General features: G+C 46.1%; 1 protein-coding gene, 1 long non-coding RNA gene and 1 pseudogene across 3 annotated transcripts; 1 reads left to right on the top strand and 2 right to left on the bottom strand.

The window, feature by feature from the left end:
• Nucleotides 1-8,638: 8,638 nt before the first annotated feature.
• On the bottom strand, nt 8,639-8,804 carry LOC123063786 (uncharacterized; annotated as a pseudogene).
• A 1,491-nt stretch (nt 8,805-10,295) lies between these two features.
• On the top strand, nt 10,296-16,236 carry LOC543161 (transcription factor GAMYB). Of its 2 annotated transcripts, none has more exons than XM_044485860.1 (4): nt 10,296-10,454; nt 13,271-13,656; nt 14,482-15,490; nt 15,575-16,236. In XM_044485860.1, the coding sequence occupies exons 1-4, from the start codon at nt 10,367-10,369 to the stop codon at nt 15,850-15,852; spliced, it is 1,761 nt and encodes a 586-aa protein (XP_044341795.1). In that variant the 5' UTR covers nt 10,296-10,366; the 3' UTR covers nt 15,853-16,236. The 2 variants fall into 2 exon arrangements, with proteins under 2 accessions (XP_044341795.1, XP_044341796.1); XM_044485861.1 differs by lacking the exon at nt 10,296-10,454 and adding an exon at nt 11,483-12,640.
• Nucleotides 11,189-13,428, bottom strand: LOC123062379 (uncharacterized). The gene is made up of 2 exons (XR_006429645.1): nt 13,291-13,428; nt 11,189-11,339 (listed from the first exon to the last, which is right to left on the bottom strand). It is a non-coding gene; the product is annotated as an uncharacterized lncRNA (long non-coding RNA).
• Nucleotides 16,237-72,089: the final 55,853 nt, after the last annotated feature.

Raw genomic sequence — 72,089 nt, forward strand, 5'->3', positions numbered from 1 at the left:
GACAACGCACCCACGTACGCACTTCACAGTTCACACGCAGGCGATCGAGCAAGGTGGTAGTACCTCTTCCTCCTCAAGGTCGATCTATGCGCGCATACGAGTTGTACGCTGCGAGTTGAACAGGATCTGGGTCGTGTGGCTGCAACGCGCGCAGTGTTCCCGGGCGAGCTTTGAATTGATCCGTGACTGACTCAGGCTGCCGTCCGGTACATGCCGGGCGTGCTGCAAGATCGCGTCTATGTTCCTGGTCATGAGTCATGGGTCAACAACTGCGTCGGACTCACGAGCGCGCAGCGTGCTGCAGCGACGCATGCCAGCGGTCGCTAGACACGCATGACTCCCGATCAAAGGCTGCGAGTATTGATTTTCCTTTTCGTTTACTTTCCTGCATGCATATCCAGCTTAATTCACTGTCTGATTGATCAATGCAAAATGCAAGACGTATACCGCTGCCTGCCTCGAACTCCGACCGACGTATTGCAGTCCCCCTGGATGAATTCCTAGCTACATGCCTAAGCTAGCTCAATTCATCGTCCGACTGATCAATGCAAAATGCAAGCCGGATACCCCGAACTCTGACCGACCTGCCTTCCCTTCTACAGCAAGCTACCTGTATGAGAAACTGAGCAGCAGTTCTGCACATTGAATTTGACCACGACCAAGCTCGCACTTAGCACGTCGGAATTCTAAACATGTACGCAAGATGTAGTCCAACTGTTGAAGAATCACCGGAGGCGGAGAGAATCTGCAGGTACGTAACGTGGTCATGCTCATGCATCGATCGACCGGGGGTCAGCAGATTAACTACCGCCCCGGCCGGCGACGCGTGAAACTGGTCCCGGGCGGAGGAGCGGTGCATGTCTTTCTCTTTCACACACAGTAGTACTAGTAGCTACCTAGCCCAGCGTGCGTAGGTCCGACTCCGGCGTGCACACACACGAATCCTTGACCAGCATCGCATCGGTCGATCAGGCAGGCCGCCACATGGAAGGTCGGGTAAAGGGCAGGCCGCCACCCATGTCACGGCGTACCACAGCCCAACAACTCTCGCCGGCGTAAGAACATCCATCCTCCTGCATGCATGCGCTCAAACGGCTGCGGGAGCAAGAGCTCCCATCCCTCCAAGCGATGCACATAATCCCACCCGCTAATCAGCCCACCCAATATTATTCGGACCGAAGCAGCGAAGGTTGTGCACACTACTCCCTCCGTTCCAAATTACTCGTCGTGATTTTAGTTACTCCCTCCGTTCAGAAATACTTGTCTTAGAGATGGTTGTATCTTCCCCTATTTACTAATAAAGCAAATAGTGCTTCTGGTCATACGTCATTAGAATTATCCCTGAAGTTGATACAAATTACCCACCATGCCACCCGTAAGTATTTCTCAAAGTCGCGCTGGATTGATATCCTCATGTAACCATATCGAAGGTGTAGTGCGGTGGCTAATGCTTTAATCCTCCAGGTAAGAGACCTGTGTTCGATCCAAGGCTCCACCACATTTTCTTTTCGTTTCTCATTTCTGTTTTGTGATTTTCCTTCTATACATTAATTATTAGGGATTTTCAAAAATTCAAAAGGTTGCGAATTTTGTTAAGAAATAAAACATTGGTGAATTCAAAAATGTTCTCGAAAGCATAAAATGTTCTTGATTTAAAAAACTCCTATTTTTTTATTTCTTTTTTGCCTTTTTTTTCTCATATCCGTTTTTTTCTCGTCTTTAAATTAATTCGGGATTTCAAAAATTTAAAAGATTGTGAGTTTTGCTTTTTTTTTTGAGAAATCATAAAATTTCTGTGAATTCAGAAAATGGTCGGGAAATCAAAATGTTCGCAATTTTTAGAAAATTGTTTGCATGTCATAAAGAAATTCTCGATTTATAAAAATATGTTCATGAAATAAAATAATGTTCATGATTCTTAGAAAATGCTTGTGTATTCAACACGCTTTTGGGAATTGGAAAAAATGACCATGAAATTTTAGAAAAGGATCAAAAAAAATCAAACAGATCCATTGAAACAGATATGTAAATAACGAACAAAACAAACCATAGATCCGGAGAAGTTATTTTATTATTTTATTTAGTTCATCGCACATGGGGTAAAAAAAGAATTTATGTGTTCTTTACAACGTTGATCCCCAAAAAAATGACACATTTTTCAATGGGTTAGTTTTTGTAAGCTATATGAAATGACTAAATGTTTAATTTACTTCCATACATATCTATGTTTATTGTGGTATTATAGTTTTACAGGTCATGAAAAACACCACGACGCTAGCTAAAGTCGAGACACATGATTCATCATTCTACCTTAGGCAGGATCTATCAATACAGTTTGCTCAGGCAAAAAACATTTTGTTGTGACGCCTTAAGAAATAAAGTCGTCATGAGACCATCACATTTTCAGTTTTTGAAATGACTTTTTAAAAGTCTCTTATCTCATTATGACATGATTTTGATGTACTTTATGAAGTGATATTTTAAAAGGTTGTATCTCATCCTTGCATAATTTGCATAAACTGATTTATTTTTCTCCCGTGGCAATGCACAGGCCTATTTGCTATCTAGAACTAAAACAAGCCTAGATACAATCATTTTTAGGACAAGTATTTCTGAACGGAGGGAGTAGAAGATAAGGGCGAGCAACATCACCTGCCAAACTATTTGTACTAGAAATGACACGGTACACACGAGAGCCGAGTCTCGCCGGGCGCGCTGCAGAGCTTAGCTTAGGGCATCTCCAGCCGCACCCCCAGGAAGGCCTCCCCAGGCGTTTTTTTTGCGCCGGCGCCGAAAAAACGGCCCAGTCGCGCCCCCAGGAGCCCGGTTTTCGCTGGCCTAGGCCGAAAACAGCGCCGGCGGACCCAGGCCGAACCCGGCGCGCTGGGGGGCGCCCGGGGGCGCCGGGGCGAACTGTTTTGGCACGAAAAACCCGCGGGTCAGCCGCGTCAGGGACACGGCGGCTCGTCTTCCCCCCAACTGCCTTGGTTCCCGCGAGGAATTAATGGCAAGGCTGCCGCCGGTCAGCCTTGCCATTGATTCCTCACGGGCGGCGCGTCTCGGGACGGTGCGCCGACGCCTCCCCTCCCTCGCACGCGTACACACGGCGCGGAGCGGCTATAAAAGCCGGCGGTTCTCGCCGGTGCCCACACCATTCGCCCCTCGCCGCCGCCTAGCCCCCTCTCTCCGTCTCCGTCTTCCTCTCCCGAGCGCCACCGGCAGCCCCTCTCTCTCCCTCTCTACCACCGCCGGGCCCGTCGCCATGGCAGAGCGCTTTCCCGGAGACGAGGCGGCGGCGAACGGCTTCGGCCGGCGTTCGCTCCGCGAACAGGAGTCCTGGCTCCTGTTCCAGGCGAACATCTCGGCGCCGCCGGACATGCGCGCCGGGCCGACGGGGTGGCGGCTCGGCGACGGGGGAGTGCCCGTTCCCCTGTTACCCGACGCCGCGGCGAAGCCCACGTACTTCGCCGAGGAGGTCGAGGTCGCGCGCGCCTCCCTGACCGACGAAGAGCGCTCCCTCCCCCAGTACGCCGTCGGCAATCACGCGGCTTGGGCGGCGTACTTCCAGCGCCGCCAGCAGCAGCGCCTGGCCTCCACAACGACGCGCCGGTGGTCGGCGGCGTGAAGAACATCGTGGGGCGCCACCTGTGGTGGGGCGTCCCGGGCCGCACGCTGGAGGGTGTGCTGACGCACCTCGACGGCGGCAACAACCCGCCGTTGACCTATCCTGCGACGGGGGCCGCCCCGTCGCAACACCGACGCGCATGGGTGCCAAGGAGGTTCGCCTCCTCCTCGTCTTCCTCCTCTCACTCATCTTCCCACTCCTCCGGTTCTCCGGCGCTTTTTGGCGTCAAGGCCGAACCCGCGGCGGAGACGCCAATCAGTCGGCGCACTCGCAGCGTCGGCATCGTCATCAACGAGGGCGGCCGGCGCGCCCCCTCCTCGTCGGCTCCTCCGCGCTTCGTCAAGCTGAAGATGGAGCCGGGGCTGGCGCCGGTGGAGGCGGAGTTCGACGACGACGACGCGACCCTAGAATGGGCGCGCGAGGACTCCATTGCAATGGAGAAGGCGCGCCGGGAGAAGGAGAAGGAGCGCCAGCGCGCCGCCCTGCGCCGCTTCGAGGAGCGCTGACGCGGCCGCGTTGAAGACGGGGTCGTCGTCTTATGCGACAGCGACGACGACGACGACGCGCCGCCGCCAGTCCGCCATGATGACGCCGGGCAGTGGTCCAGCAGGGGCGCCCGCGTGAAGGAGGAGAAGGCCGACGACGACGATGGCGGTGACAGCGGCGACGACTTCAGCCCTTTTTTTTAGATTGGGTTAATATAATAAAAATGCACGAATTTCACCGAAATTTGTCATGTTTGATCGAAATTTAACTAATTTTTATTATAACTTCGCCGAATAGTGCTTCTTTTTAATACGCGCCTGAGAACGGTCCTGTGGACCGATGGCTGGGAACCGACTCATCCTCAGGCGGCGCTTTTAGACGCCCTTGGAGGGAGCGTTCCCCGTGGCGACCGGGGCATTTAGGAGCGCCGCGAAAGGCAGGGGCGCCGTTTGCCAAATCGAACGAGGCCAGCCAAGGGCGCACGGAAATTATCGTTTCTTGGCGAGGATGATGGTACTATGGCCTAAAAAAATGAAAAAAGAATCGAGGCCCTCCTCGGTCGTCGCTCGTCGCGTCGAGGCGCAGGGTGGGAGGGAGGGAGGGACCACCGTGTGCGGGAGGGGGGCGGTGGGGCCGGGCGCACCACCCACGGGGGTTGCATGCTCGCTCGATTGCTTGCTCCGCTTGCGTTGCATGGCCCCACGGCGTGGGCCCGGGTTTCGTGGTAGGCGCCACACATGCAGCAGCAGCGGGATCGCCTCGCCTCGCCGGGGAAGGGAAGGGATCGGCATCGTCGCGCCTAGCTAGCTAGCCCCGGCGCCCGCGTGGGCCCGCCCCCTCTCCCGTGGGCACGCATCGCTCTCCCCCTCCTGCCGGGTGCTGGCTAGGTCAAATTTCCCCGAGTTTTGCCCACCTCCATCGGTCGACACATGCCCCTGCTCCTGAGTCGGATGCTCCTCTTTTTTTTCTCCAGAAAACAAAAAAGGAAGGAGTATGGTGCTCCTTTGATTGGCCCAAACATCTATCCATCCCCGGCCTCGAGTTCTGGACGATGGTGAAGACCCTGGCAAAAGTTGACCCTGCTGAACAAACTTTTCTTTTCGCGAAAAAGAGGATTGCCCCCGGCCGACCCTGCTGAGCACGACCAGATCACCAAGGTACAGAGGCAGGGCTGCTCGATCCATGTACATTAGGACAACTCCACCTCGCGATTCTATCCTATCCGGTCCTGTCTGTTTAAGGTAAAACGAATAAAAGACACGGTCCAGCGCGCGACGGCCCAGAACCATCTTGTCCGTTTTATGTCTGGACCGATTCATTTTGAGCGCAAACTTGCGCCGGGTTTGATTCGTGACGGACACCAAACGGACGCGCGCCTCGTCCGCATCGGGGCCGCGTGGCAGGCGGCCACCTACCTCCCACCCGTCCACATCAATGCACACGAGCGGGTGGCCCCACCAGTCATCCGCACGTCGAACGGTCGCCGTCCTTCTTTAAGTGGGAAGCGTGGACGAGTCGTCGTCCACACTACCCCACGCCATCCCGCGGCCTCCTCGAAACCCAACAACCCCAGTCCCAAACCTTATCCAACACCTCGCCGGACGGCCGCCCGCAGCCATGGGCCGCAAAGGCAAGCACGACCGCGAGGCTGGTTCCTCGTCGGGACGCCGCCGCGAGCCCGCGTCGCCATCGCCACCATGTTGGGCCCCGCGCCGCCCGCCTTCTCCATCGCACCCACGTCCGCCGGCGAGCGCGACCGGCATTATATCCGCGCGTCGGTGTGCCACCGTTATTGGGAGACGAGGACGCCACTCCCCTGGAGCGACGTCCATCTCCCCAATAACTGGCATCTCTCCGCCGATCGGGTCCCGATCCCGACGAGCGGCCGTGCGCGCCACACGGAGATCGAGCGCCGCCGCCGCCTCCTTCCCGACGACCTCTTCTACGACCCCAGGTACGCCCCCGACTCCGGGCTCTGGGACACCTAGTTTCGTCACGAGCACGACACCAGGCGCGCGTCGTTCTTCGCCGGCACCTCGACGGGGCCGCGGCGGCCACGACAAGAGCGCGCAGCGCCTGCTTCCCAGGAGCGCGGGCGTAGGCGGGTGCGCGGCGTCACGCCCACGCCGTCGCCTTCCCCGTCTCCATCGCCACCTCCCCTCCTCGCATGACAGCGGAGGAGGAGGCCCGTCTCCTGCAGCGTGCCATGGACGACTCCATGAACACGCACGATGAGCACCAGTGGGACGGCCTGGAGGAGACCATGGCCCTCTCTGCCGCCGGGGACGTCGCCTTCCCGGAGCTGCAGATGGCGGCCGTCACGGAGGAGGCGATGGAGAAGGACCCGCCGGCCGCATTCCAGCAGCTGCTGGGCCAGGGGTGGGGCTGGTCCTGCACTACTCCGGAGATGGTCGCCGGCATGGGCGTGAACTGGTGCCCCACTCCGCCGCGGTCACCGGAGCAGGAGGCATCGCCACGGGAGGAGGTGGTGCAGGCACCTCCGGCCGTCCAGCCCGCCCCCGTCTACCACGCACCGCCGGCCCACCTGTGGACGCCGCCGGCCTACGTTGACCTCGTCAGCGACGACGACGACACCGGCGGTCAGTGAAGACGGCGACGGCGACGGTACCGACGGGCGCGGCACGAGCGCGCGGGAGGCATTTTTTTATTTTGTTTTTATGTGTTAATTATGAAAGTGGGCCTTTTAAGTGGCCGTGGAAACTGGGCCGTTTTGTGGCCGACTCTATATATGTTTTATATTTTTTTAAATGCGTTTATTTACTTTTTTAGTTATTTCATTCTAGTTTTTATATTTTTTATTCACGTGCATCTCGGACACGATTTCGGATGCGGCCGCATAATGGACGTACGTACAACCTATCTGACAAAGCCGGACACGGACGAACCCATCGGCACCAAAAAAACAAAATCCGGCCAATCCAAATATCCGTTTGGGGTCGCGCGCCTCCCTCGTCCCGAGTGAGTCATCGATGCTGGCTCGTTGCTGGTCGCCGTTCGTCGAGTTAGGCCGGCCATGGTGATCTGTGGCCAAAGAAGACGCTGGGTTTGACAGGCTATGACAGACGACGATAGGGAGCGGTTTGTGGAACACAAGGAGATGACAAGATTGAAGAAAGCCTATCCCGAACATGTACTGCGACGTATGCCTCGGCGCTTAATTACCTCCAGAGCAAGCACAGTGGATGCATGTGTGCACGGTTCGAGGCCGCACCAGCGTGCTTTTTCCGCGTGCCAAGTAGAGTACTCCCTCCGGTCCTTTTTACTCTGCATATTAGGTTTGACCGAAGTCAATCTTATTCAACTTTAGCCAAGTTTATACAAAAAATTATAGACATTCATATAACAACACCAATATTATTAGATTTATCTTGGAATATATTTTTATATTATATTTATTACATATTATAGATGCTAATAATTTTTAATATAAATTTGGTCAAACTTAGCAAAGTTTGACTTTCGGCAAATTCAATGTGCAGAGTAAAAAGGACCGGATGGAGTACGTACTACAGGACGGTAGGAGTAATTCTGCTGGCTGCTGCACACACCACGTACAGGCACAGCGTGTTGATTCGTTTTTACGTACTACCCTTGAGTGCATGCACTATACCACAGCGGCACGTACGTACTACAGTGGAGCAGATTGCACGTACGAGATAAAGCAGCCGGCAGCGATGGCAGTGGCCACGCTCTAGGCTGAAGCCGCGGCATGCGCAGCCCGAGCCGAACCGATGGCAAGCAAAGCCGCCGGAAGGCCCGGAACCACAAACGCTGTCCTGTGCTCTCCTCACCGCCGCAGAGGCGCACACCAATCTGCAGCAGCCATCTACGGGCGGCAGGAAGCAGGCAGCGCCATTAATGCCGTCCCTCGAAGTGAGCACAGGGCCGAGCAGTGTCCATCTACGTCGCCGTCCTCCCTTGCCCTTTCCGAGAGCTGCCCAAGTTACCGTTCGGTACAAAGATGACAATACAGCCACCGTTTTGCCACGAATTTCTACCGAACGGCCGCCGGCCGTAGGGTATTCGCGCGCTAGCCCAATTAGCCGTTCCATGATCTCCCGTGCTACGGGTTGAGCACGCACTATCACCGTCGCTAGAAGGGTTGGACGCACTTTGTCGCGCCGTTGACTTTTGTCAAGCCTTTTAAGTTTAATCAAATTTACAGAGCAATGTATCAAAATCCAAATTCTCAAATCCACATGATTAGATCATCATAAAATGAATTTTCATATTTTTTTCTAATATTCTGGATGCCGATATTTTATGCTCTAAACTTGTTCAAGGCTAAAGAAATTCGACTTAAAAAAACTAATATCCCTTATATTTTGACACTAATGGGATATTTAATTTCGCTGGTGGAGGAGATAATAGAGTGTGTTTACTTTTATTTATATTTTATGGTGATTTGATGGGTCTTTCTTAGTGTGGTTCTGTGTTATCCACCAATCAATATATATTTATATGGAAAGAGATTTGTGTTCGTGGCTGCATGTGTTATCATTTTTTTGAGGGTGTGCCAGCCTAGGCGATAGTGCAACGCCTAGTCGACACGCGAGAGGCCCAATAGCAAGCTACTGTGATGGCCTCTTCCGCATAAAAAATAAATTTAATATTATTGTGGGCATGTAGCCCACATATATCCATTTGTTTTTTCTAGGTGATGAAAGGGTGCACGGGATTGATATATATTTTATGGGCCGGTTGTCGCTGATTGATTAAAAAATCAGTTACCTGGTCAAAATCGTAAACCAAATTCAAAATTGAATACCTCAACTGAACGAAATAGCTTCAACATTAGGAGGCATAGGGAATTAAAAGAATTGAACAAGAGAGCTCCTTGAGAAGTTCTTGACCCTGTCAAAATCAGATAACCTAATTCTAAATTAAAGACCTCAATTAATTAATTAATTAATTAATTATAATAAAAAAGTCTCCAATTAATTATGAAGCCTTAAAAATAGAAGCACAATATACGGTATAAAAGAATGGGTCTGTTTAGGACTCATCTAGATGTGACATAGTTGATTTTCACTCTGTTTGTGATCTATTTTTTTTGTCCTAGTTTTTTGTTTCTTGTTGCTGCATTATATATTTGTGGAAGGTTAGATGTGACATCCTTAAAAAACATCTAGATGTGAATTAGGCAAACTGTAAAAGAATTAAATGAGAGAATTTTAAAAAAATTATTAACCCAATAAATTTTGGGTGACCTAATTTTAGTTTTGAAGATCTCAATTGAACGTGGACTCTTATTCTAGGCTTCCGGTGGGAAGGGAGGATACGGCAATCGCCAGGCAGCTATACGTGCGATCGACGGTGACGGTCTGCTTAGACAGACCCAATTCGTCCTCGCCATTTTCCAGGTCACGGTCAAGTTGTCAACGTTATCCCCCTCGTACGTTCGTTCAAATGCATATACGTCCGTCTCCTCAGTGCGTATTCGAAGGAAGGGCCGCGGAAACATCCGGTGTCCTTCCTACACACATTAAGCCAGGGGCACGTACCGACGACCCATGCGACCTTATCAGGCACGCCCGCCCATGTCCGCTTCTTCTGCAGGAGATGAAGATGAATACGCACACAGTTTGCCTTTCAAGATATATACCTTATCCGTCACGTAATATAAGAGCGTTTTCGACACTCCACCGGATGTTTCCGTGTGCGGCGTAGGGACACGCATGAACTTGCACGATCCATACGGCTTTAGCGTGTACCATCAGTACATGCAAAATTGTCAGATAAACTAAGCATGGGGTGCGTCCGTGCGTGCAGTGACACGCACGCATGAACTTTCACGATCCATACGGCTTTAACGTGTACCACCAGTACATGTAATTTGTCATAAGGTTAAGCCGATCCACCGGGCGCTCCGCATGCATGTGGTATTTCCCGTCCGAGCACCTGACCGGCCCGATCGACCGCCACGCGTACTAGCAGGTACGCATGCGTGCGCGGGCCGTCTGAATTAGCAAACCCCACCAAACGCATCGCCGCGTGTTAGACGACCCACGGGACGGAACCGGGGGCACGCACGGTGTGTTCGTTCCTCCGATCGAGAAGCAACTCGAAAGCAGATGGATGCATGCAAGTCCACGTGGCCTAAACTTTTTTTCTTTGTACACAATACATACGCAAGCACTATATATACGCGCATAGACCGTCCCCTATGAACGCACAACGCATACACATCCTATCGCTGTGAGCACATCCGAGAGACAAAACCAGCATACCATCATGAGCTTTTACAAAGACATCGTAGGCGCCTCGTATTCGACGGGAACATCTCATCCCACTCAACGCGCAAACCCTGCAATCAATCCAGGTTAAATGCCCATTCGATCAGCTCCTCTTTTTCCCCTAGGGTAAAAGAGTTTTATTCCATATGAATGAATAGGGTTACACTCATATCGATCAGCTCCACCCCCTTTTCTTCAAGTAAAAGAGTTTTATTTCATATGAATAGAATTGCAGCCCTATTGATCAGCTCCTCTCCTAGTGTCGTGCCCGAAATTATGCCTAGCTAGCTGGTGGGCAAATATACGGTGGGCGCCAGTGTCGTCTTCTCCCTTTTTTTTATTAAGCTTTTCTATACAGAACCGAGGGGGGGAGACGAGGCAGTGGTGACCGAGTCGGAGCTGGGTGAAAGATTAGCTAGTTAATTGCACCGCATGCATGCACAGCTTGATTCTTGACTTGTCGTCCACTGAGAACTGCATATTCTTGTTCACAAAGCATACTAGTTAATCAATCATACTCGGATCACGGCAGTACGCTGGTTTAATAATTAACAATAAATCCGCGATGGCGACTTGTCCACTTTAAATATTTCCTGCGCTCTGTACCATGATCGCGCGGGAGAATAGGGACAAGCTGCCGGAATATACCTAGAGGTTTAGAGAGGGAGGGAGAGGGAAGGTGGAGGATTAGATTACTGATGAGAGGAAGAGAGATGGAAGGGGGGAGGGTGAAGAACTAAAGATGGCAAATAAGACGAAAGCGGTGGCGGAATCGGATCCGAGACAGAAACAGTAAGCGAGAGATGCACGGAGATGCCCAAGATGGAAATGCATCTTTAGCTTTTATAAGTTTTAACCCAAGTTGGGCGTAGTTTTTGTGTCTGGTTACATCATGTACCTAGTCTTTTAACACCGGCCGCGTCTCTTAGAGTAGTAACTCTTTTATCCAAGCGGACGAACCGCATAGCACCCTGTAACAAATGGTCTTGTTATCGTAGAATAGAAAACAAAGACTGCGTAGGTAAGGCAACTACTGACATCGCGTGCAAGTGGTAGTCGTCTCCTCCTGGATAATAATTTGACTAAGAAACATATTTTTCGCAAAAAAAGGACTAAGAGACATGTGTGTTAGTGCATGATGATTGTTTGAAAAGTCTTTTTTTGACAGATTACACTAGGAATTTTGTGAGCGGATATTCAAAACGCCCACCAGGAGCACATGATCCTGAATAATTTTGCTAATGTTCACGAGGAAAATCAACATGCATTTGTTCGCGTCCTTTTGGATGTATGTAATTTTCATGGAGAAAACATGCGACATGTGCTAAAAACAAACTTATCACTTGAAAATTTGCTTTTTGGAGCACCAAATTTTGTTTTGTTTCTCACATCACAACATAAGTCATTTATTCATCTAACTTTACATGTAAAAAAGGACGCACAAATTAAGATTTTTAAGATATTTTTCTACTGTTTTACTGTTTATCCGGGAGCCAAAACTTTGTCCCTCTTTTGTGAGATATATTCGCTATGCTTGAGTATGCTAATTCCAAAAATTATGCTATGTATGAGTCACCACTTTTTTTATCACAATTTCCACCTTTTATGCTCTATGCACAACTAAGTCTTGTAGAAGAATTACAATAAATAAATTATACTACTCCGTCTGACCCATATTAATTATGCGGCAATTAATATGGATCCGAGGGAGAAGAATAGTATATTTGTGTACTATTTGTGCCCAACATTTTTCTACTACTTCATTCAATGGTTTATCTCACCTGGTTTTTAGATACTCAGTATTAATATCAGATATACTTCCTTACATAATAAATGAAGGTGAAGAGATAAAAGATTACAGTGATGCAATTGAAGCGAAAAGAGCCGAAAATATAGGGGGCTCCCTCTAGCTCTAGAGAGAGAAAATAGGCGCCCATGCGGGCGTGCCCAATAGCGTTGCTCCCTGTACCTTTCAGCTTTATAATCCCCCCACAAATCTCTCCCCACTCCCTCGCCCTCCCCTCTCTCTCCTCCCTCAAAACTCTCCCTCCCTCCCTGAAAATTCTCCGCATACTGGGTGCCCAAGTGGTGCCGGCATCTCGCTGAGGCGCGCGCGAGAGAGGGACAGAGAGAGATTCTCCCCTGTCTCCACTCCCCCGCCGCTCCACCGAGACCCGCCGCCGAGCCGGGAGGAGGAGCTGCAGCTCAGCTCCGTCGCTGTTCAGCCCCCGGCCCCGAGCTGATCGACCCGCCGGCGGCGAGATTCGGCCAGGTAGCTCCTCTTCCTGCAGAATTCCGGGTCCTTTTGGGCGCGGGGACGGTGATCCGGGGCGCTCCAGTGGTGGAATTGTGTGTTTTGCCTTTTTCTTTCTTCGGCCGGGTTCGGCCCCGTGGGAATTTTCCATTCTGGGGGCACGAGGAGTGGTGTTTACGCCTTTTTGTCTGCTTGTCTAGTGGTTTGATCTGTCAATTGCGAGGACAAGCCCGGCCCTTTCCTCTTTTTCACCTAAATCCTTGGCTAAAACTGCCGTGCTACCGCTGCCTGCCCCGAGTTCTTGAGCTCAAACATGTTACTACTACTTGTTCAATTTAATTCTTAACTAAGCAGTATTGAATGCCTCTGCTCTGCTGAATTTGGGAAGGAAGTGATTCCAATCTGGTGGTGTCTCCAGGTTTTTCAGTTGCGGCACAATAAATACATGCTTGCTTTCATGATTCTCTAAAAATGTTTGCTCTCTTGATCGGCTTCTCGTGTTGTCTGATTGCATAATTCGAACAGTCCCGTGTGATTCAAGCAGTAGAACTCGATAAATTTTCTCAAAAAAAGTACTGTGCTAGCAGTAGTGCTCAATTCGTAATCTAACAATTTTCTTTCTTTTTGTTTGTTCTTGGCGTAATTCAGGGCACGACGGAGAGATGTACCGGGTGAAGAGCGAGAGCGACTGCGAGATGATGCATCAGGAGGACCAGATGGACTCGCCGGTGGGCGACGACGGCAGCAGCGGAGGGTCGCCCCACAGGGGCGGCGGGCCGCCTCTGAAGAAGGGCCCCTGGACGTCGGCGGAGGACGCCATCCTGGTGGACTACGTGAAGAAGCACGGCGAGGGGAACTGGAACGCGGTGCAGAAGAACACCGGGTTGTTCCGGTGCGGCAAGAGCTGCCGCCTCCGGTGGGCGAACCACCTCAGGCCCAACCTCAAGAAGGGGGCCTTCACCCCCGAGGAGGAGAGGCTCATCATCCAGCTCCACTCCAAGATGGGCAACAAGTGGGCTCGGATGGCCGCTCATGTAAGTGCGATGCCACGCTGATTCACTGCTTTACTTCATGTACTACTAGTAGTAGATGTCTACCAGTAGCAAGTCATGCTCTTTGTGTGCTGTTCTTGAGCCTTGCATGATTTCTTCTTACGTCATGGTCACATGGGGTTGAAAGCTACCGATTTTTATCGATTGATGATTGTTCTGAATACCCTATAGTTTTTATGTAGTGAATTGTTCTGTTTAATTTATGTATTGGAACTGTGTTAATATTTGTGGCCTTTCCTGTTACTTACTGTTGTTGCTCTCGATGAAAGACTAACTTAAATGATTATCTAGTGCAATTTAGGAAGTAATCAAACTTGGGCTTTAAGTTGGTACATACTGTGTTCAGCTCTACTATTGTTGTTACTGAAAGCAAATTGGCCTAACACATAAAAAGGTTGGAAATTGACGGCTGCATATGTAGCCTTAAATAGGTAGTCCATTTTGGACCTTGACTGCGTTCAAGGGGCTTGCCTGCTAGTCTGGCATCTATGTTGACAAATTGACTATTATTAGTTAGGGGCTCTTTCAGTGTGACCAAGTAGTGTTGTTTTTGTTGACAATCTAGAGCTACTAATCTTGTATGGAATATTATGACTCGCAGTATTCAGTCAGTTTTTCTATCTTTTAGCATGTACTTGCTACAATTTGGACATAAGCCCTACAATTGATCCATGTTTTTCACACCGACCCCATTGAAAAATAGGTTATCATGTACAGTATATTACTTTATCCTGTGTACATGATTCTTGTATTTTTTCCCCACTTGTTAACTTGTTATTATTACTGACTTTGAGTACCTCTTCTCAGTTGCCAGGGCGTACTGACAATGAAATAAAGAATTACTGGAACACTCGAATAAAGAGATGTCAGCGAGCTGGCTTGCCAATATATCCTGCTAGCGTATGCAACCAATCTTCAAATGAAGATCAGCAGGGCTCCAGCGATTTCAACTGCGGCGAGAATCTTTCCAGTGACCTTCTGAATGGAAATGGTCTTTATCTGCCAGATTTTACCTGTGACAATTTCATTGCTAATTCAGAGGCTTTATCTTATGCACCACAGCTTTCAGCTGTTTCAATAAGCAGTTTGCTTGGTCAGAGCTTTGCATCCAAAAACTGCGGCTTCATGGATCAAGTAAACCAAGCAGGGATGCTAAAACAGTCTGACCCTTTACTCCCTGGATTGAGCGACACCATCAATGGCGCGCTCTCCTCGGTCGATCAGTTCTCAAATGACTCTGAGAATCTCAAGAAGGCTCTGGGTTTTGACTATCTCCATGAAGCCAACTCTAGCAGCAAGATGATTGCACCATTTGGGGGTACACTTACTGGCAGCCATGCCTTTTTAAATGGCACCTTCTCTACTTCTAGGACCATCAATGGTCCTTTGAAGATGGAGCTCCCTTCACTCCAAGATACCGAATCTGATCCGAATAGCTGGCTCAAGTATACCGTGGCTCCTGCGATGCAGCCTACGGAGTTGGTTGATCCCTACCTTCAGTCTCCGACAGCAACTCCGTCAGTGAAGTCGGAGTGTGTGTCGCCAAGGAACAGCGGTCTCTTGGAAGAGCTGCTTCATGAAGCTCAGGGACTAAAATCTGGGAAGAATCAGCAGCTTTCCGTGAGAAGTTCAAGTTCCTCTGTCAGTACGCCGTGTGATACTACGGTGGTTAGCCCAGAGTTTGATATCTGTCAGGACTATTGGGAAGAACCTCTGAATGAATATGCTCCTTTCAGTGGCAATTCACTCACTGGATCCACGGCTCCTGTTAGCGCTGCGCCGCCTGATGTTTTTCAGCTCTCCAAAATTTCTCCTGGTGGGTATATTTTTAAATTCCTCATCCTTTGTTAAGAGTGAAAATTGCTCGAGTTACTTATATGAATATATCCTGTATTTGCAGCACAAAGCCCTTCGCTGGGATCTGGTGAGCAGGCAATGGAGCCTGCATATGAGCCTGGGGCTGGGGACACTTCGTCTCATCCTGAAAACTTCAGGCCAGACGCACTCTTCTCCGGGAACACAACTGACTCGTCCGTCTTCAACAACGCCATAGCCATGCTCCTGGGCAACGACATGAACACGGACTGCAAGCCTGTTTTCGGCGACGGTATCGTGTTTGATACTTCCCCGTGGAGCAACATGCCACATGCTTGCCAAATGTCGGAGGAATTCAAATGAATTCCTTGCCGAACCTTGAGCGGTATCGATGGAGATTCTTGGTATCCCTCACCCTGATTGTTTTGAGGAAGAATTCAGAGAAAGCCTCATCGATTGTATACCTGCGTGCTCGCCGTCGACAGGTCCTTGATGGCATATGCGGCTGCTACCAGATGTGCTCTCCATGCAACTAAGCCCCCTTTTCCCCAATAAAGTTGGTGGAGATAAGCCGGTTATCTATTTTTTGTTTGTTTGTTTCGAACTAGAGAACCCTTTTTTTTGTCATCTCCGTGGCATTTATTTGAACAATGTAAGATCAGTTACTGCTTTTCTTCTGGCGTACTCTCTCTTGCTGAACATTTCCCCTCAAATTGTCAATCGATAGCAGCATCTTTTTTTCTCGCAGCAGCATTTTGTTTGTGTGCTGGGTTCGTACTTCTTCTTCTTCTTTTCAGCTTGCTCTGTAAACTTGACTTATACTCTCCATCAAGCTGTTGTTTAGTACTTCCTCTGTTCCATAATGTAAGATGTTTTTTGACACTACACTAGTGACAAAAAACGTCTTACATTATGGGACAGAGGAAGTAATATATTACCTTCGTCCGGAATATGTTTTACATCTGTATCTAAAAAATCTAAGTCAACTAATTTAGGAAGGAGGGAGGAGTATTATTCAGTAGCTTGCTCTATGAAATTGTCTACTCATGGCTGCCGATTCAACTCCCGACTGGCCTACAAAACAGCGTCTGAAACATGCGCTGTCGTGTTTGCCAGCTGCTAGAGCATGGTAGCTAAAACTTGGTGGTGTTCTTTGTTGAGCCATTTGCCGCAGAAACAGAGGGAGCGGGGGAGGGCGCACACTATTTATGTGCCGGCGACGTGCCGTGGATGCGCCGGCCTTCATCGAACGGAGACGCCGCGCAGCACGCGCGCGATGTGCACGGCATAACTCGCGTGTGGCTCTCTCTGCCCGTGTCCGCGACGCACGGTTCGGGGGTCTCCCCTCGCAGCGCATACGGTGCCACGATTAATCAACGCACGCATGTGCGGATGTGCCTGGATTGTCACCAACAGGGATAAAGTCTTCCCTGAAAAATATAGTCGTACTACCATGCAACTGATTTCTTCCAGGCCGTTCAAAAAAAGAAAAACGATTTCTTCAAGGCCGATGCTACGTGTCGGACACCGGTGCCAGATTCGGCCGGTCGCACCACAGCCACACGATTCAGTGCATAACGTCCATTGGATCAATGGTCCCCGCAACAACAAAAAGTCAACACAAGCAGCACCGGCACTGCCGTTCCGCTGGCAAATGGCCGCCCACCATGCTCACGGCCGGCGACACCCACCTCGTCAAACTGCCAACAGTTGCACCACTGATCACCGCCCATCGATCCTCTACGCCCCATCACGGTTGCTTGTCCTGCTACGTTGGTTGCAGCATCGGGCGTGCTAAGTTCCAGCGGTATGACTATTGTAATATCGGGTGCCTCTAGTTGCAGCTCGCCGCCGCCGTACTGGTTCCATCTTGTTGTCGTGCCGGCAGCAGTATCGGGCGCTCCTCCAGTTGCAACTCGTCGCCGTCCTCATAGCATCCTCGGTGGCCGGTTCCAACTCCTTGTGATACCCTTCGTAGCACGCTTCGCCCTCGTACCAACTCCTCCTCAGCACCCCTTAGTGGTGAAAGGATCGAGATGGATCTAGGGAGGGGGGGTTGAATAGGTACAATTACAAATTTTAATTGTTACTTAGCAATTTTAGGCAATAATGCGGAATATGAAGTTTAGCCTAACAATTGCAAGTATGATGCTAAGTGCTAAGCAAGGAAAACAAGTAACGCAAGTAAGTGACCGGATAAGCACAATATGATATAAGTAAAGACTAAGAGACAAGTAAGCACAAGTAGAGAGTTAGGGTTAGGAATAACCGCAACTCCGAGAGACGAGGATGTATGCCGATGTTCACTTCTTTGGAGGGAAGCTATGTCACCATTAGAGAGGTGGATGTTACCACGAAGGCACACCAACGCCACGAAGGCTCACCCTATTCTCCCTTTGAGACAACACCACGAAGGCGTTTCTCAACCACTAGTGGTAGACCTTGGGGTGGTCTCCAAACCCTCACAAACTTTTCAGGGTAATCACAATGGTCGATTCCTCTCCAAAAGACTCCTACCGCCTAGGAGTCTCCAACCTCCAAAAGTAACAAGAACGATGGGGAAAAGCTCAAGACTTGCTCAAATCACGAATTCATTTGGTGCAAGGAAGGGGAGGAGTGGATCTATCACTTGGGTGGACAACTTCTCTCAAATGCTCTCAAATCCCTTAGGGATCTAAGATTTGGTGTGGAGAGTGAGTGAGTGAGAGAGAGTGAAATGTGTTATTGAGGATGTTTGAAGTGAATGGTCAACACTCACATGGGATAGGAGAGAGATATTTATAGTATGCCTCAATAAGTGGCCGTTGGAACCCAAAACAACACTGCAGCGTCAGACGTCCGATGCACAACGGATGACCGAGGGCTCGGAAGACACCGGACGTCCGATGTTTTGGCATAGTATAGAAGGTACCAGAGGATCCCGGACGTCCGATGTTTAGGCTCGATGGAGAAAGTACCGGACGACCGAAGAATATCGGACAACCGAGGGCTCGGCAGACACCGGATGTCCGACAGGGACCGGACGTCCGATGTTTCGCCACTGTATAGAATGTACCGGATGACCGGAGGGTCCTGGACATCCGATGTTTTGGCTCTGATGAAAGATTGCCGGACGTCCGGTGAATACCGGCCGTCTGATGTTTTGGCTCTGTATAGGAGGAGCCGGGCATCCGGTGAGTACCGGTCGTCTGACAGAGATGAAGATCAGATAATGAGTTTGAAGAAGATTTCGAGCAAGACTCTCACAAGACCCCATGCTCCCCTCTTAATAGTGCGGGATCCCTATACTCAAGAATAATCATAAATATAGTCTTGTTTCTTCGTTCTTGATGAAGTTAAATATTTCTAAAATCATAATCCACACACACAATTGATTCCGAGGGGACTAAAACCTGAGATATACTTGACAAACTTTGTTAGTCCCCTATGAGTATATTGTCATCAACATCAAAATAATATTAAGGGCATGACAATATACACATAGTACAAAAGAAATAAGGTTGTTCTATGCTTTAAGACAAACTTATTTAAGAGCTCCCCCTCTCAAACATAACTATTGCAAACATTATATGGAGAGCTCCCCCTCACAGAGACAACCATTAAGAATATATGAGCAAAATATCACGAAAACTCAATTAAAACCATCATCATATAAGCACAACACCATAATATCATAATATCTCATCATTCTTAGGACATAGTGGTTCAACATTACAACATAAGACATAGATATAAAGTCATATACCCACTTAAAGCATAATGGTTCAACATAAGAACATAGATAGCTAGTACTAGTTCTCCCCCTTGGCAACAACTACCCAAAAGGGACAGAGAGAACCCACAGACAGTCACATGTCATCATCATCATTAGGAGCTCCACTACCACCAGCATTGTCGAGGAAATCATCCCACTCAGGCCCCGAAGGAAAACCAAAGTCAGAAGGAGGAGCCACCGGAAGACGCTCATCGTCACCCACATCAATAGCCCGAGAGTCACGGAGACGAGACTTCAAGGCATTCTTGGAAGTGATCAAGCGAGTGACAACATCATGGTTGTGTGTGTAGTTGAAGGAGAACGCCTTCATCATGGCAGAGTGATCCTTGCCGATAAAACCAGCAAAAGCCCAAAGGACGCCGAGCCGGCAGTAGTAGCATGAGACCTAACAGTAGACCTGCGAGCAGGAGCAGACTTGGAGGTACCCTTTGGAGCAAAATAGTTGGCCATGTGAGGAAGAATAATCCACTTCTCATGCACATGGGTGCGGACAAGAGATAAGGGAGCCACACTCTCAATAAGAGCCTGAATGAAAGGACCACGAGAAAGGCACGCTTATACTGAAAGCTAGCAAGACGGATTTCATGCCATAGGAAATGAGGAACGTTGATCTTGCCTTTGGGAGAGTCATGGAGGCGAGACATAAGATCGATGCAATAACTATTGCAAGATCGCTTGTCACCCATGTTGGGATAGATGGTACAGATGATAAATTGGTAGATGATGTAGTAAGGAGATCTCCAAGTAGAAACTTGATTCAGATCCTTCATCTTTTCTTCCTCAGTAAGTTCATCAAGCTCCTTAAGAAGATAACCACAAGCCTCAACTGCTTTGGGTTTGTGATTTGGGTCATCTTTATGTATCTTTGAATCCACTGTACGGAAACCCAAGAGCAGCGACAAATTGAGCATAAGTGGCGGTGAGCTCAGTGTCAGATGTCAACCAAGTGACGGTCTTGTTAGGAGCAAAGAAGCAAGTGGCATAAAACTGATGGATAGAAGCCTGGTTAGAATCATGCTGAAATGCAAATAGAGCAGCAAGACCGGATGACTCAATGAGCTCAATGGCACCTGAGTACTTCACATGATGTTTCCGAATATGTGCCAAGTCAATGAAGTGGTGCAGAGAGAGACCCTTTGGGAGGACAACGAAGATGTAGATATCTTCCTGAACATTTGTGCGAAAACGTTGATCCAGAGAGTCTTGAACCACCTCGAATTAATCAACATCACGCTGGAACTTAAGATATGCAGGCATGGGCACTTTGGTGAAATCCTTGAGGATATGCCCATGAAGTTGAGGCGCCTCAAGGGGTATGTGACGACCATCGGCATGCGGCTGATCGGGAGGAGGAGGCATGTGAGTGGCCCTTCGAGAACCGCGGGGCGGGATGAAAACGTCACTTGCACACCACGCTCCTCTTCTTCCATCTCTTCTTCATAGTCAAAGCCCTCGGCAAAGGATGACTCCTCGATCACAGGACGTTTCCCAACACGCTTGCATGGACGCAACTCCTCCTAAGAGTCATCAGAACCACCACGACGAGAGGCTGAAACCAAGGGGAGAGGAACATGGACCAATCATAGTGAGCCCTTGGCACGAACGGAGATGGAGATGATGAAAATTGAAACCAAAAGGACGTAAATTACCGTGGGCAGAGGTACCCCCGACATCCTTGCGAGCGGTGTGCTTGAATTTCACCATCATGGGACAAAACTCACCTGAGAGATTATCCAAGAGAGAAAAGGGATCACTACCGTGTGCACGAACGAGTGACGGAGATGAGAGAGAGAGAGAGAGAGCCGAGGAAACAGGTAGGAGGAGGTACCCGATCAGGACGAGGCAAGGAAGAGGAGGTTGGGGGCGCGGCGAAGCGGCTCCCTCGGCGACGGTGAGGGAGAAATCGCCCTCCTGGCAGCGCGGCGGCGGACTCAGTCGAGGAGAGGGGAGAAACAGGATGGGCAACCGCTCAGCCCGACCCCGAAGTATTTATGTGAGCCGCAAACTACGTCGGACGACCGACCAAGGTCGTACGTCCGGGCACTGGTGGACGTGCCAGGTGACGGACGATCGAAGAACCTCGGACGTCCGAGACCTAGGGAGTGATGTGGGTTGTGCATGATTTCTACACAGCAACCGGACGGCCGAAAGATGTGAGCCATCGGACGTCCGAGAACCGCCGGACGACCGGTGGCAAAAGTTTTGGCAGACAACACAAGAAAAATCTAGATGAACCAAAATACAAGAATGGGTACATGCGAAAATACTATGGGCAATCAGACATGTAAGATACCACATGGTGAGCAACTGAACACACATGTTAAGAACCCCAAACATGATTGGACATCCTCTCTTTTGAGGAGAGTCGGTGGCCAATAGGCCACCATGTGTGAGTATAAGTGTTGTGATGCCACGAAGATAGTGTCCTTGGGCTCAATAACACCACTCCATCATTTAAAGTACCATAGTTTGAAGAACATGGTAACTTTGAGAGTATTTGTTCTATTTATGCATTATATAGGGTGAGAGTACTCATGAGTTGAGTGTCTCCCCCTAAACATATGCCTACATCTAAACAAGACATGAAGTGAATGCATGGATGGGTACTAGATTTCACATAATGTTTTCAAGCTCCAAGATACCAAGTTCACGCCTAAGTTGACAAAACCTTGCTTCATCCAATGGCTTGGTGAAAATGTGCAAGTTGCATATCTGTACCAACATGAGCAATATCAATGTCACCCTTTTCCACATGATCTCTCAATAAATGATACCTAATATCAATGGGCTTGGTGCGGGTATGATCTATGGGATTCTCAGCAATATTGATTGCACTTTCATTATCACATGGAAGAGGCACATGTCTATAGGCGATATCGTAATCCTTCAAAGTTTGCATCAGCCATAGTAATTGAGTTGCACAACTGGCGGTTGCAATGTATTTGACTTCGGCAGTGGAGAGGGCAACACAATTTTGTTTCTTCGAGGACCAACTTACCAAGGAGCGTCCAAGAAATTAACATGCACCGGAGGTGGACTTATGATCCACTTTGTCTCCAGCCGAATCCGCATCCGTGTACCCAATGAGATCAAACTTAGCATCCTTGGGGTACCATAGACCCAACTTTGGGGTGCGAATAAGGTATCTCAGAATATGCTTAACCACCTTATGATGACTCTCCCTAGCGGAATCTTGAAATATAGCACACATGCATACACTGAACATGATGTCTGGTCTAGATGCATAAAGATAAAGCAATGAACCAATCATAGAGCAGTAAGTAGATGGGTCGAAAGGGATACCGTTTGTGTCTTCAGTGAGTACATTTTTTGATGGCATTGGTATCTTACATGGACTAGCATCAGACATGCCAAACTTCTCTAGAATATCCTTGAGATACTTGGCTTGAGACAAGAAAATTCCTTCTTGAAATTGTTGAATTTGGAATCCGATAAAGAACTTCAAATCCACATTAAGTGACATCTCAAAGTTCTTGGTCATGGAAGCCGCAAACTTCTTGCACAAATGAATGTTAGGAGAACCAAAAATGATATCATCTACATAGATTTGGCATAAGATCAAATCACCCTTGTCCCTCTTAGTAAAAAGAGTGAGATCGATCACCCCTCTCACAAAACCATCATCGAGTAAAAACTTCTTAAGATGATCATACCAAGCACGAGGTGCTTGTTTGAGGCCATACAAAGCCTTATGAAGTTTATACACATAGTATTTGTGATTGGGATCAACGAACCTAGGTGGTTGTGATACATATACTTCTTCTTGCAGAGGACCGTTAAGGAAAGCACTCTTCACATCCATTTGATGTAATGTAAAACCATTGAAAGCAGCATAAGCAAGTAAGATGCGAATAGATTCAAGACGGGCAACGGGGCCAAAGGTCTCACTAAAGTCCAAACCTTCAAATTGTGAGTACCCTTGTGCCACTAACCTTGCCTTGTTGTGGGTGATTACACCATTCTCATCTTTCTTGTTCTTGAAAATCCATTTTGTTCCAATGACATTGTGTTCCGTAGTTGGCCTCTTGACTAATGACCACACTTGGTTGTGTTCAAAGCTGTTCAACTCTTCTTGCATAGCAATGAGCCAATCGTTGTGCATAAATGCATCTTGTACCTTGAGAGGCTCAACACTAAACACAAACGAGAAGTGAGCACAAAAGTTTGTCAATTTTTTATGAGTGACTCTACCTTCCGATATGCCGGTGAGAATTTTATCAACATGAACACGACCGACCACACGAGGCATGATGGTGGTTAGGGTTTCACGAGGTTCAACTTTATGTCCATCATCCATATCCTCAACATATGGATCATTAATGTGTGGTGGACGATCTTCTTCTTCATATTGCATTTGTTGAGGTTCATCATCAGTGATTGAACTTTCTTGTTCTTGCTCTTGATGACGATCTTGTTCTTGAAAATTATCATGAAGAGGAACTTGATCATCTTCTTGCATTTGAACTAAGGGCATCAGTTGAGCAATAGGAGCTTGTGGAGGTATGGGTGTTGAAGTAGTTTGATGATGTATGAAGCTTCACTACAAAAAAATTCACTTCCGTGATGATACGTGTTTGTCACAGTAGGTCACGTTTTTTGTCATGCATGTACATCCATGACAAATTTATGACAGAATCAAGATAGTCATACCTGTGCTGTCGTAGAAGTGTTCCATGACATTACCAAAATTATCATCACGGAAATGTCCACTTCCATGACGATAAATCGCGCGTCACAGAAGTGCTTTCGTCAAGGGTGACCGACACGTGGCATCCACCGTAAAAGAACGCCGTTAAGCTATCAGGTCGGGTTTTGGATCTGATAACCCGTTAACAGCCCCGACCAATGGGGATTTCCACGTGTAAAATCATCATTGGCTAGAGGAAACACGTGTCGGCTCATCGTTGGGACAGATGTCATCCACTCACCGGACAGAAGGCGCCTATGATACGTCGACACGTGTCACGAACCAACAGTGGCCCATTCCTATGAAAAGGCCGGGCCATTTGACTTGGTCAAAAGCTGGCGGGCCGGTCCATGGAAAGCCTGTTAACGGCATGTTTGCATATAGCCCATTTACAGCCCGCTAACCCAAGGCCCGTTACGCCCTATCCGAATTAGGCCCAGTAGCGTCATCTGGGCCATCCAATATGATTCCAGCCCATTTTCACTTCTGGCCCATGTATAGCCCATGACGTCTTTCGGCCCATATGAGGCCCTTTGTAACTCTTGGCCCATTAGCGGCCCGTGCTGAAACTGGCCCGTAATGAACAGTGTATTACTTTACACCCATTAACGACCCGTGGTGAAACTGGCCCATAATGAACAATGTATCACTTTATACCCATTAACGGCCCGTTATTCCGTTGGGCCGTTTCCAGTCCAAGTTAACTTTCGTCCTTCTGAGGGCCCATTTATTCTTGGGCTCATTTGCAGCATTCGGTTACTTACGACCCGTTACTGTCATTTTCTGCTTGTGGGCCAAATTCAGCCCATCACTACAGTCGGCCTGTTTGTGGACCGTTAGTCTGTTGGGCCATTTTCATAGCATCACCAAATACGGCCTATTAACGGCCCGTTATGGTCAGCCCATAAAACGTACGATTTCCATTAAAGGCCCGTCTACGGCCTATTAAAGGCCCGTACAAGACCCATAAATGAGTTGGCGGCCCATGGACCCTACGAGACGTAGAAGGCCCATGGATCCTACGAGACATAGAAGGCCCATGGATCCTACGAGACGTAGAAGGCCCATGGATCCGATGAGACGTAGAAGGCCCATGGTCGGGTGAGTTGGCCCCCGTTTGAACGATATAGCATATTCAAAGAATTATCCTACTCAATACTATCACCTCTAAAAAGCATACACTATACAACAAAGAGATCAAGGCATAGAAAGGTAGAATAATCCTACACTATACAATAAAGAAATTATAGCCGATTATACCCACTGGGCATTATGGTTTGGCACAGGTGATAATAAAGCATACACAAACAGCAAATTACATACACTGGGCAAATACAGCTCATACATCATGGACGTGCGTCAACTTAACTCCATTTGAACTATAATCTCTTCAGAAAATAGGATTGGACGGATTCAGATAGCACAAATTTCAGTCTGCAAAATCTCCAATTCCTTCATGGTTACCTCAGTGTCTTGTTTCATTTTTTGACTCCTGCATCTAATACCTGCATGTCCATTCTCAACTTGTTGGTTATACGTTGACAATCATGTACACGTTGTCTTGCCACCTCCAGTTGATGCTCGAGAACATCAGCACATTCCAATTCCAATCCATAATCATTCGGTAACGGCCATGCCACACTGCTCGCAGATCTTTGTGTTGATGTCACCTCATCCTGAAATGTTTCTGTAAGTACACATGACTAGGGCAAAAATATAGTTACAACAGTGAAGCGAACAAGACACTATTTTGTACTACATGGCAAAACATGACTAACAATAATGTTACACGTCACTTTAAAAAAATGTTACACGTCATGAAGCATAAGCAGGTGATATTTTAAAAATTATAAAAAAGATAGTCTGTGCAGCCTGCATACAGAAATCTCTCTTAGCTCACTAGAGGAGCATGATGTTGGGGCCCAATCGAAAACACAGACAAGTTACAAATTTAGACATCATGTTGCGTATAAGTAAGCAAGCAGTTGGCCATTCTATGCCTCAATTAAAGTCTTAGGGAGCATAATGAATAGAAGACGGTTTCATACAAACATACTACAACAGGCAAAACTATGCAATCATTAGCGTAGTATACACTAGATTGTGAGCCTCATGCAATAATAGTTGGTTAATAGACTTCAAAGCTTCAGGCACACTTTGGCAGAGTAATTAAATGGTAAGGCCTTTAATTATGTCAACTAATAGTGATACAAGTACCGAACATCAGGCATGATTATTTGGGCATCTCATTAACTGAGGACAAATAAAGCAATTGAAAAGAGAAAAATTAACTATGCCTGAAACAAACAAGGAATTGAACTGTTGAGTTGCATACAGTGGCTTACCTTAGCAGGTTGAAGAGGCTCAGCGCAGCTCCTACTTCTCTTGCAAGGCTCTTTCCTAACATCTTGTACTTGGAAATCCTCAATCTTATCTTCATTGCACCCCCTCTACAAGGTGACACAAACTAGTTACTCGTCTCCTTGGAAGATAAATATGCATACTTTCCAGTCTGTGAACACAAAAGAATGAGATTATAACAAAACAACACCACATAATGAAACATGCCGCATCTCTTGCACTTGCACACAATGAAATGAGCATTTACTATGTCTGCACTATGTAAAAACTAGGCATACCTTCGAACTAAATCTCCAGGTACTCTTGGAGAGCCTACTGTAGTGTACAGCCAAACCTTTATGTCACCTATGAGTTAGACAAGGCCCCACTACAGCAGCCCTTAGTGTTTAAATCGTTGACAAGCTCTGTTAGAGTGTTAGGTCAACAACATCAAGTAATCAAAGCAAACAGTCCTAGTATGGCTGGCTGATGCAAACAAGCAATTGAACAGATGTGTGAGCAAATCTTACATATCAAGAAAAGAACCAAAGAAGGAGGCTTAAAGACCATCACTTGAGTGACCAGATTTAAGGGGCATTTAAACATCATGTGCAACGTATGAACTAACATAAACATTGCATATTGCAGATTCTACAATGGGATGCACATGTATTAGGTTATGCCATGTATGATGATGCCTAAATGTACAGATAGCAGGCATGAGTGATTCATCATTGCTCGCACAATTGAATTGCAGGTTAAGGGCTAGTTCGATTCCGCCTTTTCAGGGCATATTGTCAAAATAAGCCATAAAAGATGTAAAGAAGTCATTTTTGAGTTATGGGCTTGGGCTTAACTAATTTCGCTCTGGAGGGGGGTGTTTTGGGTAGAACCGCACTAAAAATTGAAGGGAAGGGAAATAGTGAAATGACTCTGTTGTCTGCCTATATTACACTCAAAATGCAACTGCTGACGCCCGTGTCACACCTGACCCTCAAGTAAAAACAAACATGCAAGCATTCATTGCCTTGCCCGCTTGCATCTCCTCTCACCTTTCCCTCTACCTCGATCCCCTGCCTGCAGCACTAGGGTTCCTCCAGCGAGCCGACGCCACTGGTCCCATCTGGCCTGGTCCTCGACGATGCTATGTCCAGCTAGGCTACATGGCCGGCAGGTAGGGGCAAATCTCCCCGGTTACTCCTCCCTCTAGCGCCGCCCCTCATTATCATGGTCTCCAGCATCTGCTCCACTGTGGTTCGTCCAACGCACTACTCCGACGGACGCTGCACAACTACGGCTGATGCCACACTGCGGCAGAAGGCACCTTATTCCCCCTCCCCTCCTCCCAGGCCATGGCCTTGAGGTGCTGTTGAAGGATAAGCTCATCCAACAAGGTGAGGATCTCCTCTGATTTTTTGCCAAATTTTCATTTTGATCCACTATACGATGAATTGCTATGAGCTGCTTCTGCTGCTGCTATATGATGCATTGCTATGAGCTGCTCCTGCTGCTGCTATATGATGAATTGCTATGAGCTGCTGTTGCTGTTGCTGTATGATGAGTTGCTATGAGCTGCTGCTGCTGCTATATATGATGAATTGCTATGAGCTGCTGCTGCTATATGATGAGTTGCTACAAACTGCTCCTGCTGCTGCTATATGATGAATTGCTATGAGCTGCTCCTGCTGCTGCTATATGATGAATTGCTATGAGCTTCTCCTGCTGCTGCTATATGATGAATTGCTATGAGCTGCTGTTGGTATATGATGAATTGCAGACTTCTGCTGCTGTATGATGAGTTGCTATGAGCTGCTGCTGCTATATGATGCTTTCAGGTGGTGCTGCTATATGATAATAACCAGCCACTTGGACCATCGAATTTCAATAAATAATTGTTCTTCATTTAAATGTGGGTCATGCATTCTTCGTTTAAATTAGGCAATGGGATCTCTATGGAAAACATTGACCAAAGTAGATTGTGCCAAGTAGATGGTATCTTTGTATTTGCATTTTGAGCAAATAGTGATGGTCTGTTTTCCTATCATATTAATTACTGCACTGGGTTTAATTTGTGATGTTTGCAAGTCAAATTAATTTCCATATGGGCAACAAAATGAAAAAAATATAATGCAATCTAGACTTTCCATTGATCATACCAAAGATAAGCTGAAAACGCAATGAAAAGAACTGGTTGGCTTATTACATGGAGCTTATATTCACAGGTGCTTATTTTCTTAGGATAACTCATAATAACTGTCCCTAAGAAACCTGGCTAATAGAACTGGCATACAAATAACATGTCACGATGATTGCAATGGAGGAGTGACGTACCATAGCACACTGTGTAGGCTCACCGCTGCCTGTCCTTTTTTTGCGATGTTCCATGAAATTGCCACATACATCTTGTACTTTTTCATTGTGTAACCCTATCTACAAGTTGACACGGCTAATTTCAGACATCTCTACATGATACTAAATTGCATATCCCTTGCGCATATTTAAACCACCAATTAACGATTGTGTGCGTACCATAAACTAGCCATGACTCTGTATGTTGGACTAGCAGGCACTCTAAGGGAGCCTAATGTAGTGCACTGGAATTCCTACATGCCACCTACGATTTTGTGTAATGTACTGCCCCTGTTCTAAATATATGTCTTTGTAGAGATTCCAGTATGGACCACATACAGATGTATATAGATGCATTTTCGAGTGTAGATTCACTCATTTTGCTCCGTATGTAGCCTATAGTGGAATCTCTAGAAAGACTTGTATTTAGGAACGGAGGTACAAGGTAGTATCATGTATGACATCTACATATCTAATTTAGCAGCCAGTAGTAGAAATCATTGTCTGCACATAGGGATTACTGGTCAAAAATCCTAGCAAAGCACGCTGGCAGGCACAAAACAATACAAGAGAGAGAGACGCACTTACATGATCATAGCAATGCCTCAGTCCAGGATCTTGGTTGGCCAAGCTATTAGATCCAGAAGAAACATCGTCCTTGTAGTTTTTGCCAGCTGCATAACAGGTAACAGTGACCGGTTAGTATATTTGGAGTACATTGGGCAGGTGATGCTGGACGGGTTTAAAGGTGACAAGTACCTAGGGCGTGGCGGTTGCTTGGCATCTCTCCAGACGGTGGGAATCAGGTTAGAAACGTCGAGGGTGATGATGCTGCACTGGCTGTCAGGGTCCGGCAAGGAGATCTAGAACCGTCGAGTAGGGTGTTTGTGGAGCGACTCCGGTAGGGTGGACTACGGTGTGGGCGAAGCGGATCTGTGGCCGTGGACGAGGGCGTAGGTGAAGCTGCTCCGATGGTTGGGTTAAGGATGGTGTCGACGACGCGGATCTGCGGCCGTGGATGGGGCATGAGAAGCTGCTCCGGTGGTTGGGTTAAGGGTGGTGTCGATGATGCGGATCTGCGGCCGTGGATGGGGCGTCAGAAGCTGCTCCGGTAGGTTGGATGAGGGTGCGAGGAAGCGGATCTGAGGCTGTGGACTTGTGAGTTGGCAAAGCGGCCCCGATAGGGTTGAGAATGGTATAGGCGAAGCTACTCCGGTAGGGTTGACGATGGTGTCGGCGAAGTGGCTCCGGTAGGGTTGAGGAAGGTGTCGGCAAAGCGGCTCCGGTAGGGTTGAGGAAGTTGTCGGCAAAGAGGATCAAAGGCCGTCGACGGGGGCGTCGGTGGGGAGGCTCCGGGTGTGTGGACGAAGCGTCTCCGATGGGGAGTACGAATGAGCCGCTGCAGATGCGCGGCGGTTGACGAGAGTACCAGCGAAGCAGATCCAGCGCCGTGGACAAGGCCGACACTGAATGGGCTGTGGTACAATGGTGGATGAGCAGTCTACTTGTTTCTAGGGGAGGTGGGAGGGGTAGATGCGGCCGGAGAAGCAGATCCGGCGAGGTGGACGCCGCTGGCAATGAATGGGCTATGGTACGCCGGTGGATGAGCAGTCTAGGGTTTCGAGAGGGGAGGGGAGAAAGGGCGATGAAGTACGGACGGTGTGATGTAAGTTGCTCTGGTGCTGTGGAGTTAGTCGTTTTTGCGGGAGGGGGAGAGGAAATGGGGGTGCCGTGTAGTGGGGGAACCGGAAGTTACCAAAGCAGCCCCAACCTATCATGTAGATGAGGGCGGTATTATAACTGTTGATCTCTGTGCACCAAGGACAAAAGGGGGATTTCGCATGCTAAATACTAAGGTGGCAGAAATTTTAGAAGGAGGCGGGAGATTTTGCCGCTCGTGGGATCGTTCGTATCCAGTTTCAACTAATTTTGGACCGTTCTAGCGGGAAGGTCATGCTAGACTGTGTACACGGGGCACGCGTCAGCAGTTAATAACTGGTGTGAAGTCCACCCCAGAAAAAAGACAATAACTCGAGATGATGCGCCGATAACTTGGACGTTCACATGGGCGTGGCCAATCGTACGGGTGTAGTGGCACGTTCACAAAAAAGGGATCAAATGCTCAGCCTATGTATTTCTCGTGTAAATAGATAATTTAGTGCCATTGGTTATTTACTTTAAACATAATGCATTGACGTGTTAGTGTAGAGGCGCACAAAAAAATGGATATTGTAGTCAGCTACTTGAAAGTGTTACCTCATATGATTACATAGCCTCCATTTCATAAATTGCGTACCCGTTGAATTCATATATGAATATTACATATATTACTTCAAAATAGAAACTTAAATCATCCAAGACTAATGAATTTGAATGCAAGAGTAACAATGGTGCATGTACATGATAGCTACATTGGTTGTTTGAAGAAACATCACTGTAACTTTGGCATGCACAACTGAAAAGGTTTATTTAAATAGAAAAAATGTGATATGTGAGTGTCCAATCTTTATAGCGTTGAATCGATATTGTACCTTTGGCCACGATACGAAGTAGATATTGACTTATGTTCAAGCGATGCACGTCCACGATCGCTAGATAGTGATACGTGAATGAATTGTGCAATCCCTCTCACACGCATACATATCTCATTTCCCTGTGGGCATCGGAATCACACACGCGCACTTCATGTATTTCTCTCCCTCCGTCAGGGTTAAATTCGTCTTTCTACCCCGTCCTACAAGTCTCTCACACAGAAACACACACGCTCTCTATGTCTAACATGCCCACCCCTTTAATTCCGCCCACCCACAACCACTAATGTCTCAAAGTATAATAATGTCTCTCACACATATGCTATCTACCTATCCCTTAATATAGCTAGATATGTGTCACACAAACTCCTTCTCCCTACTAGCAAGATGCCCATGCATTGCACGGAACATCAATATGCATTTGTATGAGAAGTTTATCTTGTGGGAGAAAAGGATGAACGAGGGAATGCCTTATTTGCAAATGTGGAGAGGGGTGTGGGTATCTTTTTGCAAAATTGCCATAGTTTCCTTCCTGTCCGTCAGATATAAATCGGATGGCCTATATTGCAGGACGGCAGGAACACCATCATCACCAACTTTGTTTTTTTATAAGAGTAGAGATATGTGAGTGACACTGCCCCCCCACACACCCACACTTCCCAACACCGAATGAGTAGGGTGACACCTCGATCTTGATACTAATCTATCGATTGGCTTCTCTCTCAAACATACACACACACACTACCCGACGCCGAAGGAGTAGGGTGGCACATCGATCTTGATAATAATCTATCTACTCCTCTTTCAAACACACACACACACACACTCGCTAGTTGTGCCTCTGTGCCTACCGCGCACACTCTCGATACATCTTTCTCTTCCTCCCCCCAACAATGACAGCAGAAGGGTGACAACTCGATCTGATCATAATCTGTCAATTGGTTTCTCTCTCAAACATTGTGTCTTGGTGCCTCGCTCGGTAGCCCCCTCGATATGTAGACTTCTTGCGCGCGCACAGTTGTAGTGATGATGACGCTGAACCCAGTGTGCCTTGTTTTTACCGGCCTCATGTGATAGTTTTCACCCTGTTTTCTGTTAATTAACAAGGCAACCTTTTCTTTGTTACTACTAGTGAATCTGAAATCATTCGGGACAGACATAAAATATATCACTTCAACCCAATTATCGCAGCAACTATTTTAAAAGAAATTAGCTAGCTGCTCGTGCATTGCACGGAACATCAAGATGCATTTGTATGAGTAGTTTATCTTGTGAGAGAAAAGGTTGAATGAGGGAAGGCCTTATTTGCGAACGTGGAGAGACGTGTGGGTATATTTTTGCAAAATTGCCATAGTTTCTTTCCTATTCGTTAGATATAAATCCGACGGCCTATATTGCAGGATGGCACGCACACCATCATCTCCAACTCTGTTTTCTACTCCCTCCGTCCAAAAATACTTGTCATCAAAATGGATAAAAAGAGATGTATCTAAAACTAAAATACGTCTAGATACATTTCCTTTTATCCATTTTGATGACAAGTATTTTCGGATGGAGGGAGTATTTGTCTTTTTAGAGATTTCAACAAGTGACTATGACCGGACCTTACCAACATACTCAAAAAAGTAGTCCATAATTTTGATGTTACCCTCTTTTCTTGGCGGTGCAGTGCCATCTGGATACCTCATAAATAAATAAAGTACTACATGGTACTAATATATGATACATGGCGCAGGAGTACTAAGTATTATTAATACAGTTTTGCTAGAACTCATCTAGATGAGATATAATTTGGTCTCATTCATCTTTTATAGCCATTGGATGTGATGCTATATAAGATGCGTGTGTGCTGACGTGGGTTGTATTTGTTCTTGTGCAACGAACTGACCACTGCATGTCATGTTTGATAGTCTCAAGTCATTAAAAGCATACAAGCCCCACATCTCTTCTTGGTTGATTCCTCTATTTATGTCAAAAAATAAAAAACAACGTGAGAGTTAATGCACCATGCCTATGTGTTTACTATTTGGTTTTCGTAAGATGACTTAATACTCACCTAGACGGAGGGAGTATTCGATTTGACAGCGGGCGGCGCAGTTCCCGATACGGCTTTAATGCAGACGAGGGAGGGAGTAGCGGTTCCCGATATGTTGAACGGCCAATGAATCCTCCTTAAATTAATGCATGACGGAAGTAATGGGAGGAGGTCCGGGAAAAGAGGCTGCACGATGTGAATGCAACGCAGTTTGCCCTCATTGCCCTCATATAAAGGCGCCCCTCCATTCCAATGCATCTACCACATCGTACGCACCTAAGCATTTGCCTAAGCACCTACACTAAGCGCAAAAGAGCTCACTCCAGACCCATGGCCGCGATGCTCGTGAGCGGCCAGCGGCTGCGCTAGATGGTCCACGACGCCGGCCTACGGCATGGCGCCGAGGATCGTCTCCAGACAGTGTTGGAGACCGACTGGTGGATGGCCGCATAGGCGGATCGGATCAAACGAAATTAGCCTTTCTTCCATCAACAGGAATTGCTTTGATTTCGCAGTTCAAGAGGATGGTGGGGGCAACCTTTCTACATCTGCGGGCCGGTAGGCCAGCCAACTAACTCTTCGACGCCAACTACGACTCTTAGTTGGACCAGATGATCGTTGCCACCAGCAACAAGTTCACCGTCCTCAAGAAGCTCGCAGACGACATCGCCGTACTCCTCCAGCCCACGCGCCCGGGCTCCTCATTGCCTGCCACCCTAATCGGCCTCCATGGCTAGAACCTCTTTCAAGCACTGGTGGCCCTACGACTGCCCCCCGACGCCACGAAGAATGTCCACCTGGAGGTCGCGCTCGCCGCGAGGCGCCTCGCCCTGCAAGAATTCGTCGACCTACACATCCACATGTATGAGGAAATTGTGTACATAGGTATCTACAAGGCCAGTGAGGACGCTACGATGTTGGCCTTCCTCAACCGGCTGGAAGCCTTGGATGCCTTTGCTGAGAAGCACCTCGACCTCGCCACAAAAGCCGCCGCTCCTTAGCCGCCGGTCGGTGGCCCGGCGCACTAAGTTGAGGAGGAGGAGGTCGTACGTTCGGGGATCCATCTTTCTTATTGCCTTCTGTAACCACCACTGCGATCACATCATCGTGGCCTTAATTCTTATTGTGCTGTTGCATTCTCGTTCCAGTCAATACCGACATGTGCGATCCCTTTGCTTAATTATATGCATCACTATAACTAGTACTCCATCCTTCAATTTATAAGTTGTGCTTACCTTTTCCATCAACTTCGTGCAACGCGCGGGCATCTTGCTAGAAACACTAGAATATGTCTATATAATCCGTATGTGATAGTCCATTTGAAATCTCAAAAAAGACAAATATTTAGGTACGGAGGGAGTAATATATTAGGAGTATATCAAAACAATAGTGATTTCTTTCAAGTTTGTGAACAAATACTACTATTCTACTACTTTGGATCCGTCGCAACGCACAGGCACATTGCTGGTAAAAGGAAAAGGCCTGCCGCGTTCACGTCGCACCCCCCCACGCCCGGGAATCGGGAGTACAACACAGCCCGTCCAACACGACACATAGCTTAGGGAAGGCGTGTTGCCTAGCATTTTCACTTTCATGTGGGACCGCCGTTGAGCAAACCGACACCCCGCCCGCCGCCGGGTTGGAAAATAGAAACGAGGGGAAGATCTAGATGTAGCACGGAAGCCAAGAAATTTGGTGTCAGACGGGGCTCGTTGATAGAGTAGGAGCATTCCGTACTAGTACTACTCCTACTAGTACCAAGTTTGTACTCCTAATACTATATTACTAGTACTAACACTATACAACTAGTAGGTACATGCACGGCACAACATCGTAGGAACAAAAAATGGGAAGATCTTGTTTTGGGTGATTTATCTTTTTTTCAATCAACGTAGTATGAATAATATGATCTGGGGGGCACCCATGAAGCTTATGTGGCTTGGTTGCATGGCTACGGAAGGTTAGAGAAAAATAAATAGATAATATGTTTAGAGTGCACTCCACTAAATAGATATATATACTTTGGATCCATTGCAATGGACCAGCACATCTATATCTATACCCCCTATATAGTGTGTGAAAAACTTTGAAAGTTGGTCGTTGGATGAAGCCAATCCGACGGTACAAAGATTGCAAATCCGAGCACTACTGGCCGTTGGATATCATCCACCAGATTCTGCCACATGTATAATCTAGAAGACTCCATGGTTGAACTTAATTCATGACTAACTTTGCCACAACTAAACTTAGGCAAAGTTATTAGTTCTTCAAAATGAGAGAAACAACTTGGCAAGCCTAAGGGAATCTTGCCACATTTTGTGTGTGTATGTCATGTGGGGCCTTAGTGTGGCTTGCCTAAGGTGTGGCTTGAACCAAACACTCACCTAAGTTAATCAAACTTGCCTAACCTTACATTCCACCAGATTTTGCCACATGTTAGAATCCAGAAAGCTCCACATGTAGAAGCATAATGCACAAACCACCAGAATCTCATGCGTGCAATGCATGTGTACCTTACTAGTACTGGTTGGTAGTAGTAAGAAACAAATTCCAGATTTGGCACGAGCTCGTATTGCGGGAGCACCACAAGGCCTGCCGCAGGAGTTACATTTCCCTCTTGAGGCCCACGGGACCGAACTTCAGTGGCTTAGTGCCCAGCCTATGAGTCAATGACATGCGGACCTTAAATGCGGCTGGCCCACATGTCATTCTCATGGTGGTGGTGTGGTTCGCGACTCACTCATTTGAGATGAACCGGCCGGTGGTGGCATGGCTGTGGCGAGGGTGCCACAACTGGGAGTCGAGGCGTTACGAGGCGTAGATGGACACACCGGCTGGTACTACCTGTAGTACTCCCTCCGGTCCTTTTTACTCTGCATATTAGGTTTGTCTGAAGTCAATCTCATACAACTTTGATCAAGTTTATATAAAAAATTATAGACATTCACATAACAACAGCAATATCATTAGATTCATCTCGGAATATATTTTCATATTATATTTATTAGATATTATAGATGCTAATAATTTCTAATATAAATTTGGTCAAACTTAGCAAAGTTTGACTTTTGGCAAATCCAATGTGCAGAGTAAAAAGGACAAGAGGGAGTACATAAGTACTCCAGCTGAGGATTGATGCCCGGGACAAAATGTGTCACAGCCGCTGGATGAAAATTTGATGGTGCGGGAGTACGGATCGGAGCACAGCAGCGGAGCAGGCAAACCGCGTCCAATCGGGTGTGTCTGTGGTAGAAAGTTGATGGTCACCGCAGTTTAGCTGGCCCGCATGTCATGCACACAAAGGCAGAGGAGCAGTGGGGCCGAGAGGGATGAGGGGAATGTCGGGGGGATGAGGATCCCCTGACGCGAACAATCCTACCATTCTGTCACTGACATGTGGGACCCATAAGCATGGGTCCACCTGTCAGCGAAGGAAAGGCAGGGCAAGGCAGTGATAGCCACGTCAGAGGATCCATGTCCACGTCGGGGGACGTCGTGCCGTGGGTTTGAGCGGCGTCGTGGGAATCGCGTGTGGGTGTGGTAGTGGTAGAAACAAGAAACGTGATGGTCGTCGTGGTTCAACTTCCATGGACAAGCTGTCATGTCTGCTGACACATGTATATCAAAACTAGAGTGTTTATATTTCAAGCACGTGAACAAGTATTATTCTACTACTTTGGATCCATTGCAACGCACGGGCCAGCACATTGGTAGTAGTAGTGTCCATCTCTATCTCTAGAGGCCTTCCCTCATTCATCCTTTTCTCTCACAAGATAAACTACTCATACGAATGCATCTTGATGTTCTGTGGAACGCACAAGGATGTTTCCTTGGGGGTCTCTCCAGCGCGGCGTGGTCGTAGTTGCAAGTTGACGCCCCTTGAGATGCCGACGTTGAGGGGCACTTGGATTTCCTCCGATGAGCAGGTAAGATGAGTTTGATCACGTAGTAAATGCATTCTAAAGACTACTTCCGTGTCCATTTCCTAATTCTCCCCCTGCCCACTATTTCACAGGTTAGGCTCGGTGCGAGTGGAGATTGGCTTGCATATGTACGGGGTTTGGATGCAAATGAAGACGAAGGGGAGGTGAAGAAGCCGAGGAGAATCGGTTCCCGATGGAGAAGTAAATGGGAGAAGTGGCGTGTAGGCAGTTGATTAGACGGCTAGGTAGACTAAACGAAAAGGCTATGCGGGTAGACTGATGAGTCGTACCTGTTTGTGTATGTGCCCATCCTTCCAGATAGGTGGGAACTATGCATGCAAACAGATAAAAAATGTGTCGTAGTTTTTTTTGAGCGCGTGAGTGGGAGACACAACATTCTCTGGTTAAGGAATACTCCCTCCGTTTAGGTGAGTATAAGTCACCTTATGAAAATCAGGTTTTCCCAAAACCTTTAGGTGTGGAGCATTAACTTCCTGCTCGATCCCCTCCCAGCCTCGTTAGCCAACGTTCTCTTCCTCTGTTGTCGCGTTCTACCTTTCCATTTTTCCTATTCTCAAGTGTGGAACGATCTGCATGCCATCCTTGATGCACCAGAACGACCACTGCATGCATCGCGACAGGGTGTTGATTGGGCATGCACGAGAATTTGGTTATGCTCGCAATATGAATGATACCTGAACGATGAAGTGAACAGGCATGCTAGCACGGGAGACCTATTTCCGCTATACAATACTGGAGTACTCATGTTCCTACTACTACTAGTAGTAGTAGTACAACTGTGGTACACTTGATGGTCAAAATACTATTCATCCGGTCCTCACAGTGAAGTGACAACACCCTGCACCTGAAACTAGTCCAGGTGGCTTGTTCGGGTTACCAAAGTCAGCCTCACCCTTTACACTGTGCAGTCTGTCACCGCCGCTGTACAGCACATTGGCGCCTTGCCTTGTCTCCCTCTCCGCTCCCATAGCACCACTCCATCTCCATCACCTTCTCCGTCTCCATCTCACTGTGCCCCCGTGTACCGTCGCCTCACTCGCCTCCCCCAGTACCACTATTCCCTCGCTAGCCGCTCCAGCACCGACATCCTTCTCCCCCGTAAATCAAGCCCCCTTCCAAACTCCACCATGGCCGAACGCGAACTGCGCAACATCCATATGAGCCGCGATTGGAGCAATCTCCCCAGTGACATCCTCGACCTCTGTTGTTCGTGTATGGATATGTTGAGCGCCCTGCGGCTGGCTGGATGCTCGAGGGACATGCACACGGCCATCATCGAAGCGAGGCCTAAGCTTTTCAAGACACCCTGCTTGCTGCTATCTTGTCTTGCGAGATTGGCTCACCATGATACGGAGGCGTGCATGATGCCCCTCGACTTCAATCGGATCTCCATTAGCCGAAAATTCTTTGCAGGTATGTAGTGGGTCGCCGTACATCATTTCCCTCGACATCGATCCGATCACCATCGCCCGAAACTTCTTGGTAGGTATGTACTAGGTCGGCATGAACTCCCACTGGATGGCTGCCTTCAGAGAAGACGGTAAAAAGTTGGTGTTCGTGAACTTCGAGACCTCCTATGAGATTATCCTTCCTCCGTTGGATTATATAGAGTATTACCATCACGGTCCAAGCCATCTAGATAACTACGTCAGTTGGACGGACCTTGTTTTGCAGAAGATTGTAATCTGCCAAGTGACCACACGACATGCGAATTACGCAGACTTCAAGCTAATTGCCTTGTTCGACCGCGGACTCGCCTATCTTTACGCCGGTGCCTTCTTTAGCTGGAGACAACTTGGCTCGCAGTGGATCATCGTCAAAGCTGATACACACTTCTGTGATGCTATTGAACACAATGGCATCATCTACGCGATCAACAAAGCATATGGCACCATGTATTGCTAGGATGGTGCGTGTAAGTTGTTTCTGTCTCATGTTAATGATGACGCCATGACACTGTTTGAAATTTTTGTGATGATTGGCATATCCCTGTTTGAGCAGAATTTGAGTAGAACTATGGCAATGTGTTAGAGACGCCGTAAAGCAGCAATATTTGGAATGAGTTAATTCATGCGATTGTGACCAAGTCATTACAACCAATTTGTACCCTGAATAATCAAACGGTTAGGAATATATGGATATTATCCTTATTTTACAGTAATATATATACTACTACTAAGTATGAGTGTGTATCGATAGCCATGTTAGTTTCCTCATTTTCATGATGTAGAAACATGCACCACACTGTTGGTTTCATATAACCATACATTAGGGAAGTAAATGTGCATATGGAGAACTCTATATTTGGAAGTAGTGAAATCCTGCAATGCTTACCATGTGTACATACCTATATTCTCCCTTCAGCAATCAATGGCTAGAATAATATCCTCACAAAATTTTTGCCCATAGAACACGAGTATATAAAAATGCATGGTATGTTAGTTACCTTGAGGAATTTGTTTGTGAGGACAGAACATGATTACATAATATGCATGACATGGCAGTTTCCTGTGAAGAATCGATTGCGAGATAACATGAGTATAACCATGCATGGCACTTCTATATTTTCGAACCCAGTATACATTTCCCTGTATTTTCCTCCCAGTTCCAACAGGGACATATCAATGCTATTTCTTGCATTATCCTACTCATACTCTAAACAATGCTGATCTTACATTAACAATGCCTGTCCTTTTTATATGATGTACTGTCCCTACAGTTACTGACCTTTGTAATCACACCACCTTTGCCAAAAACAGGGAAGCACAACTGGTTCCTCGCTCGATTAGACGACGGCAAAAGACTGATGATCATTCGGACACATGAGCCGAAAAAGTTATATTGCAAAAACCCCACTGTATACAAGCACCGTGTAATACGTGAGTATCCGGATAGTGGTTGTTACGTCTATGAGTAGGATACTGGCTTGTTGGGGCCTTTAGGATTTTTTAGTTGGAGGCGGGTAAACAGCCTTGGTTCACACTCTCTGTTTCTCGGACTCAATTATCCGATTAACCATGAGATCACCGTTGGCAAGAACCTTGATGGCAGAGAGGCTCTGTTTGCTATGGAAAACTGTGTCCACACGGCAAGCCCTAGGAGTTCGGGAGCAAACTCCCCTGATTGTCAACGATACAGCCTGCAACCAAAAGAAGGTGAGAAAGACAGAGGCATCCGGATTAACTTTGATCCTTGGATGTCTCAATTACGACAGGCAGTGATGTGGTTCAAGCCTTCAGGGTGATAGGTAATTGGGCTGTTGCGTCGAAAGGATGGAGTACTGGTGTCTCCGGATCACTGGTCGCTGAAGCGGGGCTGCAAATTATGATGGTGTTGGATCATCTCTTCGAATGACTTTGTTGTCTTTGCTGCTGGTTCTAGATGGATAGTTCTTTCTTTTGTTATGCATATTCCTTGTCATTTGGTCATCCTGGTTGTCGGTGTCAAAACTGGCGGATCTCGGGTAGGGGGTCCCGAACTGTGCATCTAAGGCGGATGGTAACAGGAGGCAGGGGACACGATGTTTTACCCAGGTTCGGGCCCTCTTGATGGAGGTAAAACCCTACGTCCTGCTTGATTTATTCTTGATAATATGAGTAGTACAAGAGTTGATCTACCACGAGATTGGAGAGGCTAAACCCTAGAAGCTAGCCTATGGTATGATTGTATGTTGTCCTACGGAACCCTCCGGTTTATATAGACACCGGAGAGGGCTAGGGTTACACAAGGTCGGTTACAAAGGAGGAGATATACATATCCGTATTGCCTAGCTTACCTTCCACGCCAAGTAGAGTCCCATCCGGACACGGGACGAAGTCTTCAATCTTGTATCTTCATGGTCCAACAGTCCGGCCAAAGGATATAATTCGGATGTCCGGATACCCCCTAATCCAGGACTCCCTCAGTAGCCCCCGAACCAGGCTTCAATGACGATGAGTCCGGCGCGCAGTGTTGTCTTCGGTGTTGCAAGGCGGGTTCTTCTCCAAATTTCGAATGTTTGTTAAGCAGTGTCCGGTCCCATAAATGTTGAACCTCTTGGCTTTTGCACCCAATAAGGGCTATCTTCCACGCGTCTAATGAATGCGAGGCGCCAGGGCGTTCTTACATTTGCCCCCTAGTCAGATAAATAAATTGTCTAGTAAAGGGATGGGGATTCTTAGATCCAATCCATACCATCCTCCCCCAGCGAGAATCCATCAGAGCGCGCTTCAGAAAGATCCACTCCAGCATGGCCGACCTCCGCAGCTCCTCCTCCGCCCCCGTAGCCCTAAGCCCGGTGATTGGGAGAGGTGTTCAGTCCTACACAGTCGATTAGTCGAACTGCAGACTAAGGGATTTATCCCTCCAGCGTATATGGTGCCCGTCCGAGCCGGGCTCGCCACCTACAATGGCGGGGAGCAAGCGGAGAGCTTCCCCAGCCCCTCTACGGGGCAGCGGGTATGCCTTGTTCATTATTTATTGAGGGACTCGGATTTCCGATTCATCCATTCCTTCGCGGGCTCCTGGAGTTTTATGGCCTCCAACTGCATAATTTCACCCCTGCTTCCATTTTACACATCGCCGGCTATGTTGCCCTCTGCGAGTTATTCCTGGGCTGCAAGGTTCATTTCGAGCTGTGGAAAAGGTTATTTTGCCTCGTCCCTCGCACACAAAAGGGGTCACTTTATCAAGTGGGCGGAGCCGAAATATGGCGCATCGCCGAAACCGGATACTTGTCCGGTACTCCGAAGAGGACGTCCGAAGACTGGCCTTCGGAATGGTTTTATATGGAGGACGTCCCCCTTCCGGACCCTGCTCGGCGGGGTCTTCCTGAGTTCAGCAATGCTCCTCTGAAGAAACGCCGAAGTTGGTGCCCACGGAGCCCCTAGGAGGAAGACAACGGAGAAGTCCTTTACCTGATGAACCGGATTAAAGCGCTGGCTCAATCAGGATTGACAGTAATCAACGCTATGTCAATATGCATAATGCGGGGAGTGCAACCACTTCAATATCGAGGGCACCCCTTGTGGTGTTTTAACGGGGAAGATGCGCCACCCTTTGCGGGCGTAAGGGTCCGGACAACGCTGCCACTTTAGCAAAATTTCTGTCCGAATTGTTCAAGGGAGAGGAAGAGGAGTTCATCCGCATCAAGCCACGGGATGGATTCTCCATGTACAACCCTCCAAGCTGGGTGAGTTATATCTCCTTACTCCCATTCTTCCTGCATTCTTTGTTGTAGGTACTCACCTTGCCATTTTGTGGCAGGAACTGCGAAAAGCCATAAGGGAGGTCAGCAGCCCATCTCCACAACCAGAGGACCCTGACCGGGCCCTCGGTCCCGGACTCGAAGAAGATCCGGACATATTCGTGAAGCTGATAGACCGGCAGTTCTATCAATTAAGCTGTGATGACGCCATGGTGGCCATTACGACCGACTATCCCGGACTGCTTCCTGCATCGCACGTAAGAAAAACCAAAAATCCCAAGTCCAAAAACTAGGATCCCCTTTTAGACACTTCACCTACCATATACATATGGTGTTTTACAGGGAAGGCATTCGGGACACCATGCCGAACCCACAGCAACTCGCCAACAAGAGGCACCGAGGCCGGGCAGGCCAAAAAGGAAGGCGGTCAGGACGGAGATGCCAGCGCAGAGGTATGACAGAAACCCCGCTCCGTGGTTGTCGTCTTTCTTGAAATGTAATGACGTCCATGTTTCTTTAACAGAAAAAATGCTCGCCGGAATATGTCCAGTGAGGCTGCCGATCACGCTTCCACCAGTCGGGCTCCAGGACCGGACATAGAGGCGGAAGCCGACATGGGGCGGACGCTGGATACTCCCCATAGAGAGGATGCAGATAGGCTATCCTCTACGAATTCAGAAGTGGAGAGCGCCATGAATCATAGGCATTGTTGGGCCGTACTCCGCGACGCTTGCTTCTCACCAGAGGCATTTTATGCCTTCAATTCTGGAGAGGCGTACCTCCGTGCTGCTCAAAATGGTCTAGCCAGAGCCACGGACCAGTATGTAAAGGATGTACGGGTAAGAAAATCTGACGATTATATGTATCAGTAGCCCCTGAGACTTGAAACAGTTAGCAAAACTGATTTAAGGATCATCTTATTGTGCAGGTTCTTACAGAGAAGAATACTCGACTGTCACAGGAGCTGGAGGAATGCAAGACCCAACTTCGGGCCGCTGTTGCCACATTGAAGGAACCTAAAAAGTCCCCAGCTGGTAACATTCCTTTCAAAGAATGACATGTACCATATAGTGTGCGGTGTGGCTGTAGATCTAACAATAGATATTGCAGATGAATCCGGAGTGAATCCGGAGGACCAGCATGCCGTACGACAGCTAAAGGCTGGCGAACGCGTGCTGACTGAGGTCAGGCGGGAGAAAAACAATCTCCAAGACGCCAATACCAAGATGAGCGTGGAACTGAAAGATGTTCGAGCCCAGCTTGCAGACTCCGAGAAGGAGAATAAGCGGCTTCGACGCGGCATTTTCAGTAAGTGCTTGAACGAACCCTTAAAAAAGGGGTCGGCGGAGAAGCCGGCTAACATAGTTATGTCTGCAGGCATGGTGACGGGTCGTCCCACGGAGGAGATGCCTGGGTCTGCGGGTGATCTTCTATCTGAGCTCTCACAACTGCACAAACAAGTTCGGCAGGTGATGCAAGGTGTTGCCCGGGCCTTGTGGCCAGCCGTCTCCCTGCCAGAAGGCATTGGAGAGCTTGCGGAGAAGCTCAAGGGAGCACGACGGCACTTCCGATTATGGAATATATCGGCCTGCCGTCAAGGTGCCAGGGAAGCCTAGGCCATGGTGAAGACGCGGTATACCAAGACTGACCTGAACCACATGGCCGAGGTCGGACCTGTGGGGCCCGATGGGAAAGAGATCCCTGTTAGCTTAGTGTATGGGCAAGTAGAATTAGCCGCAAAGTATTCCCAACAGGATTGTAGGCCAGACCGCCTGTTGGATGGTATATAAGAGGAATTTAGTCAGTCTACATGACTATGTAATTAAAGTGACATGTATAATGCCTTCTAGCCGGATTGTAGATCATTTGTCATGGCGTACCTTTTCGCTTCAACCTCGGGACCCGATAGTCCGGAGTGTGTCCGAATACCCGCCCAGTTATATAAGAACCGGGGTATGCGTGGAAACCAGGCATAGGGGTCATTAGTGCTTGAACAGACAAGTGCCCAACTAGTTATGTTATATTACATGGGTAGTAAGAAACATCTTCCAGGGAGAATAGTTCCGTTAAGGGTTCCTTTCCCTGGGTATGCATGCCCTAAAGTGCATGTCCGTACTGCGAGAGAAAACGTAGGCAAAAACATCTGGGGGCACATATGGAAAATAAATAAATAAAAATCATCTTTTGTTCTCCGACCGAATATTCCCTTAAGAACGCTAGCTTTCGGCTTCACCCAGTCCGAGGTACACATCCGGCTGACCCGGCAGTAACAATCGCAGAGGTGCTCCCCTTATGCCCTAGCCGAATTAACGGGAACGTAAGGCATAAATACAAGAGCCAGGCAACCCAGCTTGGCCAAAACTTAAGTCATATTGATGCATATAGTGGCGAAGAAAAGGTACATGCGGAAGAATAACACATGTGCGGGGCGTGAAGCCCAGATAGATAATTAAGCTTTTGTGTAAGAAGCCCCCAGGTATAATGAGCGCGGTTAGTGCATCTATAATGTGCAAGCGAGGTACAAGTTGGCCCTTGAAAGCCTAGAGAAAGAATAAAAGAAAGAAAGAGAAAAAAGACAGATAATGTATATGCAAAAAATGGACAGAGGAAGGAGACGAACATAGAGTCCGACGCTAGGCGTAGAATCTTCAGAGCCTGGCTGCGTTCCATGGGTTCGGCTCAAGTCGATTATTCGATGCATCTCGCAGACGGTACGCTCCACCGGTCAGAACTTGGTCAATAATGAAGGGACCTTCCCATTTGGGCTCGAGCTTGGACTTTTTCTTCTCCGGCAGGCGTAGAACTAACTCACCAACGTTATAAGTTTTGGCCCGTACTTCTCTGCTTTGGTATTTGCAAGCCTGTTGTTGATAAAATGCGGAACGGGCTTTTGCCACGTCGTGCTCCTCCTCCAGGGTGTCCAGACTATCCTACCGATTGAGCTCGGCTTCTCTTTCTTCGTACATGCGCACTCGAGGTGAGTCATGAATTATGTCGCAGGGCAGAACTGCCTCTGCGTCGTACACCATAAAGAAGGGTGTATATCCGGTAGTGCGATTCAGCGTGGTCCGCAGCCCCCAGAGTATGGAGTCGAGCTCCTCTAGCCAGTGCATGTTAGACTCCTTTAAGGACCACACTAATCTGGGTTTAATGCCGCTCATGATAAGACCGTTTGCTCGCTCAACTTGGTCGTTGGTTTGTGGGTGATAGACGGAAGCATAATCGAGCTTGATGCCCATGTTGCTGCACCAGAGTTTTACCTCATCGGCCGTGAAGTTCGTGCCGTTGTCAGTGATGATGCTGTGGGGGACGCCATAACGGTGTACGGCCCCGGATATGAAGTCTATCACCGGTCCGGATTCGGCTGTTTTAACAGGTTTGGCTTCTAACCATTTGGTGAATTTATCCACCATGACCAGTAAGTATTTTTTCTTATGGGTTCCCCCTTTAAGGGGTCCGACCATGTCAAGCCCCCAGACCGCGAAGGGCCAGGTAATGGGGATTGTTTGGAGGGCGTTGGGTGGCATGTGGCTTTGGTTTGCAAAAAGCTGGCAACCGGCGCAGCGTTGGACCAAGTCCTGTGCGTCTGCCCAGGCCGTCGGCCAATAAAACCCTATACGGAAGGCCTTGCTTACAAGGGCCCGGGCTGCGGCGTGGTGGCCGCCAAGTCTGGCGTGAATTTCTGTTGGGTTTCGTAGTAATTTCAAAAAATTTCCTACGCACACGCAAGATCATGTGATGCATAGCAACGAGGGGAGAGTATTGTCTACGTACCCAACGCAGACCGACTGCGGAAGCGATGACACGACGTAGAGGAAGTAGTCGTACGTCTTCTCGATCCAACCGATCAAGCACCGAAACTACGGCACCTCCGAGTTCGAGCACACGTTCAGCTCGATGACGATCCCCGGACTCCGATCCAGCAAAGTGTCGGGGAAGAGTTTCGTCAGCACAACGGCGTGGTGACGATCTTGATGAACTACAGCAGCAGGGCTTCGCCTAAACTCCGCTACAGTATTATCGAGGAATATGGTGGCAGGGGGCACCGCACACGGCTAAGGAATCGATCACGTGGATCAACTTGTGTCAACTTGTGTGTTTAGAGGTGCCCCTGCCTCCGTATATAAAGGAGGAGAGGAGGGGAGGCTGGCCGGCCAAGGGGGGGAGGCGCAAGAGAGTCCTACTCCCTCTGGGAGTAGGATTCCCCCTCCAATCCTAGTCCAACTAGGATTCCTCGGAGGGGAAAAGAGGAGGAGGGGGCCGGCCACCTCTCCTAGTCCTAATAGGACTAGGGAAAGGGGGGGCGCGCAGCCCAACTAGGGCAGCCCCTTCTCTTTTCCACTAAGGCCCACTATGGCCCAAATAGCTCCCGGGGGGTTCCGGTAACCCTCCCGGTATTCCGGTAAAATCCCGATTTCACCCGGAACACTTCCGATATCCAAATATAGGCTTCCAATATATCAATCTTTACGTCTCGACCATTTCGAGACTCCTCGTCATGTCCGTGATCACATCCGGGACTCCGAACAACCTTCGGTACATCAAAATGCATAAACTCATAATATAACTATCATCGTAACCTTAAGCGTGCGGACCCTACGGGTTCGAGAACAATGTAGACATGACCGAGACACGTCTCCGGTCAATAACCAATAGCGGGACCTGGATGCCCATATTGGCTCCTACATATTCTACGAAGATCTTTATCGGTCAGACCGCATAACAACATACGTTGTTCCCTTTGTCATCGGTATGTTACTTGCCCGAGATTCGATCGTCGGTATCCAATACCTAGTTCAATCTCGTTACTGGCAAGTCTCTTTACTCGTTCCGTAATACATCATCTCACAACTAACATATTAGTTGTAATGCTTGCAAGGCTTATGTGATGTGTATTACCGAGAGGGCCCAGAGATACCTCTCCGACAATCGGAGTGACAAATCCTAATCTCGAAATACGCCAACCCAACATCGACCATTGGAGACACCTGTAGTACTCCTTTATAATCACCCAGTTACGTTGTGACGTTTGGTAGTACCGAAAGTGTTCCTCCGGTAAACGGGAGTTGCATAATCTCATAGTCATAGGAACATGTATAAGTCATGAAGAAAGCAATAGCAACATACTAAACGATCGGGTGCTAAGCTAATGGAATGGGTCATGTCAATCAGATCATTCTACTAATGATGTGACCTCGTTAATCAAATAACAACTCATTGTTCATGGTTAGGAAACATAACCATCTTTGATTAACGAGCTAGTCTAGTAGAGGCATACTAGTGACACTTTGTTTGTCTATGTATTCACACATGTATTATGTTTCCGGTAAATACAATTCTAGCATGAATAATAAACATTTATCATGATTATAAGGAAATAAATAATAACTTTATTATTGCCTCTAGGGCATATTTCCTTCAGTCTCCCACTTGCACTAGAGTCAATAATCTAGATTACACTGTAATGATTCTAACACCCATGGAGCTTTGGTGCTGATCATGTTTTGCTCGTGGAAGAGGCTTAGTCAACGGGTCTGCAACATTCAGATCCGTATGTACCTTGCAAATCTCTATGTCTCCCACCTGGACTAGATCCCGGATGGAGTTGAAGCGTCTCTTGATGTGTTTGGTCCTTTTGTGAAATCTGGATTCCTTTGCCAAGGCAATTGCACCAGTATTGTCACAAAAGATTTTCATTGGACCCGATGCACTAGTTATGACACCTAGATCGGATATGAACTCCTTCATCCAGACTCCTTCATTTGCTGCTTCCGAAGCAGCTATGTATTCCGCTTCACATGTAGATCCCGCTACGACGCTTTGTTTAGAACTGCACCAACTGACAGCTCCACCGTTTAATGTAAACACGTATCCGGTTTGCGATTTAGAATCGTCCGGATCAGTGTCAAAGCTTGCATCAACGTAACCTTTTACGATGAGCTCTTTGTCACCTCCATATACGAGAAACATATCCTTAGTCCTTTTCAGGTATTTCAGGATGTTCTTGACCGCTGTCCAGTGATCCACTCCTGGATTACTTTGGTACCTCCCTGCTAAACTTATAGCAAGGCACACATCAGGTCTGGTACACAGCATTGCATACATGATAGAGCCTATGGCTGATGCATAGGGAACATCTTTCATATTCTCTCTATCTTCTGCAGTGGTCGGGCATTGAGTCTTACTCAATTTCACACCTTGTAATACAGGCAAGAATCCTTTCTTTGCTTGATCCATTTTGAATTTCTTCAAAATCTTGTCAAGGTATGTGCTTTTGTGAAAGTCCAATTAAGCGTCTTGATCTATCTCTATAGATCTTAATGCCTAATATGTAAGCAGCTTCACCGAGGTCTTTCATTGAAAAACTTTTATTCAAGTATCCCTTTATGCTATCCAGAAATTCTATATCATTTCCAATCAGTAATATGTCATCCACATATAATATCAGAAATGCTACAGAGCTCCCACTCACTTTCTTGTAAATACAGGCTTCTTCGAAAGTCTGTGTAAAACCAAATGCTTTGATCACACTATCAAAACGTTTATTCCAACTCCGAGAGGCTTGCACCAGTCCATAAATGGATCGCTGGAGCTTGCACACTTTGTTAGCTCCCTTTGGATCGACAAAACCTTCTGGTTGCATCATATACAACTCTTCTTCCAGAAATCCATTCAGGAATGCAGTTTTGACATCCATTTGCCAAATTTCATAATCATAAAATGCGGCAATTGCTAACATGATTCGGACGGACTTAAGCATCGCTACGGGTGAGAAGGTCTCATCGTAGTCAATCCCTTGAACTTGCCGAAAACCTTTTGCGACAAGTCGAGCTTTGTAGACAGTAACATTACCATCAGCGTCAGTCTTCTTCTTTAAAGATCCATTTATTCTCAATTGCTTGCCGATCATCGGGCAACTCAACCAAAGTCCATACTTTGTTCTCATACATGGATCCCATCTCAGATTTCATGGCTTCAAGCCACTTTGCGGAATCTGGGCTCACCATCGCTTCTTCATAGTTCGTAGGTTCATCATGATCTAGTAGCATGACCTCCAGAACAGGATTACCATACCACTCTGGTGCGGATCTTACTCTGGTTGATCTACGAGGTTCAACAGTATCTTGATCTGAAGTTTCATGATCATTATCATTGGCTTCCTCACTAACTGGTGTAGGTGTCACTGAAACAGTTTTCTGTGATGAACTACTTTCCAGTAAGGGAGCGGGTACAGTTACCTCGTCAAGTTCTACTTTCCTCCCACTCACTTCTTTCGAGAGAAACTCCTTCTCTAGAAATGATCCATTCTTAGCAACGAATGTCTTGCCTTCGGATCTGTGATAGAAGGTGTACCCAACAGTTTCCTTTGGGTATCCTATGAAGACACATTTCTCCGATTTGGGTTCGAGCTTATCAGGTTGAAGCTTTTTCACATAAGCATCGCAGCCCCAAACTTTAAGAAACGACAACTTTGGTTTCTTGCCAAACCACAGTTCATAAGGCGTCGTCTCAACGGATTTTGATGGTGCCCTATTTAACGTGAATGCGGCCGTCTCTAAAGCATATCCCCAAAAAGATAGTGGTAAATCAGTAAGAGACAGCATAGATCGCACCATATCTAGTAAAGTACGATTACGACGTTCGGACACACCATTACGCTGTGGTGTTCCGGGTGGCGTGAGTTGCGAAACTATTCCACAGTTTTTCAAATGTACACCAAACTCGTAACTCAAATATTCTCCTCCACGATCAGATCGTAGAAACTTTATTTTCTTGTTACGATGATTTTCAACTTCACTCTGAAATTCTTTGAACTTTTCAAATGTTTCAGACTTATGTTTCATTAAGTAGATATACCCATATCTGCTTAAATCATCTGTGAAGGTGAGAAAATAACGATATCCGCCACGAGCCTCAATATTCATCGGGCCACATACATCGGTATGTATGATTTCCAACAAATCTGTTGCTCTCTCCATAGTACCGGAGAACGGTGTTTTAGTCATCTTGCCCATGAGGCACGGTTCGCAAGTACCAAGTGATTCATAATCGAGTGGTTCCAAAAGTCCATCAGCATGGAGTTTCTTCATGCGCTTTATACCGATATGACCTAAACGACAGTGCCACAAATAAGTTGCACTTTCATTATCAACTCTGCATCTTTTGGCTTCAATATTATGAATATGTGTATTACTACTATCGAGATTCAATAAGAATAGACCACTCTTCAAGGGTGCATGACCATAAAAGATATTACTCATATAAATAGAACAACCATTATTCTCTGATTTAAATGAATAACCGTCTCGCATTAAACAAGATCCAGATATAATGTTCATGCTCAACGCTGGCACCAAATAACAATTATTTAGGTCTAATATTAATCCCGAAGGTAGATGTAGAGGTAGCGTGCCGACTGCGATTACATCGACTTTGGAACCGTTTCCCACGCGCATCGTCACCTCGTCCTTTGCCAGTGCCCGCTTATTCCGTAGTCCCTGTTTCGAGTTGCAAATATTAGCAACAGAACCAGTATCAAATACCCAGGTGCTACTGCGAGCTCTAGTAAGGTACACATCAATAACATGTATATCACATATACCTTTGTTCACCTTGCCATCCTTCTTATCCGCCAAATACTTGGGGCAGTTCCGCTTCCAGTGACTAGTCTGCTTGCAGTAGAAGCACTCAGTTTCAGGCTTAGGTCCAGACTTGGGTTTCTTCTCTTGAGCAGCAACTTGCTTGCCGTTCTTCTTGAAGTTCCCCTTTTTCTTCCCTTTGCCCTTTTTCTTGAAACTAGTGGTCTTGTTAACCATCAACACTTGATGCTCCTTCTTGATTTCTACCTCCGCAGCTTTCAGCATTGCGAAGAGCTCGGAAATAGTCTTGTTCATCCCTTGCATATTATAGTTCATCACGAAGCTCTTGTAGCTTGGTGGCAGTGATTGGAGAATTCTGTCAATGACGCAATCATCTAGAAGATTAACTCCCAATTGAATCAAGTGATTATTATACCCAGACATTTTGAGTATATGCTCACTGACAGAACTGTTCTCCTCCATCTTGCAGCTATAGAACTTATTGGAGACTTCATATCTCTCAATTCGAGCATTTGCTTGAAATATTAACTTCAACTCCTGGAACATCTCATATGCTCCATGACGTTCAAAACGTCGTTGAAGTCCCGATTCTAAGCCGTAAAGCATGGCACACTGAACTATCGAGTAGTCATCAGCTTTGCTTTGCCAGACGTTCATAACATCTGGTGTTGCTCCAGCAGCAGGCCTGGCACCCAGCGGTGCTTCCAGGACGTAATTTTTCTGTGCAGCAATGAGGATAATCCTCAAGTTACGGACCCAGTCCGTGTAATTGCTACCATCATCTTTCAACTTTGCTTTCTCAAGGAACACATTAAAATTCAACGGAACAACAGCACGAGCCATCTATCTACAATCAACATAAACAAGCAAGATACTATCAGGTACTAAGTTCATGATAAATTTAAGTTCAATTAATCATATTATTTAAGGACTCCCACTTAGATAGACATCCCTCTAATCCTCTAAGTGATTACGTGATCCAAATCAACTAAACCATGACCGATCATCACGTGAGATGGAGTAGTTTTCAATGGTGAACATCGTTATGTTGATCATATCTACTATATGATTCACGCTCGACCTTTCGGTCTCCGTGTTCCGAGGCCATATCTGCATATGCTAGGCTCGTCAAGTTTAACCTGAGTATTCTGCGTGTGCAAAACTGGCTTGCACCCGTTGTAGATGGACGTAGAGCTTATCACACCCGATCATCACGTGGTGTCTGGGCACGACGAACTTTGGCAACGGTGCATACTCAGGGAGAACACTTCTTGATAATTTAGTGAGAGATCATATTATAATGCTACCGTCAATCAAAGCAAGATAAGATGCATAAAAAGATAAACATCACATGCAATCAATATAAGTGATATGATATGGTCATCATCATCTTGTGCTTGTGATCTCCATCTCCGAAGCACCGTCATGATCACCATCGTCACCGGCGCGACACCTTGATCTCCATCGTAGCATCGTTGTCGTCTCGCCAATCTTATGCTTCCACGACTATCACTACCGTTTAGTAATAAAGTAAAGCATTACATCGCGATTGCATTGCATACAATAAAGCGACAACCATATGGCTCCTGCCAGTTGCCGATAACTCGGTTACAAAACATGATCATCTCATACAATAAAATTCAGCATCATGCTTTGACCATATCACATCACAACATGCCCTGCAAAAACAAGTTAGACGTCCTCTACTTTGTTGTTGCTTGTTTTACGTGGCTGCTACGGGCTTAAGTAAGAACCAATCTCACCTACGCATCAAAACCACAATGATAGTTTGTCAAATAGACTCCGTTTTAACCTTCGCAAGGACCGGGCGTAGCCATACTTGGTTCAACTAAAGTTGGAGAGACAGTCGCCCGCAAGCCATCTCTGTGCAAAGCACGTCGAGGGAACCGGTCTCGCGTAAGCGTACGCGTAAGGTTGGTCTGGGTCGTCTCGTCCAACAATACCGCCGAACCAAAATATGACATGCTGGTAGGCAGTATGACTTGTATCGTCCACAACTCACTTGTGTTCTACTCGTGCAAATAACATCAACATCAATAACCTAGGCTCGGATGCCACTGTTGGGTTTCGTAGTAATTTCAAAATTTTCCTACGCACACGCAAGATCATGTGATGCATAGCAACGAGGGGAGAGTATTGTCTACGTACCCAACGCAGACCGACTGCGGAAGCGATGACACGACGTAGAGGAAGTAGTCGTACGTCTTCTCGATCCAACCGATCAAGCACCGAAACTACGGCACCTCCGAGTTCGAGCACACGTTCAGCTCGATGACGATCCCCGGACTCCGATCCAGCAAAGTGTCGGGGAAGAGTTTCGTCAGCACGACGGCGTGGTGACGATCTTGATGAACTACAGCAGCAGGGCTTCGCCTAAACTCCGCTACAGTATTATCGAGGAATATGGTGGCAGGGGGCACCGCACACGGCTAAGGAATAGATCACGTGGATCAACTTGTGTCAACTTGTGTGTTTAGAGGTGCTCCTGCCTCCGTATATAAAGGAGGAGAGGAGGGGAGGCTGGCCGGCCAAGGGGGGGAGGCGCAGGAGAGTCCTACTCCCTCTGGGAGTAGGATTCCCCCTCCAATCCTAGTCCAACTAGGATTCCTCGGAGGGGAAAAGAGGAGGAGGGGGCCGGCCACCTCTCCTAGTCCTAATAGGACTAGGGGAAGGGGGGGGGGGGCGCAGCCCAACTAGGGCAGCCCCTTCTCTTTTCCACTAAGGCCCACTATGGCCCAAATAGCTCCCGGGGGGTTCCGGTAACCCTCCCGGTATTCCGGTAAAATCCCGATTTCACCCGGAACACTTCCGATATCCAAATATAGGCTTCCAATATATCAATCTTTACGTCTCGACCATTTCGAGACTCCTCGTCATGTCCGTGATCACATCCGGGACTCCGAACAACCTTTGGTACATCAAAATGCATAAACTCATAATATAACTGTCATCGTAACCTTAAGCGTGCGGACCCTACGGGTTCGAGAACAATGTAGACATGACCGAGACACGTCTCCGGTCAATAACCAATAGCGGGACCTGGATGCCCATATTGGCTCCTACATATTCTACGAAGATCTTTATCGGTCAGACCGCATAACAACATACGTTGTTCCCTTTGTCATCGGTATGTTACTTGCCCGAGATTCGATCGTCGGTATCCAATACCTAGTTCAATCTCGTTACTGGCAAGTCTCTTTACTCGTTCCGTAATACATCATCTCACAACTAACATATTAGTTGTAATGCTTGCAAGGCTTATGTGATGTGTATTACCGAGAGGGCCCAGAGATACCTCTCCGACAATCGGAGTGACAAATCCTAATCTCGAAATACGCCAACCCAACATCGACCATTGGAGACACCTGTAGTACTCCTTTATAATCACCCAGTTACGTTGTGATGTTTGGTAGTACCCAAAGTGTTCCTCCGGTAAACGGGAGTTGCATAATCTCATAGTCATAGGAACATGTATAAGTCATGAAGAAAGCAATAGCAACATACTAAACGATCGGGTGCTAAGCTAATGGAATGGGTCATGTCAATCAGATCATTCTACTAATGATGTGACCTCGTTAATCAAATAACAACTCATTGTTCATGGTTAGGAAACATAACCATCTTTGATTAACGAGCTAGTCAAGTAGAGGCATACTAGTGACACTTTGTTTGTCTATGTATTCACACATGTATTATGTTTCCGGTAAATACAATTCTAGCATGAATAATAAACATTTATCATGATTATAAGGAAATAAATAATAACTTTATTATTGCCTCTAGGGCATATTTCCTTCAGTCTCCCACTTGCACTAGAGTCAATAATCTAGATTACACTGTAATGATTCTAACACCCATGGAGCTTTGGTGCTGATCATGTTTTGCTCGTGGAAGAGGCTTAGTCAACGGGTCTGCAACATTCAGATCCGTATGTATCTTGCAAATCTCTATGTCTCCCACCTGGACTAGATCCCGGATGGAGTTGAAGCGTCTCTTGATGTGTTTGGTCCTTTTGTGAAATCTGGATTCCTTTGCCAAGGCAATTGCACCAGTATTGTCACAAAAGATTTTCATTGGACCCGATGCACTAGGTATGACACCTAGATCGGATATGAACTCCTTCATCCAGACTCCTTCATTTGCTGCTTCCGAAGCAGCTATGTATTCCGCTTCACATGTAGATCCCGCTACGACGCTTTGTTTAGAACTGCACCAACTGACAGCTCCACCGTTTAATGTAAACACGTATCCGGTTTGCGATTTAGAATCGTCCGGATCAGTGTCAAAGCTTGCATCAACGTAACCTTTTACGATGAGCTCTTTGTCACCTCCATATACGAGAAACATATCCTTAGTCCTTTTCAGGTATTTCAGGATGTTCTTGACCGCTGTCCAGTGATCCACTCCTGGATTACTTTGGTACCTCCCTGCTAAACTTATAGCAAGGCACACATCAGGTCTGGTACACAGCATTGCATACATGATAGAGCCTATGGCTGATGCATAGGGAACATCTTTCATATTCTCTCTATCTTCTGCAGTGGTCGGGCATTGAGTCTTACTCAATTTCACACCTTGTAACACAGGCAAGAACCCTTTCTTTGCTTGATCCATTTTGAACTTCTTCAAAATTTTGTCAAGGTATGTGCTTTGTGAAAGTCCAATTAAGCGTCTTGATCTATCTCTATAGATCTTAATGCCTAATATGTAAGCAGCTTCACCGAGGTCTTTCATTGAAAAACTTTTATTCAAGTATCCCTTTATGCTATCCAGAAATTCTATATCATTTCCAATCAGTAATATGTCATCCACATATAATATCAGAAATGCTACAGAGCTCCCACTCACTTTCTTGTAAATACAGGCTTCTCCGAAAGTCTGTATAAAACCAAATGCTTTGATCACACTATCAAAACGTTTATTCCAACTCCGAGAGGCTTGCACCAGTCCATAAATGGATCGCTGGAGCTTGCACACTTTGTTAGCTCCCTTTGGATCGACAAAACCTTCTGGTTGCATCATATACAACTCTTCTTCCAGAAATCCATTCAGGAATGCAGTTTTGACATCCATTTGCCAAATTTCATAATCATAAAATGCGGCAATTGCTAACATGATTCGGACGGACTTAAGCATCGCTACGGGTGAGAAGGTCTCATCGTAGTCAATCCCTTGAACTTGCCGAAAACCTTTTGCGACAAGTCGAGCTTTGTAGACAGTAACATTACCATCAGCGTCAGTCTTCTTCTTAAAGATCCATTTATTCTCAATTGCTTGCCGATCATCGGGCAAGTCAACCAAAGTCCATACTTTGTTCTCATACATGGATCCCATCTCAGATTTCATGGCTTCAAGCCACTTTGCGGAATCTGGGCTCACCATCGCTTCTTCATAGTTCGTAGGTTCATCATGATCTAGTAGCATGACCTCCAGAACAGGATTACCGTACCACTCTGGTGCGGATCTTACTCTGGTTGATCTACGAGGTTCAGCAGTATCTTGATCTGAAGTTTCATGATCATTATCATTGGCTTCCTCACTAACTGGTGTAGGTGTCACTGAAACAGTTTTCTGTGATGAACTACTTTCCAGTAAGGGAGCGGGTACAGTTACCTCGTCAAGTTCTACTTTCCTCCCACTCACTTCTTTCGAGAGAAACTCCTTCTCTAGAAATGATCCATTCTTAGCAACGAATGTCTTGCCTTCGGATCTGTGATAGAAGGTGTACCCAACAGTTTCCTTTGGGTATCCTATGAAGACACATTTCTCCGATTTGGGTTCGAGCTTATCAGGTTGAAGCTTTTTCACATAAGCATCGCAGCCCCAAACTTTAAGAAACGACAACTTTGGTTTCTTGCCAAACCACAGTTCATAAGGCGTCGTCTCAACGGATTTTGATGGTGCCCTATTTAACGTGAATGCGGCCGTCTCTAAAGCATATCCCCAAAAAGATAGCGGTAAATCAGTAAGAGACATCATAGATCGCACCATATCTAGTAAAGTACGATTACGACGTTCGGACACACCATTACGCTGTGGTGTTCCGGGTGGCGTGAGTTGCGAAACTATTCCACAGTTTTTCAAATGTACACCAAACTCGTAACTCAAATATTCTCCTCCACGATCAGATCGTAGAAACTTTATTTTCTTGTTACGATGATTTTCAACTTCACTCTGAAATTCTTTGAACTTTTCAAATGTTTCAGACTTATGTTTCATTAAGTAGATATACCCATATCTGCTTAAATCATCTGTGAAGGTGAGAAAATAACGATATCCGCCACGAGCCTCAATATTCATCGGGCCACATACATCGGTATGTATGATTTCCAACAAATCTGTTGCTCTCTCCATAGTACCGGAGAACGGTGTTTTAGTCATCTTGCCCATGAGGCACGGTTCGCAAGTACCAAGTGATTCATAATCAAGTGGTTCCAAAAGTCCATCAGCATGGAGTTTCTTCATGCGCTTTATACCGATATGACCTAAACGACAGTGCCACAAATAAGTTGCACTTTCATTATCAACTCTGCATCTTTTGGCTTCAATATTATGAATATGTGTATTACTACTATCGAGATTCAATAAGAATAGACCACTCTTCAAGGGTGCATGACCATAAAAGATATTACTCATATAAATAGAACAACCATTATTCTCTGATTTAAATGAATAACCGTCTCGCATTAAACAAGATCCAGATATAATGTTCATGCTCAACGCTGGCACCAAATAACAATTATTTAGGTCTAATATTAATCCCGAAGGTAGATGTAGAGGTAGCGTGCCGACTGCGATCACATCGACTTTGGAACCGTTTCCCACGCGCATCGTCACCTCGTCCTTTGCCAGTGCCCGCTTATTCCGTAGTCCCTGTTTCGAGTTGCAAATATTAGCAACAGAACCAGTATCAAATACCCAGGTGCTACTGCGAGCTCTAGTAAGGTACACATCAATAACATGTATATCACATATACCTTTGTTCACCTTGCCATCCTTCTTATCCGCCAAATACTTGGGGCAGTTCCGCTTCCAGTGACCAGTCTGCTTGCAGTAGAAGCACTCAGTTTCAGGCTTAGGTCCAGACTTGGGTTTCTTCTCTTGAGCAGCAACTTGCTTGCCGTTCTTCTTGAAGTTCCCCTTTTTCTTCCCTTTGCCCTTTTTCTTGAAACTAGTGGTCTTGTTAACCATCAACACTTGATGCTCCTTCTTGATTTCTACCTCCGCAGCTTTCAGCATTGCGAAGAGCTCGGGAATAGTCTTGTTCATCCCTTGCATATTATAGTTCATCACGAAGCTCTTGTAGCTTGGTGGCAGTGATTGGAGAATTCTGTCAATGACGCAATCATCCGGAAGATTAACTCCCAATTGAATCAAGTGATTATTATACCCAGACATTTTGAGTATATGCTCACTGACAGAACTGTTCTCCTCCATCTTGCAGCTATAGAACTTATTGGAGACTTCATATCTCTCAATTCGGGCATTTGCTTGAAATATTAACTTCAACTCCTGGAACATCTCATATGCTCCATGACGTTCAAAACGTCGTTGAAGTCCCGATTCTAAGCCGTAAAGCATGGCACACTGAACTATCGAGTAGTCATCAGCTTTGCTCTGCCAGACGTTCATAACATCTGGTGTTGCTCCAGCAGCAGGCCTGGCACCCAGCGGTGCTTCCAGGACGTAATTTTTCTGTGCAGCAATGAGGATAATCCTCAAGTTACGGACCCAGTCCGTGTAATTGCTACCATCATCTTTCAACTTTGCTTTCTCAAGGAACGCATTAAAATTCAACGGAACAACAGCACGAGCCATCTATCTACAATCAACATAAACAAGCAAGATACTATCAGGTACTAAGTTCATGATAAATTTAAGTTCAATTAATCATATTATTTAAGAACTCCCACTTAGATAGACATCCCTCTAATCCTCTAAGTGATTACGTGATCCAAATCAACTAAACCATGACCGATCATCACGTGAGATGGAGTAGTTTTCAATGGTGAACATCGTTATGTTGATCATATCTACTATATGATTCACGCTCGACCTTTCGGTCTCCGTGTTCCGAGGCCATATCTGCATATGCTAGGCTCGTCAAGTTTAACCTGAGTATTCTGCGTGTGCAAAACTGGCTTGCACCCGTTGTAGATGGACGTAGAGCTTATCACACCCGATCATCACGTGGTGTCTGGGCACGACGAACTTTGGCAACGGTGCATACTCAGGGAGAACACTTCTTGATAATTTAGTGAGAGATCATCTTATAATGCTACCGTCAATCAAAGCAAGATAAGATGCATAAAAAGATAAACATCACATGCAATCAATATAAGTGATATGATATGGTCATCATCATCTTGTGCTTGTGATCTCCATCTCCGAAGCACCGTCATGATCACCATCGTCACCGGCGCGACACCTTGATCTCCATCGTAGCATCGTTGTCGTCTCGCCAATCTTATGCTTCCACGACTATCACTACCGTTTAGTAATAAAGTAAAGCATTACATCGCGATTGCATTGCATACAATAAAGCGACAACCATATGGCTCCTGCCAGTTGCCGATAACTCGGTTACAAAACATGATCATCTCATACAATAAAATTCAGCATCATGCTTTGACCATATCACATCACAACATGCCCTGCAAAAACAAGTTAGACGTCCTCTACTTTGTTGTTGCTTGTTTTACGTGGCTGCTACGGGCTTAAGTAAGAACCAATCTCACCTACGCATCAAAACCACAATGATAGTTTGTCAAATAGACTCCGTTTTAACCTTCGCAAGGACCGGGCGTAGCCATACTTGGTTCAACTAAAGTTGGAGAGACAGTCGCCCGCAAGCCATCTCTGTGCAAAGCACGTCGAGGGAACCGGTCTCGCGTAAGCGTACGCGTAAGGTTGGTCTGGGTCGTCTCGTCCAACAATACCGCCGAACCAAAATATGACATGCTGGTAGGCAGTATGACTTGTATCGTCCACAACTCACTTGTGTTCTACTCGTGCATATAACATCAACATCAATAACCTAGGCTCGGATGCCACTGTTGGGTTTCGTAGTAATTTCAAAAAATTCCTACGCACACGCAAGATCATGTGATGCATAGCAACGAGGGGAGAGTATTGTCTACGTACCCAACGCAGACCGACTGCGGAAGCGATGACACGACGTAGAGGAAGTAGTCGTACGTCTTCTCGATCCAACCGATCAAGCACCGAAACTACGGCACCTCCGAGTTCGAGCACACGTTCAGCTCGATGACGATCCCCGGACTCCGATCCAGCAAAGTGTCGGGGAAGAGTTTCGTCAGCACGACGGCGTGGTGACGATCTTGATGAACTACAGCAGCAGGGCTTCGCCTAAACTCCGCTACAGTATTATCGAGGAATATGGTGGCAGGGGGCACCGCACACGGCTAAGGAATCGATCACGTGGATCAACTTGTGTCAACTTGTGTGTTTAGAGGTGCCCCTGCCTCCGTATATAAAGGAGGAGAGGAGGGGAGGCTGGCCGGCCAAGGGGGGGAGGCGCAGGAGAGTCCTACTCCCTCTGGGAGTAGGATTCCCCCTCCAATCCTAGTCCAACTAGGATTCCTCGGAGGGGAAAAGAGGAGGAGGGGGCCGGCCACCTCTCCTAGTCCTAATAGGACTAGGGAAGGGGGGGCGCGCAGCCCAACTAGGGCAGCCCCTTCTCTTTTCCACTAAGGCCCACTATGGCCCAAATAGCTCCCGGGGGGTTCCGGTAACCCTCCCGGTATTCCGGTAAAATCCCGATTTCACCCGGAACACTTCCGATATCCAAATATAGGCTTCCAATATATCAATCTTTACGTCTCGACCATTTCGAGACTCCTCGTCATGTCCGTGATCACATCCGGGACTCCGAACAACCTTCGGTACATCAAAATGCATAAACTCATAATATAACTGTCATCGTAACCTTAAGCGTGCGGACCCTACGGGTTCGAGAACAATGTAGACATGACCGAGACACGTCTCCGGTCAATAACCAATAGCGGGACCTGGATGCCCATATTGGCTCCTACATATTCTACGAAGATCTTTATCGGTCAGACCGCATAACAACATACGTTGTTCCCTTTGTCATCGGTATGTTACTTGCCCGAGATTCGATCGTCGGTATCCAATACCTAGTTCAATCTCGTTACTGGCAAGTCTCTTTACTCGTTCCGTAATACATCATCTCACAACTAACATATTAGTTGTAATGCTTGCAAGGCTTATGTGATGTGTATTACCGAGAGGGCCCAGAGATACCTCTCCGACAATCGGAGTGACAAATCCTAATCTCGAAATACGCCAACCCAACATCGACCATTGGAGACACCTGTAGTACTCCTTTATAATCACCCAGTTACGTTGTGACGTTTGGTAGTACCCAAAGTGTTCCTCCGGTAAACGGGAGTTGCATAATCTCATAGTCATAGGAACATGTATAAGTCATGAAGAAAGCAATAGCAACATACTAAACGATCGGGTGCTAAGCTAATGGAATGGGTCATGTCAATCAGATCATTCTACTAATGATGTGACCTCGTTAATCAAATAACAACTCATTGTTCATGGTTAGGAAACATAACCATCTTTGGTTAACGAGCTAGTCAAGTAGAGGCATACTAGTGACACTTTGTTTGTCTATGTATTCACACATGTATTATGTTTCCGGTAAATACAATTCTAGCATGAATAATAAACATTTATCATGATTATAAGGAAATAAATAATAACTTTATTATTGCCTCTAGGGCATATTTCCTTGTTGGGGACGTCAGGATAACGCCAGCCCCTAGACCAGCCAGCATTTTGGAGCCGTCGAAGTGCATGATCCAATTGGAGTATGCGCCGTACTCTTTAGGGAGTTCGGCTTCCGTCCATTCGGCGACAAAGTCGGCCAATACTTGCGATTTAATGGCTCACCGAGGTTTGTATGTTATGTCGAACGGGAGGAGCTCAATGGCCCATTTGGCAATCCGGCCCGTGGCGTCGCAGTTGTTTATGATATCATTAAGTGGCACTTCCGAGGCTACTGTAATCGAACACTCTTGAAAGTAGTGTCGCAGCTTCCGGGATGACATGAATACCGCATAGGCTATCTTTTGATAATGTGGGTACCGCGATTTTCATGGAGTGAGGACAGTGGATACATAATATACCGGCTTTTGAAGAGGGAATTTATGTCCGTCCGCTTCTCGTTCGATGACGAGCACTGCGCTTACAACTTGATGAGTTGCCACAATATACAACAGCATTGGTTCGCCGATGTTTGGCACGGCCAGGATTGGGTTGGTTGCCAGTATGGATTTTATTTCTTCCAATCCGACTGTGGCAGCGTCCGTCCACTCAAAGTGTTCGGTGCGCCGAAGGAGGCGATAAAGGGGTAATGGCTTTTCTCCTAAGCGAGAGATAAAGCGGGTTAGAGCCGCCACACATCCAGTTAGTTTCTGGGTTTTTTGGGGTCCGTTGGTATAGCCAACTGTGACAGAGCTTGGATTTTGGCCGGATTAGCTTCAATTCCTCTACTGGAGACAATGAAGCCCAGGAGCTTTCCGGCTGGTACGCCAAAAACGCATTTTTCCGGATTGAGCTTGATGTCGTATGTTCGGAGGTTGTCGAATGTGAGCCTCAAGTTGTCTATTAGAGAGTCGACGTGTTTGGTTCTAACGACCACATCATCTACGTATGCCTCTACTGTTTTGCCGATCTATTTCTCTAGACATGTCTGAATCATTGATAACCCACAAGTATAGGGGATCGCAACAGCTTTTGAGGGTAGAGTATTCAACCCAAATTTATTGATTCGACACAAGGGGAGCCAAAGAATATTCTCAAGTATTAGCAGCTGAGTTATCAATTCAACCACACCTGGAAACTTAGTATCTGCAGCAAGGTGTTTAGTAGCAAGGTAATATGATAGTGGTGGTAGCAGCAACAAAAGTAAAGACAGCAAAAGTAATGTTTTTGGTATTTTGTAGTGATTGTAACAATAGCAACGGGAAAGTAAATAAGCGAGAACCAATATATGGAAAACTCGTAGGCACCGGATCAGTGATGGATAATTATGCCGGATGCGGTTCATCATGTAACAGTCATAACATAGGGTGACACAGAACTAGCTCCAATTCATCAATGTAATGTAGGCATGTATTCCATATATAGGCATACGTGCTTATGGAAAAGAACTTGCATGGCATCTTTTGTCCTACCCTCCCGTGGCAGTGGGGTCCTATTGGAAACTAAGGGATATTAAGGCCTCCTTTTAATAGAGAACCGGAACAAAGCCTTAGCACATAGTGAATACATGAACTCCTCAAACTTTGGCCATCACCGGGAGTGGTCCCGATTATTGTCACTTCGGGGTTGCCGGATCATAACACATAGTAGGTGACTATAGACTTGCAAGATAGGATCAAGAACTCACATATATTCATGAAAACATAATAGGTTCAGATCTGAAATCATGGCACTCGGGCCCTAGTGACAAGCATTAAGCATAGCAAAGTCATAGCAACATCAATCTCAGAACATAATGGATACTAGGGATCAAACCCTAACAAAACTAACTCGATTACATGATAAATCTCATCCAACCCATCACCGTCCAGCAAGCCTACGATGGAATTACTCACGCACGACGGTGAGCATCATGAAATTGGTGATGGAGGATGGTTGATGATGACGACGGCGACGAATCCCCCTCTCCGGAGCCCCGAACGGACTCCAGATCAGCCCTCCCGAGAGGTTTTAGGGCTTGGCGGCGGCTCCGTATCGTAAAACGCGATGATTTCTTCTCTCTGATTTTTTTCTCTCCGAAAGCAAATATATAGAGTTGGAGTTGGCGTCGGAGGGCATCCAGGGGGGCCACGAGGTAGGGGGCGCGCCCTAGGGGGGGCGCCCCCACCCTCGTGAGAAGGGTGTGGGCCCCCTGGTCTTGATCTTTGGCGAGGATTTTTTATTATTTTTTCTAAGATGTTCTGTTGAGTTTCAGGTCATTCTGAGAATATTTGTTTTCTGCACATAAAACAACACCATGGCAATTCTGCTGAAAACAGCGTCAGTCCGGGTTAGTTCCATTCAAATCATACAAGTTAGAGTCCAAAACAAGGGCAAAAGTGTTTGGAAAAGTAGATACGACGGAGACGTATCAACTCCCCCAAGCTTAAACCCTTGCTTGTCCTCAAGCAATTCAGTTGACAAACTGAAAGAAAGAAAGAAAAACTTTTACAAACTCTGTTTGCTCTTGTTGTTGTAACTATGTCAAGCCAGCATTCAAGTTTTCAGCATAGATCATAACTAACCACATTTGCAATAATTCTCAGGTCTCATAATTACTCATATCAATAGCATAATCAACTAGCAAGTCATAATAATAAATCTCGGATGACAACACTTTCTCAAAACAATCATAATATGATATAACAAGATGGTATCTCGCTAGCCCTTTCTGAGACCGCAAAACATAAATGCAGAGCACCTTTAAAGATCAAGGACTGACTAGACATTGTAATTCATGGTAAAAGAGATCCAATCATAGTCATACCCAATATAAATTAAAGTGATGAATGCAAATGACAGCTGTGCTCTCCAGCTAGTGCTTTTTAATAAGAGGGTGATGACTCAACATAAAAGTAAATGGATAGGCCCTTCGCAGAGGGAAGCAGGGATTTGTAGAGGTGCCAGAGCTCGGTTTTGAAATAGAGATAAATTGTATTTTGAGCGGTATACTTTCATTGTCAACGTAACAACTAAGAGATGGCGATATCTTCCATGCTAAACACATTATAGGCGGTTCCCAAACAGAATGGTAAAGTTTATACTCCCCCTCCACCAACAAGCATCAATCCATGGCTTGCTCGAAACAACGAGTGCCTCCAACATACATCAGGTCCCAGGGGGAGTTTTGTTTGCAATTAATTTTGATTTAGTTTGCATAAAGCATGGGACTGGGCATCCCGGTGACCAGCCATTTTCTCGTGAGTGAGGAGCGGAGTCCACTCCTCTTGAGAATAACCCGCCTAACACGGAAGATAAGGACAGCCTTGGTTGATACATGAGCTATTCGAGCATACAAAACAGAATGTTTATTTGAAGGTTTAGAGTTTGGCACATACAAATTTACTTGGAACGGCAGGTAGATACCGCATATAGGAAGGTATAGTGGACTCATCTGGAATAACTTTGGGGTTTAAGGGATTGGATGCACAAGCAGTATTCCCGCTTAGTACAAGTGAAGGCTAGCAAAAGACTGGGAAGCGACCAACTAGAGAGCGACAACAGCCATGTACATGCATTAAAATTAATAAACATTGGATGCAAGCATGAGTAGGATATAATCCACCATGAACATAAATATCGTGAAGGCTATGTTGATTTTGTTTCAACTACATGCGTGAACATGTGCCAAGTCAAGTCACTTAAATCATTCAAAGGAGGATACCACCCCATCATACCACATCATAATCATCTCAATAGCATGTTGGCACACAAGGTAAACCATTATAACTCATAGCTAATCAAGCATGGCACAAGCAACTATGATCTCTAATTGTCATTGCAAACATGTTTATTCATAATAAGCTGAATCAAGAACGAGGGACTCATCATATTTACAAAAACAAAAGAGGTCGAGTTCATACCAGCTTTTCTCATCTCAGTCAGTCCATCATATATCATCATAATTGCCTTTCACTTGCACGACCGAACGGTGTGAATAATAATAAGAGTGTACGTGCATTGGACTAAGCTGGAATCTGCAAGCATTCAATAAACAGGAGAAGACAAGGCAATATGGGCTCTTGGTTAAATCAACAATAATGCATATAAGAGCCACTTCAACAATTTAATTATGGTCTTCTCCTACTGACCCCCAAAGAAAACAAAAGAAATAAAACTATTTACACGGGAAAGCTCCCAACAAGCAAAAGAAGAACGGGAAATATTTTTGGGTTTTCTTTTTAATTATTACTACTACAGCAGAAAAATAAACTACTACTAATTTTTTTGGTTTTCTTAAGGTTTAACAAACACACAAGAAGAAAGCAGGAAAAAGAAAATAAACTAGCATGGATATTACAGTGAAAAAGTATGAGCACCAACATCTAGCAATGAGTGTGTGTGAACATAAATGTAATGTCGGTGAGAAATACGTACTCCCCCAAGCTTAGGCTTTTGGCCTAAGTTGGTCTATGGCCACGGCTGGCCTGGCGGATATCCATAATAATAGTTGTTGGGGTCGTACTATGATGAGGAAGAATAGTTGGGATCATACTGATGTGCAGCGGTTATCGCCTGCTGAGCTGCAGCGTGGAGTCGAGCTGCCTCCGCTCTCCTCTCGTACTCTTCTGCCTCCTCTCTGGTAATAACATATCTTCCTTTTGTCTGTGAATCAAAGAAGGCAGGAGCAGGGAGAGTAATACGGAAAACACGTCGTTTATCAAAAATTAAACGATATAAGAGAGGTGATTCAGGCCTCTCAACAAACTGGTGCGAAGCCATAGAGTCATAATCTAAATATGCAGGAGGCAACTCCATATCACCCTCACGAATGTCTATCTCAAGAAAATGAGCTAAGCGGGTTGCATAAATTCCTCCAAAGAAATCTCCATTATGTCTATTATGATGCAACCTATGAGCTACAATGGCTCCCATATGATAAGATTGGTCTCCTAACACAGCACTCCTAAGAATGCTAAGATCAGGGACACACATGTGACATGCTTCATCCTTAGCATTTATGCATCTACCGATGAAGAGAGCAAAATAATGTATAGCAGGAAAGTGAATGCTCCCTATGGTAGCCTGCGTTATATCTCTAGATTCCCCCATAGTTATACTAGCAAGAAAGTTTCTAAATTCAGATTTAGGGGGATCCCTAACACTACCCCATGATGGAAGTTTGCAAGCAGAAGTGAAATCCTCTAGTCCATGGTATAAGATTTGTCATAGAGATCAAACATGACTGAAGGAGAATTACACGAAGATGAATACTCAAACCTCCTCACAAATGAACTTGTGAGATCATGATACTGGGGGCATTTGTTAGCCTCAAAATCCTCAAGACCGGCATTGCGCAAATATGCTTTGAATTCTTCTTTAATTCCAACACGGTCCATAAAATTTTCCGACGGCCATTCGCAAGGCCGTACCGGAGCGCCTCTTGGTGGATCCTCGTCAGCATCGCGCATAGCAATCCTGGGTCCTTGCTTCTTAGAGGAACCACCTTGGAACATCTTCCTAAGCATAATGTCTTTCTCTGAAAAATTCTGAATTTTTTTAGTAACTTCAAACAAAAGTAAACCAACTTTAATAAAACTGATAGCAACTACTCCTACAAGTGCCTAGAGACTATATCAAGCATTAGAACTACTTGGAACCATATAAATTTGACATGCAAGCTCAAGAACATGGTCACCTATGCAGCACAAATTTGCAAAGAATAAAGCACTAGAACAAAAACTAATTGGACCAATGGAGGAGTCACATACCAAGGAACAATCTCCCCAAGCAGTTTTGCGAGAGGTGCTTTGAGCAAGGAGATCGAAAATCACAGAAAAAGTGGGTGGAACTCGTGCTTGAGTTGGTTTTTCGGGTTTGTGTGAGACAGAGGAAGAAGATGGGTGCTGGGATAAGTGGAGGAGGGCCACCATGGGCCCACGAGGTAGGGGGGCGCGCCCTAGGGGGGGGGGCGCCCACCACCCTCGTGGCCAGGTGGCAGCTCCTCCCGCGGTAATTTTTGCACAATAAATCCTCAAATATTCCCGAAAAAATCATATTAAATTGGCATGGCATTCTGAGGACTTTATTTTCGGGATATTTTTATATTGCACGGATAAGTCAGGAAACAGACAGAAAATACTATTTTTACTTTATTTAATCTAAATAACAGAAAGTAAAAGTGGGGTACAGAAGTTTGTGCTTCTAGTTTCATCCATCTCATGCTCATCAAAAGAATCCACTAACAAGGTTGATCAAGTCTTGTTAACAAACTCATTCCGATAATCATGAAACCGGAGAAATTTCGAATAACACTAAGTTACCTCAACGGGGATATGCACATCCCCAATAATAAGAATATCATATTTCTTCTTGACAGTAGGAAGAGGAAATTCAAAACCTCCAAATATAATCGATGGAATTTTTCCAATAGAGTTGATACTATGAACTTGAGGTTGTTTCCTCGGAAAGTGTACCGTATGCTCATTACCATTAACATGAAAAGTGACATTGCCTTTGTTGCAATCAATAACAGCCCCTGCAGTATTAAGAAAAGGTCTTCCAAGAATAATAGACATACTATCATCCTCGGGAATATCAAGAATAACAAAGTCCGTTAAAATAGTAACGTTTGCAACCACAACAGGCACATCCTCACAAATACCGACAGGTATAGCAGTTGATTTATCAGCCATTTGCAAAGATATTTCAGTAGGTGTCAGCTTATTCAAGTCAAGTCTACGATATAAAGAGAGAGGCATAACACTAACACCGGCTCCAAGATCACATAAAGCAGTTTTAATATAATTTCTTTTAATGGAGCAAGGTATAGTAGGTACTCCGGGGTCTCCAAGTTTCTTTGGTATTCCACCCTTAAAAGTATAATTAGCAAGCATGGTGGAAATTTCAGCTTCCGGTATCTTTCTTTTATTAGTAATGATATCCTTCATATATTTAGCATAAGGATTTGTTTTGAGCACATCAGTTAATCTCATACGCAAAAAGATAGGCCTAATCATTTCAGCAAAGCGCTCAAAATCCTCATCATCCTTTTTCTTGGATGGTTTCGGAGGAAAAGGCATGGGTTTCTGAACCCAAGGTTCCCTTTCTTTACCATGTTTCCTAGCAACAAAGTCTCTTTTATCATAACGTTGATTCTTTGATTGTGGGTTATCAAGATCAACAGCAGGTTCAATTTCTACATCATTATCATTACTAGGTTGAGCATCATCATGAACATCATCATTAATATTTTTACTTAGGTTCATGTTCATTACCAGATTGTGTTTCAGCATCAGACATAGATATATCATTTGGATTATCAGGTGGTTCAGCAATAGGTTCACTAGAAGTTTGCACAGTTCTATCATTTTTCTTCTTCTTCTTTTTAGAAGAACTAGGAACATCAATATTATTTCTTTGAGAATCTTGCTCGATTCTCTTAGGGTGGCCTTCAGGATACAAAGGTTCCTGAGTCATTCTACCAGTTCTAGTAGCCACTCTAACAGCATAATCATTTTTCTTACTATTCATTTCATCAAGCACTTCTTTTTGAGCCTTAAGTACTTGTTCTACTTGAGTGGTAACCATAGAAGCATGTTTGCTAACAAGTTTAAGTTCACCTTTAATATTAGCCATATAATCACCCAAGCATCTAATCATATAAGCATTTTCTTTTAATTGTCTACCAAAATAAGCATTGAAGTCGTCTTGCTTAAACATAAAGTTATCAAACTCATCCAAGCACTGACTAGCAATTTTAGTAGGAGGGACTTCAGCTTTATCATATCTATAGAGAGAATTTACCTTTACTACCTGTGTCGGGATATCGGGATCAGGAGGTTCTTCAATAAATAAAGAATTAAGATCATATGTTTCTTCAACAGGCGGTGAATTAAGACCATGTATTTCTTCAATAGGAGGTAAATTCTTAACGTCTTTAGCTTTAATACCTTTTTCTTTCATAGATTTCTTTGCCTCTTGCATATCTTCGGGACTGAGAAATAGAACACCTCTCTTCTTCGGAGTTGGTTTAGGAATAGGCTCAGTAATTGGAGCAGGAGCTGGCTCAGGAGGTGCCCAATTATTTTCATTTGTCAACATATTATTCAATAGAATTTCAGCTTCATCCGGTGTTCTTTCCCTGAAAAGAGAACCAGCACAACTATCCAGGTAATCTCTGGAAGCATCGGTTAGTCCATTATAAAAGATATCAAGTATTTCAGGTTTCTTAAGAGGATGATCAGGCAAAGCATTAAGTAACTTGAGAAGCCTCCCCCAAGCTTGTGGGAGACTCTCTTCTTTAATTTGCACGAAGTTGTATATTTCCCTCAAAGCAGCTTGTTTCTTATGAGCAGGGAAATATTTAGCAGAGAAGTAATAAATCATATCCTGGGGACTACGCACACAACCAGGATCAAGAGAATTAAACCATATCTTAGCATCACCCTTTAATGAGAACGGAAATATTTTGAGTATATAAAAGTAACGCGATCTCTCATCATTAGTGAACAGGGCAGCTATATCATTTAACTTAGTAAGATGTGCCACAACAGTTTCAGATTCATAGCCATAAAACGGATCAGATTCAACCAAAGTAATTATATCAGGATCAACAGAGAATTCATAATCCTTATCAGGAACACAAATAGGTGAAGTAGCAAAAGCAGGGTCGGGTTTCATTTTATCTCTAAGTGATTCTTTGTTCCATTTAATTAATAACCTCTTAAGCTCATATCTATCTTGCAAGCTAAAATAGCGGCAGAAGATTCCATATCAAAAAGATAACCCTCAGGAATAACAGGCATATTTTCATCATCACTATCATCATCGTATTCAGATTCAATAATTTCTTTTTCTCTAGCCCTAGCAATTTGTTCATCAAGAAATTCACCAAGGGGCACAGTAGTATCAGGCATAGAAGCAGTTTCATCATAAGTATCATGCATAGCAGAAGTGGCATCATCAATAACATGCGACATATCAGAACGAATAGCAGAAGCAGGTGTAGGTGTCGCTAACTTACTCATAACAGAAGGTGAATCAAGTGCAGAGCTAGATGGCAGTTCCTTACCTCCCCTCGTAGTTGAGGGATAGATCTTGGTTTTTGGATCTCTCAAGTTCTTCATAGTGTCCAGCAGATATAAATCCCAAGTGACTCAAAGAATAGAGCTATGCTCCCCGGCAACGGCGCCAGAAATTAGTCTTGATAACCCACAAGTATAGGGGATCGCAACAGCTTTCGAGGGTAGAGTATTCAACCCAAATTTATTGATTCGACACAAGGGGAGCCAAAGAATATTCTCAAGTATTAGCAGCTGAGTTGTCAATTCAACCACACCTGGAAACTTAGTATCTGCAGCAAAGTGTTTAGTAGCAAAGTAATATGATAGTGGTGGTAGCAGCAACAAAAGTAAAGACAGCAAAAGTAATGTTTTTGGTATTTTGTAGTGATTGTAACAGTAGCAGCGGGAAAGTAAATAAGCGAGAACCAGTATATGGAAAACTCGTAGGCACCGGATCAGTGATGGATAATTATGCCGGATGCGGTTCATCATGTAACAGTCATAACATAGGGTGACACAGAACTAGCTCCAATTCATCAATGTAATGTAGGCATGTATTCCGTATATAGTCATACGTGCTTATGGAAAAGAACTTGCATGACATCTTTTGTCCTACCCTCCCGTGGCAGCGGGGTCCTATTGGAAACTAAGGGATATTAAGGCCTCCTTTTAATAGAGAACCGGAACAAAGCATTAGCACATAGTGAATACATGAACTCCTCAAACTATGGTCATCACCGGGAGTGGTCCCGATTATTGTCACTTCGGGGTTGCCGGATCATAACACATAGTAGGTGACTATAGACTTGCAAGATAGGATCAAGAACTCACATATATTCATGAAAACATAATAGGTTCAGATCTGAAATCATGGCACTCGGGCCCTAGTGACAAGCATTAAGCATAGCAAAGTCATAGCAACATCAATCTCAGAACATAATGGATACTAGGGATCAAACCCTAACAAAACTAACTCGATTACATGATAAATCTCATCCAACCCATCACCGTCCAGCAAGCCTACGATGGAATTACTCACACACGGCGGTGAGCATCATGAAATTGGTGATGGAGGATGGTTGATGATGACGACGGTGACGAATCCCCCTCTCCGGAGCCCCGAACGGACTCCAGATCAGCCCTCCCGAGAGGTTTTAGGGCTTGGCGGCGGCTCCGTATCGTAAAACGCGATGATTTCTTCTCTCTAATTTTTTTCTCTCCGAAAGCAAATATATAGAGTTGGAGTTGGCGTCGGAGGGCATCCAGGGGGCCCATGAGGTAGGGGGCGCGCCCTAGGGGGGGCGCCC

The sequence above is a fragment of the Triticum aestivum genome, chromosome 3A (genome assembly GCF_018294505.1).
Source record: "Triticum aestivum cultivar Chinese Spring chromosome 3A, IWGSC CS RefSeq v2.1, whole genome shotgun sequence".
Classification (NCBI taxonomy): domain Eukaryota; kingdom Viridiplantae; phylum Streptophyta; class Magnoliopsida; order Poales; family Poaceae; genus Triticum; species Triticum aestivum.

Coding starts and splice junctions, on each gene's coding strand:
- LOC543161 (XM_044485860.1), top strand. CDS start 10,367: ATGAGCTTTTACAAAGACATCGTAGGCGCCTCGTATTCGACGGGAACA. Junction 13,657..14,481: donor GGGCTCGGATGGCCGCTCAT/GTAAGTGCGATG, acceptor ACCTCTTCTCAG/TTGCCAGGGCGTACTGACAA. Junction 15,491..15,574: donor GCTCTCCAAAATTTCTCCTG/GTGGGTATATTT, acceptor CTGTATTTGCAG/CACAAAGCCCTTCGCTGGGA.